This window comes from Pistacia vera, unplaced genomic scaffold, assembly GCF_008641045.1.
Source record: "Pistacia vera cultivar Batoury unplaced genomic scaffold, PisVer_v2 Contig154, whole genome shotgun sequence".
NCBI lineage: Eukaryota > Viridiplantae > Streptophyta > Magnoliopsida > Sapindales > Anacardiaceae > Pistacia > Pistacia vera.
This window is the reverse complement of record NW_022195619.1, coordinates 540,545-612,035: the sequence shown is the minus strand read 5'-3', so window position 1 is coordinate 612,035 and position 71,491 is coordinate 540,545. Positions and strand designations below refer to the sequence as shown.

General features: G+C 36.5%; 5 protein-coding genes and 3 pseudogenes across 5 annotated transcripts; 5 read left to right on the top strand and 3 right to left on the bottom strand.

The window, feature by feature from the left end:
- Positions 1–12,545: 12,545 nt before the first annotated feature.
- Positions 12,546–27,393, bottom strand: LOC116124630 (annotated as a pseudogene).
- Positions 27,394–29,211: 1,818 nt separating this feature from the next.
- Positions 29,212–31,462, bottom strand: LOC116124629 (probable polygalacturonase). The gene is made up of 6 exons (XM_031410352.1): positions 31,355–31,462; positions 30,611–30,937; positions 30,405–30,525; positions 30,154–30,328; positions 30,001–30,071; positions 29,212–29,906 (listed from the first exon to the last, which is right to left on the bottom strand). The coding sequence occupies exons 1-6, from the start codon at positions 31,460–31,462 to the stop codon at positions 29,212–29,214; spliced, it is 1,497 nt and encodes a 498-aa protein (XP_031266212.1).
- A 175-nt stretch (positions 31,463–31,637) lies between these two features.
- LOC116124628 (glutaminyl-peptide cyclotransferase-like) lies at positions 31,638–51,059 on the top strand. Its single transcript, XM_031410351.1, has 13 exons — positions 31,638–31,709; positions 31,808–31,893; positions 34,739–34,778; positions 35,267–35,300; positions 35,482–35,516; positions 35,806–35,867; positions 36,561–36,624; positions 37,434–37,548; positions 48,693–48,790; positions 49,368–49,438; positions 49,583–49,610; positions 49,855–49,909; positions 50,802–51,059. Exons 1-13 carry the CDS (start codon positions 31,638–31,640, stop codon positions 50,918–50,920), a joined length of 879 nt encoding a protein of 292 aa, XP_031266211.1. The 3' UTR covers positions 50,921–51,059.
- LOC116124607 (putative receptor-like protein kinase At2g30940) lies at positions 38,761–43,319 on the top strand. Its single transcript, XM_031410339.1, has 11 exons — positions 38,761–38,784; positions 38,926–38,946; positions 39,198–39,252; positions 40,039–40,061; positions 41,213–41,736; positions 41,864–41,962; positions 42,057–42,179; positions 42,288–42,458; positions 42,657–42,777; positions 42,881–43,090; positions 43,185–43,319. Exons 1-11 carry the CDS (start codon positions 38,761–38,763, stop codon positions 43,317–43,319), a joined length of 1,506 nt encoding a protein of 501 aa, XP_031266199.1.
- Positions 43,522–46,712, bottom strand: LOC116124645 (annotated as a pseudogene).
- A 333-nt stretch (positions 51,060–51,392) lies between the features above and the next one.
- On the top strand, positions 51,393–52,783 carry LOC116124627. The gene is made up of 5 exons (XM_031410350.1): positions 51,393–51,593; positions 52,056–52,121; positions 52,295–52,330; positions 52,609–52,674; positions 52,775–52,783. Exons 1-5 carry the CDS (start codon positions 51,393–51,395, stop codon positions 52,781–52,783), a joined length of 378 nt encoding a protein of 125 aa, XP_031266210.1.
- Positions 52,784–57,367: 4,584 nt separating this feature from the next.
- LOC116124626 (glutaminyl-peptide cyclotransferase-like) lies at positions 57,368–63,310 on the top strand. The gene is given in 13 exon segments (XM_031410348.1): positions 57,368–57,483; positions 57,521–57,730; positions 58,230–58,286; positions 58,450–58,485; positions 58,778–58,842; positions 59,544–59,607; positions 60,438–60,555; positions 61,083–61,180; positions 61,744–61,765; positions 61,768–61,806; positions 61,956–61,960; positions 62,219–62,273; positions 63,138–63,310. Coding segments are annotated over 12 exon segments (936 nt in total). The 5' UTR covers positions 57,368–57,483; positions 57,521–57,526.
- Positions 63,311–64,047: 737 nt separating this feature from the next.
- Positions 64,048–66,097, top strand: LOC116124625 (annotated as a pseudogene).
- Positions 66,098–71,491: the final 5,394 nt, after the last annotated feature.

The window sequence follows — 71,491 nt, the reverse complement described above, 5'->3', positions numbered from 1 at the left end:
CAGTTAATCGGATAACTGAACCGAATATTTGGTTCGGTTTGAATTCGGTTGATACCATAAACCGATCCAGTTTCGATTTAGCTTTTTGCCAAAACTAAATAACCGGTTCGATTTTTGGTTTACCTAATCCAGTTCGATTAATCATATTATCCCACCCCTACCTCAAACACCTGTGTAGGAATGGGCAAAGGTTGGAGAATACCTACTGGTTTAAGAGTAGAATGCTTGTTTAACTGACAAATGGAGCACTTCTGCACATAGTCTTGAACATCCCTCTTAATCCCTTCCCAAATTACTATATTACTCACCCTTAAATAAGTCTTGAAAAAGCCTGAATGCCCTCCCCCTAAACTGCTATGGAACTCTTCTAACAACTTAGAAATGAATTTAGAAGATTTTGGTAATAATAACCGATTTTTGTAGAGGAGGCAACCTAGGTGAAGACAATAGTAGGGTCGACTAGTTGGATCAAAAAGGAGGTCTTGGATGATGTTTTGAAGCTTGGGATCCTGTTGTGCTTCAAACGCCAGGTTATCAAAGTCTGAAAATTTCACCACAGAAATGGCAACCATCTCAGTCCTTTCTTCTCTTTTGGATAGGGTGTCAACAACCTGGTTAGAGCTGCCAGGTTGATAATGTATTTCAAATGAAAAACCCAAGAGCTTGGCAATCCACTTTTGTTGCTCTAGTGTCTTTACTCTTTGATCTATCAGAAACTGCAAACTTCGCATGTCTGTTTTAATAATGAATTTATGCCCGATAAGGAGTGGCTCCATTTATAGACGGCAAACACGATTGCCATGAGTTCTCTCGTATACACTGATTTTTGCCCTGATTGACAGGAGAAAGCTTTACTAACAAAAGCAATTGGGTGTAGATTCTTGACCAGGACAGCCACTATGCCTAGCCTCGATGCATTGATATGAACTTCAAAGGATAGGTTAAAATTTGGGATTGCTAGGGCAAGTACCGATGTCATTGCTATTTTAAGTGCCACAAAAGCTTGTTATGCTTGGTTATTAAATTCAAAAGAATCATTTCAAAGCAGTTGTGTCAAGGGTTGAGTTATTAACCCGTAATTCTTCACAAAATGCCTGTTAGCCCTAAAAATCCTCTTAACCCTTTTACGGTGCATGGAATTGGCTAGGATAACATAGAATCAATCTTCTAAGGATCAGCCTCTACCCCATTAGATGAAATTAAGTGGCCTAAGTACTCTAATTTTTGTCGGGCAAACAAACATTTCTTGTAATTATCTACCAACTTATTTTTGGTAAGGATTTGGAAGGCTTGTCGCATATGGTGAAGACGAGTATCTAAATTAGGGCTATAAATGAGGATATCTGGAAAAAAAAAAAAAAAAAAAAAAACTAGTATGAACTTCTTTAAAACTGGTTTAAATATGGTATTCATTAAAGCTTGGAAGGTGGAGGGGACATTGGTCAATCCAAACAGCATGACCAGGAATTCATGATGCCCCTTATGAGTCCTAAAGGTTATTTTGGGAACATCTTCCTCTCTCACTCTAATCTGGTGAGAATCGGATTTCAAATCTAGCTTAGTAAAGATTGCTACCCTAACTAGCTCATCTAGAAGTTCGTTTATTGAGGGAATAGGAAACTTGTTTGGGATGGTAAGGTTGTTGAGTGCCCGGTAATCGACACAAAAAGGCTAGTTGCCATCCTTCTTCTTGACCAGCAACACAAGACTGGCAAAAGGGCTAGTACTTGGTTGAATAATCTTGACCACCATCATCTCTCTAACCAATCTCTCGATTTCATTTTTTCAGAATAATGGTATTTGTAGGGGCATATGTTAGTGGGTTTGGCAGCATGATGTAACACTATGGCATGGTTAGTGGGTCTTTTAGGGGGTAGTTTGGTAAGGTGTTGGAACAAGTGGCTAAATTCATCTACTTCATTAGTAGCTCTTGGTTCAATGGGTTCCGCTATATCTTCTCCCTTACTCTCTATGGAACTCAACTCAACCACATACCTAGCATCCTCACTTTGCGATAACTTTAACATAGCTTTAAGGGATACTACTCTTTTGACTAGAGAGGGATCCCCTTGCAAAATTATCTTCTTCCCGTCACTGACAAAAGCCATTGTCAAATTTTTCCAGGTAGAGCACACATCCCCTAAGGTACTCAACCACGAAATACCTAACACCACATCTGCCCCTCCGAGATCAAAAGGAAAGAAATCATGTTTCAATTCGACCTCTTGGATCTTCAAACTCACTCCTTTGCAAATGCCCTCTCCTCTGACCATAACCTCATTACCGACCATAACCCCAAATGACCTCCCCTTCTCAACTTACAGTCCCAATTTTTGCACCAAATCATGTGAAATGAAGTTATAGGAAGCTCCACTATCCACGAGAACAATCACCTCCTCACTTCCAATCACACCACTGAGCTTTAGAATTTTGTCAATAGTTATGCCCACAATTGAATTCATTGATAAGGTAAGAGGATTATCTTCTTTGGGATGTTCAACGATGGGTTCAAGGCTATCTGTTTCTTTTTTCGGATCGTTGTTGTCGATCACCAACTAGAGCGACTTACCTTTGCATCTATGGTTGGGGCCAAATTTTTCATCGCACCTAAAACACAAATCTCTATCTCTCTTGAACTATAGCTTAGCACCAGTCATTCGTCGAAAATTCTCTCTGAGAAAACTAGGTGGAGTTGGCTCTATCGGTCGTTCTCGACAGTTGTGAAATCGATTGGGAAAGAAAATTTGACCCAACTTTGGATTTCGCAGAGAATTAACCCATGTATTTGGGCACACGTGTTTTGGGCTTGGTGTGACCCGAGTGTAATTATCCAACCTGTTGTTTTGGGCCTTGAAAAACCTAGGTTGATTCCTCTCTAAAACCCAATTCTTCTCTTCCACCTGATGGGCCTGATCCATTAGTGCAAATAGTGAAGTGGGTTGATTCAAATGCTTCTCAGCCCTTATTTCTTCTTTTAGCCCGTTCGTAAAGATCCCTATTAAGAGGTCTTCTCCTACCTCACGTAAGAGTGCTACATGAGCCTCAAAGTTTTCTCTGTATTTTGTAACTGTACCAGTTTGTCTTAGAGCCATTAGAGCTCATATGCTGACCCTTTGAAGGAAGGTTTGAATCTCTCAATCACAGTAACTTTTAAGGCTTCCAACGAACTGATCGGTGCTTTTGACTCCACCCACTGATACTAGTTCAAGGCGCNAAAAAAAAAAAAAAAAAAAAAACAAACTAGTATGAACTTCTTTAAGACTGGTTTAAATATGATATTCATTAAAGCTTGGAGTGGAGGGAACATTGGTCAATCCAAACAGCATGACCAAGAATTCATAATGCCCCTTATGAGTCCTAAAGATTATTTTGGGAACATCTTCCTCTCTCACTCTAATTTGGTGATAACCGGATTTCAAATCCAACTTAGTAAAGATTGCTGCCCTAACTAGCTCATCTAGAAGTTCGTCTATTGAGGGAATAGGAAACTTGTTTGGGATGGTGAGGTTGTTAAGTGCCCGATAATCGACACAAAAAGCCAGTTGCCATCCTTCTTCTTGACCAGCAACACAAGACTAGCAAAAAGGCTGGTACTTGGTTGAATAACCTCAATCACCATCATCTCTCTAACTAACCTCTTGATTTCATTTTTTGGGAATAGTGGTATTTGTAGGGGCGTATGTTAGGGGGTTTGGCAACATCATGTAACACTATGGCATGGTCAGTGGGTCTTTTAGGGGGTAGTTTGGTAAGGTGTTGGAACAAGTGGCTAAATTCATCTACTTCATTAGTAGCTCTTGGTTCAATGGGTTCCACTATATCTTCTCCCTTACTCTCTATGGAACTCAACTCAACCACATACCTAGCATCCTCACTTTGCAATAACTTTAGCATAGCTTTAAGGGATACTACTGTGTTGACTAGAAAAGGATCCCCTTGCAAAATTATCTTCTTCCCGTCACTGACAAAAGCCATTGTCAAATTTTTCTAGGTAGAGCACACATCCCCTAAGGTACTCAACCACGAAATACACTACATATGCACCTTCGAGATCAAAAGGAAAGCAATCCTGTTTCAATTCGACCTCTTGGATCTTCAAACTCACTCCCCTGCAAATGCCCTCTCCTCTGACCATTACCGACCATAACCCCAAATGACCTCCCCTTCTCAACTTCCAGTCCCAATTTTTGCACCAAATCATGTGAAATGAAGTTATGGGAAGCTCCACTATCCACAAGAACAATCACCTCCTCACTTCCAATCACACCACTGAGTTTTAGAGTTTTGTCAGTAGTTATGCCCACAATTGAATTCATTGATAAGGCGAGAGGATTACCTTATTTGGGATGTTCAACGATGGGTTCAAGGGTATCTGTTTCTTTTTCCGGATCGTCGTCGTCGGTCACCAACTAGAGCGACTTACCTTTGCATCTATGGTTGGGGCCAATTTTTTCATCGCACGTAAAACACAAATCTCTATCTCTCTTGAACTCACTACAACAAAAAGGGCTTTTAGCTACGAATTTTTTCGTTGCTAAAAACCTAGAAATTGTCACGGAATATGTTTAGCGACGGAAGAAAATCGTTGCCACGATCGTCGCGATAGGCATGTCGCGCTTGATTTAGGTGACGATTTGTTAAAATTTGTCGCTAAATCTGGCGACAAACCAAACAATTGTCGCCTATACCCTTTTCGTCGCTAAAACTATTTACCGGTGAAATATTAGTTGTTGTCGCCTAAAGTTAATAGCGATGTACTCTTTATTGTGTCGTTGACACTATACCATGACGAAATGTGTGTTTGTCGCCTAACGTATACTGCGATAAAATGTGAATTTTGCTCGCCTACGAAATACTGCGATGAAATGTGCATTTTTGTTGCATAAAATTAATAGTGACACCATAATTTTTTGCGTCGCGTAAAATATACAACGACGAAATGTGACGTTTTGTCCCCTAACATGTAGTGCAATAAAAATGAGTTGTTGTCGCCTAAAGTTAATAGCGACGTAATCTTTGTATGTGTCGTTTAAGGTATAGCATGATGGTACTTTATATTTCGTCACTTAAAACTATTAGCGATGAAACGTAAAAGTCATCAACAAAATTTTTCAACAATGAATGTATTTCATAGCTAAAAGTCTACAACGTCGAAATATAATTATCATTGCCTATTTTATAATATATGATTAAATAATATTTAATTTATCTTAAGACATTTTAAAATTAATTCTAAAACGTAAATATTAATTTGTAAATGTAATTAATTGAAATCACACAAATATATCAAACCAAATATATTATTCTATATATGTTTCTTTTCAAATAAAAAGTTAAAAATATATAAAGTTGACTAAATTGTTAATATTCAACAAAAAATGAATAAAAACTCAAATTGTTGCAGGTGGAGGAGGATCTGGTGGAAATTGCCCCAGAAATGTCTGTGAGCGAGTAGAACAAGAATCTTCTCCATCATTTGCCTATATTGGCGAAATTCTTCCCTAATGCCTCTTAGTTCTTGCACCTCCTCACGCAATGAGTTCCTCTAAAACTTATTGATTGGCTCGCCTTGAAGTCTTAGAAGTGCAATTGGTTTTGGACCATAACCCAATCCACGATAATAACCAGGTTTTGTTCCTTTACCTGTTGAGTGCAAAGTTTATCAAAGTGCATTTCCACAAGTGTCAATGTTATGGTATGGTAAGAGTTTCGTGTAATATAGCATACTCAAAATTACACAATTATTTAAAAATTATACATAAATCCTTCCCAATGTTATTGTTGAATTTGAAGTCACTCTTGCTTTTATACTAAAGATTCTTAGACATGCCTAAATCATAAATTTCTCAAAAATGTTTTGGCAAACCTAGAGAAATAAAAGATTGCACAACCATACCTTTTCTAGTGGATCATAGTATATACCATTGTATGGGATTTCACCTAGAGCTTGTACAGAGAACTTTATCTAAGCAGGTATGGAATCTTTAATGCCAGATGGTGTCTCCATTCGAATCTACAAATTAAAAGATGAGAAGTAAATTGTAAGAGCATAACCACCAGAGTCCTTGGTTCAGGATAATTGACACAATTAAAGGAGCTCGAAAGAATAAGAAAAGGTAAGAGAACATGCATCAAGCCATAGAACAAGACAATGAGTTAGTTATGTACTAAACCATACTGAGTACCCACCTAAAATGTACATGTAACAATTTGAAAGAAAAATTACATCAATAAGAAAGGGGAGTTTATTAAGGTAACTTTGAAGTGAAGGGGTTGAAGTATTAAATTATTCTAAGAAGAAGGATAAAGATTGTTCTGTAAATTGATTTGAACCATATGTTCCCTTCAGTAGAAATCCAGAAGGCTAAGAGAAAGCTTTTTGCAAAATGAGGGCACAAAAATATTCATCAACACTTTCCACCTTTCCAATTATTGTTTGCTGAAACTATATGGAATCTAAATACAAAATAATATATCATAAAATTATAGTGTCTTTTGTGTAAATATATTAGCAAAATCATCAAACCATTACTAGAGGAAAGCAAAATAAAGAACCACAAAGCTATTATTACAAATAATATGCATAAGAAATATATTTAACTAAGAAATCTAATTAAGCCACGAGTACTAACCTTCTTTAGCCCTGGATTGCTTTCGAGCACACTGTCACGACCAAGCTGCTTGCCGACTCAAGCATGCTGCACGTTCACGTTGCTTACTGATTAAGTATACTTCAGGGTGAAGTAGACTTAAGAGCTAAGTTAACTTAATAGCTAAGTTAACGACTTAGCAGCTAGGTTCGGCGACTAAGCACCTTCGTTTCCAAGGTTGCACCAATGCTCGCCACCCACGACCTTCGTTTCCAAGGCTGCACCAATGTTTGCCACCTAGGGTTTTCTTATGTAGCTTAGTCATATTAATTTGAGGAGCTTGAGCCTATAAATAGGCAACTCCACCATGTAAAGTTCATAAGTGGAATTCCATCAATACAGAGTTTATATTTTCTTTACACTTCTCTCTCATTTATATACATTTAGCCTGTGAGTTTGTGTGAGCTTTAGGCTGCTTAACTCATTTCCGAAGGGTTAAGGCCGCACGAACTTAGCAAAGAAGTTAAGTGCGTGACAAGTGGTATCAGAGCCTCGGTTAGCATAACCTCGGTTTTCATTCAATGGCAAAAGATACTGTCACTTCAAAGGGAACCAAGATGGCGGAGATGGAGACTTCCCAAGAACGTGGTCGTCTAGAGAAAGTCAACCCCAACCCCAACACCAACCCCAACCCCTCAAGGCAGAGAGGTAAGTCCAAAGATTTTCTTTCTAGTTTTGACTCACGCTTATCTCGTTTAGAAGAAAGGGTGAGCACGCAGTCGAAGGATCTAGATCATCGAGTGGATGATCTAGATCATCGAGTGAGTGGATGATCTAGAGTCGGAGGTTACCGAAACCCACACTGTCGTGAAAGCTATGTTGCTTCAAATGGAAGAGTCACTAAGGACTGAAATGGGGAGAATCCGTGAGGAGTTCGTAGGGGAGCTTGCCAAGACCCGTCATGTGTTGCAAACCGAAATCAACAGCACATTGGTTCGTTTAGACTAGGTGCAAGCTGATTTAGCATGATGCAAGCGCGCCATGGTTGCAAGGACCGGCAACAACGTCATTGAAAGCCAAAGGATTGATGTCCCAAGGCCTAGAAGTTTTGGTGGCTCACGCAAGGCACAAGAGGTTGACAACTTCCTATGGGGACTAGACAAGTACTTCGGGGTCGTAGGCGTCATGGAGGAAAGCTCGAGGATTGAAACTGCAGTCCTCTATCTCACAGACACCGCAAGGTTGTGGTGGAGGAGAAGAGAAGGAGACATCGAAAAAGGTATTTGCACTATCTCTACTTTTGATGATTTTAAGAGAGAACTTAAGCGGCAGTTTTACCCAGAGAATGCCGAGGATGAGGCAAGAGCTCGCTTGCGAAGGATCAAGCAAATAGGGACGATCTGTGATTATATCAAGGACTTCACCGACTTGATACTGGAGATCCCGGAGATGTCCGACAAGGACTCGCTCTTCAATTTCATGGATGGGTTGCAGTCATGGGTGAAAACAGAGCTAAGGCGTCGGGGAGTGCAAGATCTTGCCACGGCCATAGCAGTTGCTGAAAGTTTGATTGACTATTCCACCCAAAAAGAATACCCCGGCAAACCCAAAGATAAGAAGGGCAGCTTTGTTAAAAGTGCGGGAGACAGAGGGCAATCTAAGAAGAGCAACTGAGACACCCGCCAAGACTACTCCTCATCCATAGGTAAGGACAAGGGCAAACGTTGGGACAAGAGCTCCATCAAACCCCGCAACAATTGCTTCATTTGCAATGGGCGTCATTGGGTGAAAGACTGTCCGGAGAAGAAAGCTCTTACTTCCATCATAGCCAAGCATCAGGAGGGCAAGCAAGCCGAAAGCAGTAGTGATGGAACACATATGGGATCGATGCAACTGCTCAACGGGATTCAGTCCGCACCAAAAACCCAAGCCAAAGGGTTGCTTTATGTTGATATGGCCATCAATGGGAAGGCCACCAAAGCCATGGTAGATACGGGAGCTTCGCATAACTTTATCTCAGTAAGTGAAGCACGTCGGCTAGGCCTCAAGGCTTCAGGAGGTGGAGGCACCATCAAGGCAGTCAACTTAGTGGCACAACCGATACATGGAGTGGCTCGATAGGTCAAAACCACAATGGGAACTTGGTTCAGCTACTTGGATTTCTCAGTTGAACCGATGGATGACTACCAAGTTGTCCTTGGCTTAGAGTTCATGGAACAAGTCAAGGCATTTCCCTTGCCGTCAACCAACACCATGTGTATCATGGACGAGGAACAAGCTTGTGTGTTGCCCACTAGCCGCTCTACCAAGCCGGAGACAGCAACAGTCTCGGCTATGCAGTTCAAAAAAGGCATCAAAAAGAAAGAGGAAAGCTACTTGGCCATCCTTAAGCAATATGACGACGAGGAGCCAATCCCGTTAGAGGCAGTGCCCCAGGAGGCAGCACAAGTACTCGAGGAGTTTGTTGATGTCTCACCAAACGAGCTGCCAAAGGTTCTACCACCTAGAAGGGAGGTAGACCATCAGATTGAGCTGGAACCAGGCGCCAAGCCACCTGCCAAGGGTCCTTACCGTATGGCACCACCCGAGCTTGCGGAACTAAGGAGGCAGTTGCGGGAACTACTAGATACATGGTTCATCAAGTCCTCCAAAGCTCCCTATGGCGCACCTTTGTTTCAAAGGAAGAAGGATGGTTCCTTGCGCATGTGCATAGACTACCAAGCACTCAACAAGGTATCTGTTAAAAATAGCTATCCTATTCCTTTGATTGCCGATCTTTTCGATCAGCTGGGGCATGCCCGCTACTTCACCAAACTGGATCTGCGGTCAGGTTACTATCAAGTGCGCATAGCCGAAGGCGACGAGCCAAAGACCACCTGTGTTACAAGGTATGGGTCTTATGAATTTTTGGTTATGCCATTTGGTCTAACAAATGCACCAGCCACTTTTTACACTTTGATGAATAAGATATTCCATCCGTACCTCGATCGGTTCATGGTCGTCTATCTAGACGACATATTAGTGTATAGCAAAACCTGGGAGGAGCACATATGGCACCTCAGGGAAGTGTTCCAAGTCTTGCGGGACAACAAGCTGTATATCAAGAAAGAGAAATGCTCTTTTGCCAAGCCGGAGGTAATGTTCTTGGGTCACAAGATCAAGGATGGGCAACTTATGATGGAGGATGACAAAGTGCAGGCCATTCAAGAGTGGGAAACACCCACCAAAGTGCCGAAGTTACGATCCTTCCTTGGATTAGTAAACTACTGCCGCCGGTTTATCAAAGGCTACTCAGCAAAGGCAGCCCCGTTGACAGACTTACTCAAGAAGAGCAAGCCGTGGGACTGGTCTAATGAGTGTCAAGCCGCCTTTGAAGAGTTGAAAACTGTAATCAGCAAAGAACCTGTGCTTGCCTTGCCAGACCATACTCAGCCATATGAAGTGCACACCGACGCATCTGACTTTGCCATCGGGGGAGTACTCATGCAGAATGGGCATCCGATTGCTTACGAGAGTCGAAAGCTCAATGAAACCGAGCGGCGTTAAACAGTGCAAGAAAAAGAGATGACAGCCATCATCCATTGCCTTAGAGTATGGCGACACTACCTGCTTGGGTCTAAGTTTGTTACTTTGACAGACAACGTCGCAACGAGCTACTTTCAGACCCAAAAGAAGTTGAGTCCGAAGCAGGCACGATGGCAGGACTTTCTTGCCAAGTTTGATTATGTGTTGGAGTACAAGCCGGGCAAGACCAATGTGGTGGCAGATGCACTAAGCCGCAAGGCCGAGTTGGCGAGCATCAGTCAAGTCACAAGCGTATTGGTTGACCGAATCAAACAGGGACTCCAGCATGAGCCATTGGCTCGAAACATCATTGCCTTAGTAGAAGAAGGGAAAACCTGGAGGTTTTGGCTGACTGACGGATTACTTTACACCAAAGGCAACCGCCTCTACATCCCGAGATGGGACAATCTGAGGAAAAAATTGATCAAAGAGTGTCATGAATCCTTGTGGGCAGGCCATCCAGGTATGAGATGCACCCTTGCTCTCTTAAGATCTGCCTATTATTGGCCTGGGATGCAGGATAGCATTGAGGGGTATGTGCGTACGTGCCTTGTTTGCCAACAAGACAAGGTAGTGTAACAACAGTCGGTAGGCTTACTGCAACCATTACCTGTGCCCGAGAGACCATGGGAAAGTGTCTCAATGGACTTCATCACATGTTTGCCAAAGTCCGAAGGGTCTGGGAGCATCATAGTCATTGTGGACAAGTTTAGCAAGTATGCCACCTTCATCCCCGCATCCACTGATTGCACAATAGAAGAAACAACCAAGCTTTTCTTTCGCAACATCATCAAGTTATGGGGCATTCCAACAAGCATAGTCAGTGATCGAGATCCTCGGTTCACTGGGAGATTTTGAACAGAGTTATTCAAGATGCTAGGATCAAACCTAGACTTCTTAACCAGCTTTCATCCCCAAACTGATGGTCAAACCGAGTGTGTCAATGCATTGTTAGAGCTATATTTGTGGCACTATGTAAGCGCTAGCCAACGGGATTGGGCAAAGCTCCTTGACACAGCCCAATTCTCATTTAACTTGCAGTGGAGCGAGACAACCAACAAAAGTCCTTTTGAGATCATCATGGGACGACAACCGAACACACCTCTTTCCCTAGCCACACGCTATGATGGGAAGAGCCCTGCAGCCTTCAGGTTAGCTAAGTCATGGCACGAACAAACTGAACTTGCTCGTGCAGCCCTACATAAGGCAGCAAAGAGAATGAAAAAGTGGGCTGACAAGAAAAGAAGGCATGTTGAGTTCCAAGAAGGTGATCTTGTTCTCGTAAAGCTACTGCCCCAGCAGTTCAAGACATTAAGGAAGGTGCACAAAGGCCTCGTGCGCAAATATGAAGGGCCCTTTCAAGTGATACAACGCATCGGCAAAGTTTCGTATCAACTCCAACTTCCTCCGAAACTGAAGATACACCCGGTCTTCCATGTAAGCTTGTTAAAGCCATTCCATGAAGACCCGGAGGAGCCATCCCGAGGAGTCTCTAAACAAGCACCAACAGCTGTTGTAATATCCTTTGACAAGGAAGTTGAAGAAATACTTGCCGACAGAGTCATTCACCAACGAGGAGTGCCAAATTACCGGGAGTACTTCATCAAATGGAAGGGACTTCCTGATACTGAGGCCAGTTGGGAGACCAAAGACTCATTATGGCAATTCCAAGACTCAATCCTACGCTATAAGGATAGTGCGACGAGGGCGTCGCATCATTAGGTGTGGGAGAATGTCACGACCAAGCTGCTTGCCGACTCAAGCATGCTGCACGTTCACGTTGCTTACTGATTAAGTATACTTCAGGGTGAAGCAGACTTAAGAGCTAAGTTAACTTAATAGCTAAGTTAACGACTTAGCAGCTAGGTTCGGAGACTAAGCACCTTAGTTTCCAAGGTTGCACCAATGCTCGCCAACCAAGACATTCATTTCCAAGGCTGCACCAATGTTTGACACCTAGGGTTTTCTTATGTAGCTTAGTCATATTAATTTGAGGAGCTTGAGCCTATAAATAGGCAACTCCACCATGTAAAGTTCATAAGTGGAATTCCATCAATACAGAGTTTATATTTTCTCTACACTTCTCTCTCATTTATATACTTTTAGCCTGTGAGTTTGTGTGAGCATTAGGCTGCTTAACTCATTTCCGAAGGGTTAAGGCCGCACGAACTTAGCAAAGAAGTTAAGTTCATGACAACACGCTTCAAACCAATATCGGTTATTCTACAACAGTTCACAAGACTCAAGCATTGAAGAGTACCAACTGCCCTGCCAGTTAACTTCACAAGAGCATCATCACTGATCTTCGAACTCAAAGGTTGATCTATGTGAATGCTCCTCCATAACAAAGGATTAGTCCTAACTGCATCACGCAATGACCTACAAACTCTTTCAACCGAAAGAAGGTCTTTCACTCCCAGATAACCCAGAGCAAAAAAATAAGGTATCATGTGGAACACTTCCTCCAACATAGTCGAAACAAACTTCCTCAGCCTCATTATTACAAACAACCCCATCATTCACATTCACATTCACATTCACATTCACATTCCCACCACAACCAAAATTATCACCATAAGAAACCCCATTACCAATCCCAATTTGACTAAAACTACTAATTGGAATCGATATTTTATCAAATTGCAAGTTACCCTTCCCTTGTTGAAACCTCACCAAATTGAGACCAGAAAAGGATTTTTGATCTCCATTGTGTTTCTCACTCTCACACCCCCATAAACCTCCTATATCCGTCTCAAAATCTTGAATGATTGCCGTGAACGTAGGCATAGGCAACTCATCCACAGCGCCACCCAATTCTTGGTCAAAACTATCCTTCGATTCCTTATCTAAAAAGTCATTATTTAAACTGCTAAAACTCCATGAACCCTAGATGTCATCGCAACTCACACCAATACTCTTCTCTGATTCCTTGTCTAAACCGCTAAAACTCCATGAACCCCAAATATCATTACGAAAATTCAAACCCATTCCTATAAGATAGACTACTTACAAGAAAAACCCAAAATTCCAGGAAAGAAAACCCTCAATTCCAGAACAGTGCATCTGAAATTTCAAAAGGTTTATTGAAAAAACAAGAAAATTGACGAAGTGGGTCGGCGAAAGAAGAGAGAGTTATTTTGGGCGCCGGAATTTTGGGTAGAAGAAATGGGTTATTCTAATAGTTTATAACCCTAGCTTTGACTTAATGAAAAATGGGTTGGAGAATTTGCCTTGGTGAAAATTTTGAGGTGGGAAAAATTGTTATATTTCATTTATTTTAAAAACCGGGTTTGGGGTTTTGATTTTCTTTAATTTTAGATTTATAATCTTTTTAATTTTTTTTTAATTTTAACGAAAAATTGTTTACTTTTTAATTTTTTTTAATAAAACTGGAAATTCGGTTTTCTCTATTTCTATGGACCAAAACCGAACCTGTTTCCTGGATAACCGGAAAACCACTTCGGTTCTCGGTTCGGTTCGGTTTCTACATGTTTTTGAACACCCCTACATTTGGGTGTTGGGGATACGTCTTGACAAGAACTCACCGAAGTTAACAAACTCCGTCAGAATAGACACGAGGTAAGCGCCAAAGTCACTGAGTGAGTCGTCGTCTACTGAACAAGACAGGTAGAAACGAGAACTTGTTTTCCAGTGCTGGAAATAGGTTGACTATGAGGGTTTGCAAAAATGAGTGAAATAGAGGGTAATCATAAGTTTTAAGGAAAAAATTATGGGAATAGTGAATGAAAAATTGGTGGCAAAAAAAGGCAAATTTTGTTTTTTGTTTTTTGTTTTTTATATACTTAATCTTTGATAGTTAAAAACTGTTAAAGATTTAGACTACATTAGTCAAAAACAAGATTTACAAAATTTATTTTTAACCAATTCATTGACAGTTAATAACTGTCAAGAATCATCCAAAATGGTCAAGGATTATTTTAAATTCTTAACAGTTCATAAATGGTCAACAATCAATCAAGAATTACAATTCTTGACAGTTTTTTGAAAACAGTTAAGAAAATTTGTCAAGCTTTTCTACTCCTTCTCTGCAGATCAAGGAATGAGTTTTTTTCGTCGTAGGGTCCTGGTGTGGTTTACCCTGTATCAGTGCGTTTCCTTATGATGTTGAATTCCTAAATCCACAACTTAAGAACCGAATCGTACCAGCTGTCGGACCAAATCGGTACCTTTAACAGACCGGTTCTCTTTGAAACTAGATTACACATCATCTCGGTTTGGAAAGTTATACAAAGGTGCAACATAGGCATTTGTATGACATTCCCAATAAAATTGAGGAAGATCAATTGACAACTCATGATGCATATCAACCAATATTAGATGAATTTAGTTTTCATATTAATCAGAAGTAATGACAAGAAGAACTTCGTAGGGTGGATGGTGGAACCAGAAGTTGTTCAATTTATGGAGCCATAGTAGAGTTAGTGATGAGATATAAAGTGAAAATGACAAGTTGAAGATGACATTGAGAATTAATAATATTTATTATTGTTTCTTATGTAAATTGTGAGGTGATTTTCTTTATGCATTAATTTTGATTTGTTTGCTTTAATATATAAATATTATTTAATGTACTAAATTTGACATTTAAATATAAATATTAAATATATTATATTTTTATAATATAATTGTAAAATATAATAATGATCCCAAACAGCAACAAACAAGTACCAATATAAGCTACCAACAGTGAAAACCTGAAAAACTTTACCCCATGGTGCTTTCATATTTACAAATAATAATAAATAATAATAGAGCATTGTCATATCTTTTAATAAATATTATATATATTTTAGATCAAGGCTTAAATGAGTATTAATAATAACCAACCCATCTATTAAGTGAAACAATAAATTCTTACTAGCACATTCTTAAATTGACTTACATGCTTGAATGTCAAATTCAAGAGCCAACTCAGATATATTTTTTATATTGACAGTTGACACGTTTTTTAATTTTGATTTCTTTTATTACTGATGGGTTTACACTTTCAGTTATTGTCTAATATAAATTACATTAAAATTAAATTCTAACGTACTTGGCAACGATTTTAAGAAAATCACCACCAAAACGTTTTCAACATGAAACATAAATTGCGTCGCAATATGTTTTTGACCTTTTTTTTTTTTTTTTTATATTTGCATCGCCAAAAACGTTTCCGACGAACTATTTGTTGCGTAGCCAAATGGATTTTGCACGTTTTTTATATTTTGTCACCAAAAGCTATTATAACGGGCCTTTTGTTGCGTAGCTAAATGTCTTTGGCGCCACTTTCATATTTTCGTGTCAAAAAGCTATTACGACGGGCCTTTTGTTCCGTAGCTAAATGTCTTTGGCATTTTTTTTTATATTTGCGTCGCCAAAAACGTTTTCCGATGAACTTTTGTTGCGTAGCCAAATGGATTTTGCATTGTTTTTATATTCTGTCGCCAAAAGCTGTTCAAACGAGCCTTTTGTTGCGTAGCCAATGTCTTTGGCGTCTCTTTCTATATTCGTCGCCAAACAGCTGTTATGACGGGCCTTCTGTCCATAGCTAAATGTCTTTGGCATGCTTCTATATTTTCGTTGCCAAAAAGCTGTTACGATGGGCATTTTGTTGCATAGCTAAACGTCTTTGGCACGTTTCTATATTTTTGTCGCCAATCACATAATGGCACTGTGCATTTGCGTTGCTAAATACTTTTGGCTACATTTTGTACTATTTCGTCTCTAAAAGTATCCACTCGACATAGGGTTACGTGTGTAAAACAACTTGGGCGTCGCTTTTTGTATTTTCATCGTAAAAACATTTATGATGAATTATGTCGTCGCTAAGTCTGTCGCCAATTTGTTTCCCGCCATCCTCGTGTGAGGATTAGAAAGTCCGCAAAACTATTGGCGATGAATTTCATATTTGTCGCTACTAATTACCTTTGGCGATGATTTTAAATCGTCGTTAACAAAATTGTAGCTAAAAGTCCTTTTTGTTGTAGTGACTATAGCTTAGCACTAGTCATTCGTCGAAATTCTCTCAAGAAAACTAAGTGGAGTTTGGCTCTATCGTTTGTTCTCGACGTTTGTGAAATCGATTGGGAAAGAAATTTTGATCCAACTTTGGATTTCGCAAAGAATTAACCCGTGTATTTGGGCACACAGGTTTTGGGCTTGGTGTACCCAAGTGTAATTATCCAGCCTGTTGTTTGGGCCTTGAAAAACCGAGTTGATTCCTTTCTAAACCCATTCTTCTCTTCCACCTGATGGGCCTGATCCATTAGTGCAAATAGTGAAGTGGGCTAATTCAAACGCTTTTCAACCTTTTTTCTTCTTTTAGCCCATCGTGAAGATCCCTATTAAAAGGTCTTATTCTACCTCACTGAAGGTGCTGCATGACCTCAAAGTTTTCTTTGTATTTTGTAACGTGTACCAGTTTGTCTTAAGCCACCAGAGCTTCATATGCTGACCCTTTGAAGGAAGGCTTGAATCTCTCAATCAAGTAACTTTTAAGGCTTCCAACGAACTGATCGTGCTTTTGACTCCACCCACTGATACTAGTTCAAGGTGCGTCCCTCCATACAAGCGGCCGTGACTTCCACCTCTCTTCAGCCTCATACAGTTCACTGCAAAATATTGGTCAACCTTGAAGGTCCAGTCGTATAGATCTTCCCCGTTGAACACCGGTAACTCAGTTCTTAATCCTCTTCTCATCCTTTGAATTTTCGGTTCTTTTTGTTCAATCAATCACCCCACTATTGCCACTGTTTGGGTGTCAACGTTAGATGTTTTTCCCTTATCACGACTCACTCGCCTCCCTTTCCTCCTTCAACCATCATTTGCGAAGCTCAAGGAGGTATCCCTTGATGCTTCCCTGTTCTTCCTTCACATTCCCCTTTCTGTTTCCACTTTCTCCTTCTCCTTCTCCAATCCATCTACCCTCTATTCCATTTTCTTTTAGTCATACCCGACAAGGCTCTAATACAAATTTGATGGGAACCTTGTCAATTAAAACAAACCAATAACAAACAATCCGAATTTCACAAGAAAAACAAATCAAATTGAAAATCCAATATTGTATTGAATCAGATAATTGATAATGAGAAATGGTTTCAATCACCCAAATAACTAAGAACAGTAATTCCCGACAGTTCAAGGAGTTAGGGACCTCCCTAGTGGACCTTTGTAAAATTATATCTATCCTCCCCCTAAACGCACCTCCCTTTATATACTAATCCACTCAACTAAATATTCATTCTATTAACAACTTGATTCCCTAACACGTGAATGTACCCAACCAACTCCCACTAGCACCCATGCATCTTACACACCCATCACCATAGTGCCCTTGTTCCCTTTATACCTTTTATATGTATACTTTACTAATGGGAGGCCTATCAATTTGTGTCTCTTTACTAAGGTTTGTGTCCCTTGGTTTTCCTTGAGTAAGGTTAAATGCAATTATTTGCAAATGGTGGATGTTCAAGAGGGAGTGTTGTAAATCATGACCACACACAATTGAAAAATTCGAGGGCAACTTGACTGACAGTTGTCAGTTGTAGGGTGCAAGTGGGGGTGATGCGATAAATACCCTCCCCCCCTTCATTCTAAAGACACAAACAATTGCGAGATCCAAGATAAATATTGTGATGATGTGCTTCTTATTTGCCATGGTGGAAGTCAACTTTGGTGTTAGAAGTCAAACAGGTAGTGCGACGTCGTTTTGGATAAGCCCTAGGGATATTGTGTTTCGACTATCACACTTCTCATGCTCAGCTCCCCTTTTCCTCTCTCTTTACTCGACAGTTCATGACCCCAAAAGAATCTTCCAGATTGCTATTCATCTTACGGTTATGGAGAGATCGAAGACAAGTGGAGCGATCAAGGAAGGGTGCATGTGTATTAACATCAATTGATGTTGAAGAAAGAACAGATGTCATATTGGAAAAACCTAGGGTTTTGGATTGGGTTGTGTTCTTCCCTTTTGTAAAGTCTTTCTTCTTTGATTGTTCATCATCTTGTACACTTTGGTTATTAATGAGAATGCCCTATTGTGAGCCTTGGAAAGGATGTAGGCTACAAAGCCGAACCACTATATTGTTGTGTCTTGTGTTTCTTTGGCTAATTCTCTTATTTACTCATAGCTCTACTGATTTATTTGTTAATTGAGAGTTAGTAAGTAAACCCTAGAATTCTAACAAATATATTCAAAGATTCTCATTCCAATCCCCTTTAAATCTACTTTCATACTCTACAGTCTTTTCTTAGTTTATTTTATTGCACTTACACCACTTAAATCACACAAAATAACATAAACTGTTCTTGACAATCATCCAAATATGGGAGCAAGCGTTGAAACAAATAGACAAGGATTCGAAAATGTTAAATAAGCAAAAAAAAAAAAAAAAAAAAAAAAAAAATGTAGGCTGAGAGAGGAGAAAAAAAAATAATTTTGTAAGACGGTCCTGTCATTTTGACATAAAACCAAGTTGTAAGAATTTTTTTTAAAGATTATTTTCTAAATCAATAGTAATAAAATCATTTTTTTACCTTCAACTAACGTTCGATAAACAACGAATTCGTATTCTCATTTCAATTTTTTTCTATAACAATAGAAGATTATGATATAGTTTACCAAATCAAATTTTAATAATAATTGCATTATATAATTTATCAATAAAGTACACGCTCTCAACTACTTAGTCATGAAAAGTCTTCAACTCAACGTTTTCAATGGGTAACTTATTTTGGGAAAAGCAATCAGTATTACCTTTTTCTCAGGTAATAAATTGCAGGCCGAGGAGTCCCACGACTTGTAAATCCTTGAACATCAGTACAGTTCCACTGAATTTTTGTGGTTTTTCGTAATCAATCGTTACATGAAAGGCAAATTCCTAAAGGGGTCATTTTGAATTCCATCAAGTCTCGCTGAATATGTGACATTTTCAGCCACGATGTCTCTATAGTTTATTCCTGTAATTTCGGGAAGTGCTTTGGGTCAAAGCTCGGGTCTGGTGTGAACCATAAGAACCTGTCATCCAAAACATACTTCATAGTCTTCATGGTCATTCCCTAACATATATATCTTTCACATAACCTCCTCTTCCAGACAGTTTTAATCCGCACACCAGATTGAGTGTCAATGGCTGTGATATCTTCAGCTCGGACATCTTTAATTCCACCGACATCTCACTGCCAAGTGCTATGGTAGCACTATCCGGTGAAATGCAGGTTAGCCTTCTGATGATCAAGTGTTTCGTTGGCATTCCAATTTGGTTCCATATTGATCCATCCACTTTTAACTGCAATGCAGTCATCCCTGAGACTATGTACACTCTTCAATTATGGTGTTTGTACATGAATCTGAAAACACCAAAGATAGAATATATTCATGATGGTTGTTGAATAAGCTAATCACTTATAAAAGACGTGTTGTATGTATAATTAATAAAAACCTGGGTTTATCCCATCTGTATTAGGAGAATCATTGGCGCAGAATAGTGAGGCCTTGGACAAGCACTTGCTGCAATTTTAGTTTTGATTAAAATATAGAATTTCAAAAAACAAAGAATAAGATCATATGGATTAAATTTTTGGTCAAACCTGCATAGATATAGGATGAACGTTCCATGATGGAGAATTAATAAAGTTATATTGGATATCTGGACGTGATTGAGTACATAATTTCAATAAGATAGGGTCGAGTGATGTTTAATTGGTTGCTACGGTATTTGATCCCCAAGGTGCACCTTGACCTCTATCGTACCATGCCACCTATGCTGATAGTTAAATAACTTATAAATGTACCTTAATAGTAGTTTAAATTCTTATTAATTAGTTTTACCTGTGACAACAACGTCGTTAAATTTGTCCCAAAAATAGGCTGCAAATCTTCCACCAGGCCATCTCTTCCTCTTCCATAAGATGGCAACACCGCAATGAGGCCATTTCTGCTTCATCCTGTACATGTAATATATATGGTTTATAATCATAATACATATTTTTATTATATTTTCTCACATATGAAATAAAAAATACCTGAGATGCAAGAAGAACTGCATCCTTATGAATAATAAGTGAAATGACTAGTGAGATTAAAACTGCCAGTTAGCCATTTCCTGGAGGAACAATAAGTTGAGCTCCACCGTCTGATGCAAATTGGCTTAGATTGGCAATTGCTGAATTAAACGCCTTGGTATTTAGTTTTTCCATCACCAACACCTCCAAAATCAGTCACACTGCAGAGTGTTTGCGACAATTTATCGCAGGATATGAGATGGGGTACTCCACTTGGCTACTGCCTTCTACCCGTAAACTAGCAGTTCCAATATCAAAATGCTGAGACAATCGCAGTAATCTGAAAAAAAAAAAAAAAAAAAAAAATTTTAATAAGAAACAAGTAGCTAATGAGAAGTTTCCGTATTTGCGTACGAGAATGAGGCAAGAAGAAGAGGAGTAACTAGAAATTTAAACATTTAATTACCTGGTAAATTTTGGATCTTGGGCACAACTCCATCTTTTATTGAAAACAGAATTGTGTTGTGATCAGGCTTATAGAAGAGGAATATATATAGATATGAAAGGTAACTGATTGTTACTAGAGTTTGTTTTGAAGGTTATTTTCTTCTTAATTTGAACCAGCGATAATAACGGGCAGTTTTTAATTTTATCAACATGGAATGACAAAATTTCTAAAGTAAGAACGAGCCGTTTTATTTTAAGACTGATGCTTTGACTTCCTATGAAAGAGAAAAAAAATAATAGAATTACCTTAAATGGAGGATTTGACTATTCTTGTTGAAGCAATGTTTTAAAACCCGGCCCACCCCTTGACCTGGTCAGGGGCGGTTCCCGGTTTTTTCAATCTGACCAGTTGGACTGGTTGGTCAAACTGGTGACATTAGCATATCCGACAGGTTTGAAATCACAAACACTCTCTTACGTATGGGTAGGAACGTGAAGCACCAAATGGTGACGTCGACGATTAGCGGCCAATCAGAGTTTGATAGATAAGGGTTTTGATGTGGAGATAAAGTGATGTTGATGATGGTGTCGGCTGGGTGGTTGGCGCCGAAATCGTCGGAATTAGGAGGAATCTGCCTGTTTTCTCGAAGCAGGCATTGGCAACACGACGCGCACGATTAGTGACTAATGCGACTTTCGGATGATGTGGGTTTTGATGTGGAAGGAGGTGATCATGGTGGTGGTCAGTGGGGATGGTTGGCATCTGAAGTTGCTTTTAGAATCGCGGAGGAATCTACCAATCAAGGTTTTGGTGGCTTGGTTTAGCTACCAGGTTAGTTGGACCGTCTGTTCGCTACTAATTTGTCGGTCCAAATCTGGCCCAATCCAGCTAGTGGCTATTCCGGGTTTTTTTTGGGGGGGGGGGGGGGGGACCCGAACCGAAGTTAGTGTCGGTTCTAAGTCCCATCGGCTTGTCGATTCGGGTTTAAAACATTGGTTGTATGTTTGAGGAAAAAAGTTATAAAAATGATTTGTTCCTTGTTTACAATTAATAACCTTTATTATTATTTGGATGAAGTGTTAGACTCAGATTTTTAATTAGTATAAAAAAATTAGAATCAGGTTTTGAAACCTGATAAAGTGGCTGGGTCCTAGGTTGATCGGCAAGTCAAACCCGTGATGTCAACATGTAAAAAGTTTGAAATCTAGCAAAAGCACCCCTAATAGTTCACATAGTCCCACAGTTTGAAATCCTGCACAAACACCCCAATATCTAATAGGTGAAAGCATTTAGTTTAATAAACTAAAATGGCTTCTTTTCAATAGATTTTATAAGACACACATCTATAGTCTAATGCTGTATCGTTATGCTTGTGATGTGAAAATTCGTAGCTAATAGGAAGGAACTAGAGAAACATATAGTTTCACAATGTTTGCCTAAAAATAAGGGCTAACATGCGCTGATGTCATTAAGCACCAATCAAACCAGCAAACCAAACCATCCAAAACTCACATGTATCCAAAGGCAAAAGGAATAATATAGCTGTAAAAAACCCAAACGTCCTAAAATTTGTTGAGTGAATTTGGTTCCCACCTGCCCAAGCCCCATTTAATTTTAGGATATACTTGAGAGTTCTCAATGATGGGAATGTAAGAATGATCTTCACGATGGCATACCTACCACTTCGCAAATGTAATCATTACCTTGAGCAGGGTATAAATAGGTAGCTCTTCCTCACAAAGAGATGTGAGACATGAATTTTTACAAAGAAAAATTGTGAAAATTAGCAAAGACACACTACTAGAAAGAGACTAGCTTAACATTCTCTCAAAACACAAGACTTGTAACCACAAGTCGCACATCGTGACCTCTTGTAAGCTTGTGTCACGATCGAAAATGTTTATATATACATACAGTGGATGTAGAATTCGCTTTAAGCATCTGAACCATATAAAAACTCCTATTGACAATTTTCAACACCAATATGTAATAAATGTTCTTCTTCAAACTTGATTAAAAAGAATAGAATATAAATAAGCTTAATCTATAGATTCAATTTTTAACATATTATAAGTAGAAGCAGCATGGATCAACTATAAACCATTGTAAATATACGAGGTGGATAAATCTCCTCTCAAACTAAGTTGTAGAGCAACTTTGCAGCTTAACTTCGTCCATGGGTAGCTTATCCTCACGGGAAAAAAAAAATCATTATGTTACTTCTCTAGTGTTGTAACCAAACTATAATACCCATAGATCAAATATCACACAAGCCATAAAGAAAAGCAAGAACCAACACAACACACAGATTTGACCATGGTTCACTTATCCAAATTGAATAAGTTACATCCACGTTGAGCTTCGGAAATGGGATAGCTCGCTGCACTACTTATTAGAACAAGATTCAACCAAGAACAAGTAGAAGCCCAATCAAACTCTTAATGATTACAAGAAATCTTCACAGTAACTAATCCTAGAGATACTCACCTAGAATCCCCAAGAACAAGAGCAAAAAAGCCCTCCTGATTAACTAACAGATTACCCAATCACACAAGTTACAAAGATTTCAAAGATCAATCTAAGACCTTTAACAGATAGAAAAAGGTGAATGTAAAAGCTATTCAACTAGAGACAAAAAAGCAAACTTTATTTTACTGTACATTGCCCCTTTTTATAGTGTTGACTTAATGAAGTTTCTCAGCCATCAGATCAGATTTGGATCAACGATCAGGATTCATTATAGACAAATATCAAAGTGCAACGTTTCATTCGTGTTTCAAAATTGCATCGTTTTAGTCTTCACTTCAACATCTAATAACAAATTGCACGCTGGAGGAGTCAAAAGATTTGTAAATCTCTGAACCTCTGTACAATTCCATTGTTTTTTTGGTTTCGTTGTCAATCCATTAGTTACATTAGAATTATGAGCAATGCTAGTTTTATAAAGATACATACAAAGGGGGTATACAAAAACAATCCCCACCCTTGATTTTCATGATTTTTCTCTGTCCCTCTCCCTCTCTTTTTCTGTTTTTTCTTTGTTTTTTTCTTCTGGATAATGTCACTTTGTAGCCCTCTTTATATGGGTCTTTGCAAAGATAGCACTTTTCTAGAATTATACAAATGTTGGTAAAGGGATTTAATTTTACATAAATCTTAACCTTAGATCTTCATTACCTAATCCTAAATTTTCATAATCATTGAAATTNTTTAAAACATTGGTTGTATGTTTTGAGGAAAAAAAGTTATAAAAATGAATTTGTTCCTTGTTTACAATTAATAAAACTTTATTATTATTTGGATGAAGTGTTAGACTCAGATTTTTAATTAGTATAAAAGAAATTAGAATCAAGGTTTTGAAACCTGATAAAGTGGCTGGGTCCTAGGTTGATCGGCAAGTCAAACCCGTGATGTCAACATGTAAAAAGTTTGAAATCTAGCAAAAGCACCCCTAATAGTTACACATAAGTCCCTACAGGTTTGAAATCCTGCACAAACACCCCAAATATCTAATAGGTGGAAAGCAATTTTAGTTTAATAAACTAAAATGGCTTCTTTTCAATAGATTTTATAAGACACACATCTATAGTCTAATTGCTTGTATCGTTATGCTTGTGATGTGAAAATTCGTAGCCAATAGGAAGGAACTAGAGAAACATATAGTTTTCACAATGTTTTGCCTAAAAATAAGGGCTAACATGCGCTGATGTCATTAAGCACCAATCAAAATCCAGCAAACCAAACCATCCAAAACTCAACATGTATCCAAAGGCAAAAGGAATATATATAGCTGTAAAAAACCCAAACCGTCCTAAGAATTTGTGCCTGAGTGAATTTGGTTTGCACACCTGCCCAAGCCCCATTTAATTTTAAGGATATACTTGAGAGTTCTCAATGAATGGGAATGTAAGAATGATCTTCACGATGGCATACCATTACCACTTGCAAAATGTAATCATTACCTTGAGCAAAACGGGTATAAATAGGTAGCTCTTCCTCACAAAAGAGATGTGAGACATGAATTTTTACAAAGAAAAATTGTGAAAATTAGCAAAGACACACTACTAGAAAGAGACTAGCTTAACATTCTCTCAAAACACAAAGACTTGTAACCACAGATCGCAGCTCGTGACCTCTTGTAAGCTTGTGTCACGATCAGAAAAATGTTTATATATACAATTACAGTGGATGTAGAATTCGCTTTAAGCATCTGAACCATTATAAAACTCCTATTGACAATTTTCAACACCAATATGTAATAAATGTTCTTCTTCAAACTTGATTAAAAAGAATAAGATATAAAGTAAAGCTTAATCATTATAGATTCAATTTTCTNTGCATTAATTTTGATTTGTTTGCTTTAATATTAATAAATATTATTTAATGTACTAAATTTGACATTTAAATATAAATATTAAATAATATTATAAATTTATTATAATATATATTGTAAAAATAATAATAATGATCCCAAACAGCAACAAACAAGTACCAAATATAAGCTACCAACAGTGAAAACCTGAAAAACAATTTACCCCATGGTGCTTTTCATATTTACAAAATAAATAATAATAATAATAAGAGCATTGTCATTAGCTTTTAATAAATATTTATATATATTTATAGATCAAGGCTTTAAATGAGTATTAAATAATAACCAACCCAATCTATTAAGTGAAACAATAAATTCTTTACTAGCAACATTCTTAAATTGACTTACATGCTTGAATGTCAAATTCAAGAGCCAAACTTCTAAGATATTAGTTTTTATATTGACAGTTGACACTGTTTTTAATTTTGATTTCTTTTATTACTGATTGGTTTTACACTTTCAGTTATTGTCATATAAATATAAATTACATTAAAAATTAAATTCTAACGTACTAATGGCAACGATTTTAAGAAAATCAACACCAAAACGTTTTCACAATGAAACATAAATTGCGTCGCAATATGTTTTTGACCTTTTTTTTTTTTTTTTTATATTTGCATCGCCAAAAACGTTTTCCGACGAACTATTTGTTGCGTAGCCAAATGGATTTTGCATCGTTTTTTATATTTTTGTCACCAAAAAGCTATTATGACGGGCCTTTTGTTGCGTAGCTAAATGTCTTTTGCGCCACTTTCTATATTTTCGTCGTCAAAAAGCTATTACGACGGGCCTTTTGTTCCGTAGCTAAATGTCTTTGGCATTTTTTTTTATATTTGCGTCGCCAAAAACGTTTTCCGATGAACTATTTGTTGCGTAGCCAAATGGATTTTGCATTGTTTTTTATATTCTTGTCGCCAAAAAGCTGTTACAACGAGCCTTTTGTTGCGTAGCCAAATGTCTTTGGCGTCTCTTTCTATATTTTCGTCGCCAAACAGCTGTTATGACGGGCCTTCTGTCCAGTAGCTAAATGTCTTTGGCATTGCTTTCTATATTTTCGTTGCCAAAAAGCTGTTACGATGGGCATTTTGTTGCATAGCTAAACGTCTTTGGCATCGCTTTCTATATTTTTGTCGCCAATCACATTTTATGGCACTGTGCATTTGCGTTGCTAAATACTTTTGGCTACATTTTGTACTATTTTCGTCTCTAAAAAGTATCCACGTCGACATATGGTTACGTTGTGAAAACAACTTGGGCGTCGCTTTTTGTATTTTCATCGTAAAAAACATTATATGATGAATTATGTCGTCGCTAAGTCTGTCGCCAATTTGTTTCCCGCCATCTCGTGTGAGGATTAGAAAGTCCGCAAAACTATTGGCGATGAATTTCATATTTTGTCGCTACTAATTACCTTTGGCGATGAATTTTAAAATCGTCGTTAACAAAATTGTAGCTAAAAGTCCTTTTTGTTGTAGTGACTATAGCTTAGCACTAGTCATTCGTCGAAAATTCTCTCATAGAAAACTAAGTGGAGTTGGCTCTATCGGTTGTTCTCGACGGTTGTGAAATCGATTGGGAAAGAAATTTTGATCCAACTTTGGATTTCGCAAAGAATTAACCCGTGTATTTGGGCACACAGGTTTTGGGCTTGGTGTGACCCAAGTGTAATTATCCAGCCTGTTGTTTTGGGCCTTGAAAAACCTAGGTTGATTCCTTTCTAAAACCCAATTCTTCTCTTCCACCTGATGGGCCTGATCCATTAGTGCAAATAGTGAAGTGGGCTAATTCAAACGCTTTTCAACCCTTATTTCTTCTTTTAGCCCATTCGTGAAGATCCCTATTAAAAGGTCTTATTCTACCTCACGTAAGGGTGCTGCATGAGCCTCAAAGTTTTCTTTGTATTTTGTAACTGTACCAGTTTGTCTTAGAGCCACCAGAGCTTCATATGCTGACCCTTTGAAGGAAGGCTTGAATCTCTCAATCAAAGTAACTTTTAAGGCTTCCAACGAACTGATCGGTGCTTTTGACTCCACCCACTGATACTAGTTCAAGGTGCGTCCCTCCATACAAGCGGCCATGAATTCCACCTTCTCTTCAGCCTCATAACAATTCACCGCAAAATATCGGTCAACCTTGAAGGTCCAGTCGTATAGATCTTCCCCGTTGAACACCGGTAACTCTAGTTTCTTAATCCTCTTCTCATCCTTTGAATTTTCGGTTTCTTTTGTTCAATCAATCACCCCACTATTGCCACTGTTTGGGTGCTCAACGTTAGATGTTTTTCCCTTATCACGACTCGTACTCGCCTCCCTTTCCTCCTTCAACCTCATCCATTTGCGAAGCTCAAGGAGGTATCCCTTGATGCTTCCCTGTTCTTCCTTCACATTCCCCATTTCTGTTTCCACTTTCTCCATCTCCTTCTCCAATCCATCTACCCTCTATTCCATTTTCATTTTAGTCATTACCCAGACAAGGCTCTAATACAAATTTGATGGGAACCTTGTCAAATTAAAACAAAACCAATAACAAACAATCCAAGAATTACACAAGAAAAGACAAATCAAATCTGAAAATAACCAATATTGTATTGAATCAGATAATTGATAATGAGAAATGGTTTCAATCACCCAAAATAACTAAGAACAGATAATTCCCAGCAGTTCAAGGAGTTAGGGACCTCCCTAGTGACCTTTGTAAAATTATATCTATCCTCCCCCTAAACGCACCTCCCTTTATATACTAATCCACTCAACTAAATATTCATTCTATTAACAACTTGATTCCCTTAACACGTGAATGTTACCCAACCAACTCCCACTAGCACCCATGCATCTTACACACCCATCACCATAGTGCCCTTGTTCCCTTTATACCATTTATAATGATATACTTTACTAATGGGAGGCCTATCAATTTGTGTCTCTTTACTAAGGTTTGTGTCCCATTAGGTTTTCCTTGAGTAAGGTTAAATGCAATTATTTTGCAAATGGTGGATGTTCAAGAGGGAGTGTTGTAAATCATGAACCACACCAATTTGAAAAATTCGAGGGCAACTTGACAAGTTGTCAAGTTGTAGGGGTGCAAGTGGGGGGTGATAGCGATAAATACCCTCCCCCCTTTCATTCTAAAGACACAAACAATTGGCGAGATCCAAGATAAATATTGTGATGATGTGGCTTCTTATTTGCCACGGTGGAAGTCAGCTTTGGTGTTAGAAGTCAAATAAGTAGTGCGACGTTGTTTTGGATAAGCCCATATGAATATTGTGTTTCGGCTATTACACTTCTCATGCTCAGCTCCCTCTTTCCTCTCTCTTTACCGCGACAGTTTATGACCCCAAAAGAATCTTACAGATTGTTATTCATCTTACGGTTATGGAGAGATCGAAGACAGGTGGAGGCTGATCAAGGAAGGGTGCATGTGTATTTAACTTCAATTGATGCTGAAGAAAAGAACATATCTCATATTGGGAAAACCTAGGGCTTTTGGATTGGGCGTGTTCTTTCCCTTTTGTAAAGTCTTTCTTCTCTGATTTGTTCATCATCCTGTACACTTTGGTTATTAATGAGAATGCCCTATTGTGAGCCTTGGAAAGTGGATGTAGGCTGCAAAGCCAAACTACTATAATTGTTGTGTCTTGTGTTCTTTTGCTAATTCTCTTTATTTACTCATAGCTCTACTGATTTATTTGTTAATTGAGAGTTACTAAGTAAACCCTAGAATTCTAACAAATATATTCAAAGATCTTATTCCAATCCCCTTTAAATCTACTTTCATACTCTACAGTCTTTTCTTAGTTTATTTTATTGCACTTACACCACTTAAATCACAACATAAAGAACATAATACTTGCTCTTGACAAATCATCCAAATATGGGAGCAAGCATTGAAAAAAATTGAGACAGGGATTTGAAAATGTTGTAAAAAAAAAAAAAAAAAAAAATTGTAGGCTGAGAAAGAGGAGAAAAAAAATAATATTGTAAAACCGATCTCTGATCATTTTGACATAAAACCAAGTTGTATAAGGATTTTTTTTTAAAGACTATTTTCTACATCAATATGTAATAAAATCTATTTTTTTCTACCTTCAACAAAAACGTTCGATAAACAACGAATTCTTATTCTCATTTCAATTTTTTTCTATAACAATAGAAGATTATGATATAGTTTACAAATCAAATTTTAATAATAATTGCATTATATAATTTATCAATAAAGTACACGCTCTCAAACTACTTACTCATGAAACAAGTCTTCAACTCAACGTTTTCAATGGGTAACTTATCTTTTGGGAAAAAGCAATCAGTATTATCCTTTTTCTCAGGTAATAAATTGCAGGCCGGAGGAGTCACACGACTTGTAAATCCTTGAACATCAGTACAGTTCCACTGAAGTTTTTGTGGTTTTTCTGTTAATCCAATCGTTACATTAGAAATGCAAATTCCAGTAAAGGGGTCATTTTGAATTCCATCAAGTCTCGCTGAATATGTGACATTTTCAGCCACGATGTCTCTATAGTTTATTCCTGTAATTTCGGGAAGTGCTTTTGGGTCAAAGCTCGGGTCTGGGTGTGAACCATAAGAACCTGTCATCCAAAAGACATACTTCATAGTCTTCATGGTCATTCTCCTAACATATATATCTTTCACATAACCTCCTCTTCCAATAGCAGTTTTAATCCGCACACCAGATTGAGTGTCAATGGCTGTGATATCTTCAGCTCGGACATCTTTAATTCCACCAGACATCTCACTGCCAAGTGCTATGGTAGCACTATCCGGTGAAATGCAGGTTAGCCTTCTGATGATCAAGTGTTTCGTTGGCATTCCAAATTTGGTTCCATATTGATCCCATCCACTTTTAACTGCAATGCAGTCATCCCCTGAGACTATGTAACAATCTTCAATTATGGTGTTTGTACATGAATCTGAAAACACCAAAGATAGAATTATATTCATGATGGTTGTTGAATAAGCTAATCACTTATAAAAGAGACGTTGTATGTATAATTAAATAAAAACCTGGGTTTATCCCATCTGTATTAGGAGAATCAATTGGCGCAAGAATAGTGAGGCCTTGGACAAGCACATTGCTGCAATTTTAGTTTTGATTAAAATATAGAATTTCAAAAAACAAAAGAATAAGATCATATGGATTAAATTTTTTGGTCAAACCTGCAGTATATAGGATGAACGTTCCATGATGGAGAATTAATTAAAGTTATATTGGATATCTGGACGTGATTAGAGTACATGATTTCAATAAGATAGGGTCGAGTGATGTTTAATTGGTTGCTACGGTATTTGATCCACCAAGGTGCACCTTGACCATCTATCGTACCATTGCCACCTATGCATGATAGTTAAATAATACATTATTAAATGTACCTTAAATGTAGATTTAAATTCTTATTAATTAGTTTTACCTGTGACAACAACGTCAGTTAAATTTGTCCCAAAAATAAGGCTGCTAAATCTTCCACCAGGTCCATCTCTTCCTCTTCCATAAGATGGCAACACCGCAAGATGAGGCCATTCTGCTTCATCCTGTACATGTAATATATTATGGTTGATAAATCTAATAATACATATTTATTTAATTATATTTTCTCACATATGAAATAAAAAATACCTGAGATGCAAGAAGAACTGCATCCTTATGAATATATAAAGTGAAATGACTAGTGAGATTAAAACTGCCAGTTAGCCATTTTCCTGGAGGAACAATAAGTTGAGCTCCACCGTCTGATGCAAATTGGCTTAGATTGGCAATTGCTGAATTAAACGCCTTGGTATTTGAAGTTTTTCCATCACCAACACCTCCAAAATCAGTCAACACTGCAGAGTGTTTGCGACAATTTATCGCAGGATATGAGATGGGGTACTCCACTTGGCTACTGCCTTCTACCCGTAAACTTAGCAGTTCCAATATCAAAATGCTTGAGACAATCGCAGTAATCTGAAAAAAAAAAAAAAAAAAAAATTATTAATAAGAAACAAGTAGCTAATAGAGAAGTTTCCGTAATTTTGCGTACGAGAATGAGGCAAGAAGAAGAGGAGTAACTAGAAATTTAAACATTTAATTACCTGGTAAATTTTGGATTTTGGGCACAACTCCATTTTTTATTGAAAACAGAATTGTGTTGTGATCAGGCTTATAGAAGAGGGAATATATATAGATATGAAAGGTAACAGATTTGTTACTAGAGTTTGTTTTGAAGGTTATTTCTTCTTTGAACGAGCGATAATAACGGGCAGTTTTTAAGTTTTATCAACATGGAATGAAACAAAATTTCTAAAGTAAGAACTAGGCCGTTTTATTTTAAGACTGATGCTTTGACTTCCTATGAAAAGAGAAAAAAAATAATAGAATTACCTTAAATGGAGGATTTTGACTATTCTTAGTTGTAAGCAATGTTTTAAACCCGGCCCACCCCTTGACCTGGTCAAGGGGCCGGTTCCCGGTGTTTCTCAATCTGACCATTGACTGGTTGGTCTAACTGGTGACATTAGCATACCGACAGGTTTGAAAATCAAACACTCTCTTACGATATGGGTAGGAAATCGTGAAGCAGACAAATGGTGACGTCGACGATTAGCGGCCAATCAGAGTTTGAGATGATAAGGGTTTTGATGTGGAGATAAAAGTGATGTTGATGATGGTGTCGGCTGGTGGTTGGCGCCGAAATCTGTCGGAATTAGGGAGGAAGCTGCCTGTTTTCTCGAAGCAGGCAGGTGGCAACACGCGCGCGACGTTAGTGACTAATCGGACTTTCGGATGATGTGGGTTTTGATGTGGAATGAAGGTGATCATGGTGGTGGGTGTCAGGTGGGATGGTTGGCATCTGAATTGCTTTTAGAATCGCGGAGGAATCTACCAGAATCAAGGTTTTGGTGGCTTGGTTTAGCTACCAGGTTAGTTGGACCGTCGTTCGCTACTAATTTGTCGGTCCAAATCTGGCCCAATCCAGGCTAGTGGCTATTCCGGGTTTTTTTTGGGGGGGGGGGGGGGGCCCGAACCGAAGTTAGTGTCGGTTCTAAGTCCCATCGGCTTGTTCGATTCGAGGTTTAAACATTGTGTATGTTTTGAGGAAAAGTTTTAAAAATGAATTTGTTCCTTGTTTACAATTAATAAAACTTTATTATTATTTGGATGAAGTGTTAGACTCAGATTTTTAATTAGTATAAAAGAAATTAGAATCAAGGTTTTTGAAACCTGATAAATGGCTGTTCCTAGGTTGAGCGCAAGTCAACCCGTGATGTCAACATGTAAAAGTTTGAAATCTAGCAAAAGCACCCCTAATAGTTACACATAAGTCCCTACAGGTTTGAATCCTGCACAAACACCCCAAATATCTAATAGGTGGAAAGCAATTTTAGTTTAATAAACTAAAATGGCTTCTTTCAATAGTTTTATAAGACACACATCTATAGTCTAATTGCTTGTATCGTTATGTCTGGTGATGTGAAAATTCGTAGCTAATAGGAAGGACTAAGAAACAATAGTTTTCACAATTTTTTGCCTAAAAAATAGGGCTAACATGCGCTGATGTCATTAAGCACCAATCAAAATCCAGCAAACCAACCACCAAAACTCAACATGTATCCAAGGCAAAAGGAATATATATAGCTGTAAAAAACCCAAACCGTCCTAAGAATTTGTGCTCTAGTGATTTGGTTTGCACACCTGCCCAAGCCCCATTTAATTTTAAGATATACTTGAGAGTTCTCATGAATGGGAATGTAAGAATGATCTTCACGAGGCATACCATTACCACTTGCAAAATGTAATCATTACCTTGACAAAACGGTATAAATAGGTAGCTCTTCCTCACAAAAGAGATGTGAGACATGAATTTTTACAAAGAAAAATTGTGAAAATTAGCAAAGACACACTACTAGAAAGAGACTAGCTTAACATTCTCTCAAAACACAAAGACTTGTAACCACGATCGCAGCTCGTGACCTCTTGTAAGCTTGTGTCACGATCAGAAAAATGTTTTATATACAATTACAGTGGATGTAGAATTCGCTTTAGCATCTGAACCATTATAAAACTCCTATTGCACATTTTTCAACACCAATATGTAATAATGTTCTTCTTCAAACTTGATTAAAAAGAATAAGATATAAGAAAGCTTAATCATTATAGATTCAATTTTCTTACATATTATAAGTAGAAGCAGCATGGTATCAACTATAAACCATGTAAATAACGAGTGGATAAATCCTCCCTCAACTAAGTTGAGAGCAACTTTGCAGCTTAACTTCGTCCATGGTAGCTTATCCTCACGGAAAAAAAAAATCATTATGTTACTTCTCTAGTGTTGTAACCAACTATAATACCCATAGATCAAATATCACACAAGCCATAAGAAAAGCAAGAACCAACACAACACACAGATTTACCATGGTTCACTTATCCAAATTGATAAGTTACATCCACGTTGAGCTTCGGAAATGGGATAGCTCGCTGCACTACTTATTAGAAAAGATTCAACCAAAACAAGTAGAAGCCCAATCAAACTCTTAATGATTACAAGAAATCTTCACAGTAACTAATCCTAAGATACTCACCTAGAATCCCCAAGAACAAGAGCAAAAAAGCCCTCCTGATTAACTAACGATTACCCAATCACACAAGTTACAAAGATTTCAAAGATCAATCAAGACCTTTAACAGATAGAAAAGGTGAATGTAAAGCTATTCAACTAGAGACAAAAAGCAAACTTTATTTTACTGACATTCCCTTTTTAAGTGTTGACTTAATGAAGTTTCTCAGCCATCAGTCAGATTTGGACAACGATCAGGATTCATATAGACAATATCAAAGTGCAACGTTTCATTCGTGTTTCAAATTGCATCGTTTAGTCTTCACTTCAACACTAATAACAAATTGCACGCTGGAGGAGTCAAAAGATTTGTAAATCTCTGAACCTCTGTACAATTCCATTGTTTTTTGGTTCGTTGTCAATCCATTAGTTCATTAGAATATGAGCATGCTAGTTTTATAAGATACATACAAGGGGTATACAAAAACATTCCCCACCCTTGATTTTCATGATTTTTCTCTGTCCCTCTCCCCTCTTTTTCTGTTTTTTCTTTGTTTTTTTCTTCTGGATAATGTCACTTGTAGCCCTCTTTATAGGTCTTTGCAAGATGCACTTTTCTAGAATTATACAAATGTTGGTAAAGGGATTTAATTTTACATAAATCTTAACCTTAGATCTTCATTACCTAATCCTAAATTTTCATAATCATTGAATTTTTTTGTTATATTTTAAATATTTCTTGTTTAATGAATTAATACTAAAAGATGAAGACGGGGAGTTTGAAGGTTATTTTAAATAGAAGTAAAAGGTTTGAAGGGTAGTTGGGTATAGCACTCTTTATATTGTTTCGAAATTCAAAAATCACTATCATATTAATTTAAGGCTGAGAATTGGAGAACCGTGTGGGAAGTATTCGTGTTGTTCCTCAAGAAAAAAAAAATGCTGCTGTCTGCTGACATTTCTTAATCCTCTTTGATGGACTATTTAATAATGGCGAGCAGATCCTAAAAAAGAAATTCATAGTATCTAATAATGACTCTCATGCATGGATTCTTCTCATTTGGCTCGATTCAGTTGCAGAAGAACCCCTGCTGCTGTCTTAACCTTTCTAATCGTTTGTGGTATGGTTGCCTTAAGCATTTCGTCTGAGATGTGGAATAAGTTCGTCCGATATCTTGATTACTGGCCCAACATTTACTACATTCAAGTTGTCACGAGTTTCCCCATGATCCCAGATCCTATACTGAGGTAATTACTAATATTCGTGTTAACATTTAACTATTTCTAGAAGTTACTAGAATGGCCTGTTAATAATCGGAACTCAATTGAAAAGGTGATTGATGTTATTTGGAATTTGCAGCAATGGGAAACGCATAGAGAATTGGTACCGCGTGAATTGCTGTTTCTTTTGTTTCCATTCGATGCTACCTCGTGAATTTCTGTTTCTTTTGTTTCCATTTCAATGCTAATTTTTTTGGATCAAAAGGAATATATTGAGGAAACGAATTGATACGATGGCATGGAATTTGAACATAGAATTGGATTGGAACAATTTTTTAAACGAAATAGACATGGACTTCTACAGTTCCACTTATTCAAGTTGAAGCTCTAATTCCATGGTACAATACAAAATGTAAAAGTAACTTAAAATTATCATGCAGAGTGCATTATTCCTTTCTCTGTAAATTTCTTATATTTTTATGGAATCAGTCAACATTCTGCTTGTTTGCTTTCAGGGGCTTCTGTATGTTGACGATGATACATTATTTGGTCAGCTGGTCTTTATGGGATGGTAAGTTTGCTCTATTTGTTTATATACATATCTAGTAGTTTTTATGTTTTGAGCAAATTGATATCTTTGCGATCTCATCATATTTTGCATATTATGCTTTCTTCGTTGCCGAACTACTGTTTAATAACTCACTTGACCTTTTTACTCTTCTGGTTACAGTCACTGTTAGGAGAGTAGCTCTCAAGACTGGGAAGGTATAGATATCATATCTTCAAATTCTAATACTGACTTCTTTACACGACTCTTTCTTTTCGTCTACATCTTGCCTCCATCATGTTAAACGAATGATTAAAAAGTTTGGAGATGAGCTGTCTGTATTCTGTCTTATATAAACAGATTGCATAATATCTCTATACGAGTGATTGATGTAGTATCATTGTGCTAAATCCAATAGACTAATCACTTTTTTGGCTCAGACGTAATGTTGTGACAAGGTAGACTTTATAATTTTTAATGAGGCATCTATTGTTTTGCTATATGCAGTTGAGGCTTTGCAAAAGATGGATGTTCTATTTTGGGGAGGGCTTAACTCTTTTTGGGGAAAGTTTTGTGTAGACCAAACATGTTGACAGATTTATTCTGCTTTTTTCACACAATAATGCTTCATTCTAAATTATAAGCAGCTTTGTTCTGCTGTGAGCTAAGCTTTGTAGGTTCTATGACCACTTTCCGAAAATAACGTGGGATATATTTGACATTCAAAAAATTTAAAGCTTGAAAATAGCTTATTAGAATAGCCTGAAATTTCCATTTCTCTTAATGACCTAAAACAACTTATTTTATTACTAATAAGCTTTTCTTGGGTGGCACCCAAATAATACAACAAAAATTAAAAGATTTTATGACATTAAAAAGGTCTGTTTGACCAGTGGATGCTGAAATAAACCCGTACTAATTCAATCATGATAATGACAAAGAATATGATGATTTAGGATTGTTGTGTGGAATCTTTCTTTCATCTTTGCCATAATATGTTTTTGAATATTTTGTTTGTTTTCAATCTTCTTGAAAGCTCATGTAACTTTGACGAGATTGTTGTGGAATATTATCATTTAAGAAGTAGATTGCTACACATGTCTGTTTACTAATCTGAGTTATATGGTATCCTCTTGCACGAGCTTGCTTTTCTCATGATTGTTGTTCAATTTTGTCTTCATTCAGTTACATCATACTTGTAGCACCTGTAGCATTTAAACAGTAATAATGCTAATATAGTAATTTCTCATTTTCTTTTGTACGCTATTCCAAGTAACTTGGTCGAGGCAAAAAGGTTTCATATATGACCGATATAATTTAAGCAAAGTCTGTTCTTCATCCTTTTTCTGCTATAATTGGTTCTTCATGGTTGTTAGTAGTTATCCTCTTGATTAGTTAAATAGAAGTCAATGAATACAAGTGAGGTCCATGTTTCTAATAACTCAAACTTCCACACACTACAAATGAGTTCCCCTTCTGGGTTTGTATTTGAAAGTATATGCAACATATTGTTATGGAGATTCTGATTTGTTTTTATCTTTTCTTGAAATAATTTTACTTCTGAGATGGCTAATATCCTTAGCTCGACCTAAAATTCAACTCACAACTTTGGAGAGTCTCACATGAGTAATGTTAACTGTGAATATGGATTTTTTATTGTTTGTCACAGTAGGAATGGTTTCTGAAATTCTGTCAAATAACCAGCGTTTTTGTCAAGTGGAAATTGAGTGAACTAGATTTTTTTTTTTTTAAAAAAAATATTAATAATTGTACATCTTAGTAATAAAATAATGGGACCTTAACAATATGCTTTTTGAATTCCTAAACAAAGAAGATTTATGCTTTCCTCCTTCGATTGGAATCCAATGTTTGAACTAATTTTGTTCTTTTCTGCATGTTTCAATTGGGTGATTGTAGGAGTACCATCTTCAAAAACAGCATAACTTTTTTACTAGGTCTTCTTAGTCCTCAAGTCTTTTATTTTTGGTTGAACTGATGTTTTGTCTTTGCCACAATGTGCAAGCTAGATTTTGCTTCTCCTTTATATTTTGTTTTGAAATTGTGCATTTGTCTGGAGTGCTTATTTGGTTGCTAGTCTGATCTTTAATATTTTTCATATGTTGTACACATTGCAGTTTGAGGAATTTAATCACCAGATGAAAGATGGTTGGGGACTTGCTACTGATGGAAAAGTTCTGTTTGGAAGTGATGGTTCTTCAACATTGACCAAATTGACCCTCAAACTTAAAGGTTTCTCTATATTTCAGCAGTTGTGCCTACGGGTGTAAATGAGCCGAGCCGAGCCGAGCTTGGGTTAATCGAGCTCGAGCTTGGCGAGCTTGAAAAATTTGAGGCTCGAGCTCGCCGTTGAAAATTCGAGTTCAATTCAAGCTCGAGCCTATTGAGTCAGTAAAAAACTCTCTATTTCTCTACTTTTTCACTTTCCTAATCGAGCTTTTTAAGCCGAAATTGGCAAGCTCAAATTCGGCTCACTCGGCTGGCACCCCTAGTTGTGCCAATTCCATTTTTTTTTTTTTTTTTTTATAATTTTGAATATACATTTTGCCTCTTGACTGTTGTATTGGAGCAATAAACTGGTATATCCTAAGGAGTTACTTGACTTTGGTACTATCATACCTTCACTTTTTTCAACTGACCTTTTAGTTCCGTACTAGGCAAAGTTGTGATTTAATCTTTATTTTCTGACTGTATTTATGTTGATTCATTTGCTTTATTGTTGAATTTGGGTTGCTTTTGATGCAGTTATCAGAAAAAATGTTGTCAAATACAAAGGTAGAGAAATACGGTACCTCAATGAACTAGAGTCATAAATGGTGAGTTTGGGCAAATGTTATATGTGGTCCTTGCCTATGCATTCTTTATTTGCAAGCTGTTTAGTATCAGAATTTTCCATCACTTGGTGAGGCATTGGCATTAGTCCAAAATGAGAGAAGAAAGACCAGAGAGATGGAGGGCATAGTTATTAATTGCTTGTTGCATGCAGCCCAAAAGAAACCAAAGAAAAACTGGCCATTAATTTATGAAGCATAAATATCAAATGAGGAATATAAATATGGTGGAGTCTAGATATATAATGGGAGGTTCTTGTAATTACAATGGTGAGGATAGGCTTGAAATTGTAACCTACCATGTTTAAAACTTATATGATGAGCCCTTTCCAAGTTCTTTATCATCATATCTATATAACATAACTCAAGAAATGTTGAGTGTTCTTCAGAATCACAAATTTACTTTTGAAATCGAGTAATAGGAATTCTGGTTTGCCTTTATAAGGAAAACCATGATATGGTTGGATATTTTTATAGAGCATTACACTTTCTTCTCGTTTAGATATGAGCTATTTGTGGTGTAATTTAATGAAATTGTCTGATATTTTACTATTTCTTACATTGTAGACTGACGGCATTGCTAGAATCTCACTGAGGATGTTATGGTGCTTGGATGGATTCTGCTTCCCAGTTTAAGGTTTTGTTTTACATTTCCCTTCTCCTTATAATGGATTATATAATATCCCTTATGTAATCATCTGTAAATAAGCTTTTTTTTCTCAAATCATTTTGCTTCAGAGCTTTTAATTTTGCATTTTATTTCCATTTTGTCTTGCAGGGAAGGTTTGATAGCGGCCGGGTATACTGTAAGCATCAAACCAGATATAATATGTTCACTTTCTTTTCTTCTGAAAATATGGCTTGTGCTAGAATGTTGGCCATCTGGTTACTTGAAAGAGGAAGGGATTTCTTAAGAAAAAACTTCTTGAGCATTTTTAAGCACTACTATCATCCATTCTCTGTCTGATCCCACCTAAATATTTATGCAGAGAATCTCTATGTTCTTTCACTTTCATAATTAATTTGATTTGGAATTGCACTACCTTGTAGGGTATTGATGTTTTGAATGGCATAGCATGGGATCGCAACAAAAGCCGCATATTTGGTAATAGATTTTGTGTCCTTTCTCCAAATTACCATTATTATCATATATTTGATGCCTGATTTTTGGTGCATGTTGAACACTGTTGAGTGGAAAAAGGAACCTAATAAATCCTCATTTAGTTAGATATATTTATTACAGCATGCTGAAGTGCTGGAATCTATTTAATTTAATGAATATTTGTTCTAACTTTTGGATTTAGCAACACAAATATTGTTTTATTATCTGCTTAAGCATATGATTAATACTTCTATGTCTTTTGTAATCCATATTCTGGCATCAATTATCTCTCTATCCTAGCCAAAACACATTTTTAGTCTTACAGTCTTCTTTTACCACCGTAAACTGAACCCTCATTGATGCAGTTACCGATCTTATAGTTCTTGTGGCCAAATTGTTTGATTTGGTTTTTACCCAACTTGTAGTTGACTGGTGCTCCGGAATGCCCACCATTTCTTACCCGCCTTTCATGCATCCCATCATCTAATACAAGCTCCTTTCTTTTCCAACAGATGTATTTATCATAATTAAAATGATGATTGATATAATTGCCTCAAAATTTAATATATAATTTGATTGGTATGTCCCTTGGTACTCTGGAAGTGGTACTCTAAAAGTGGTCAATCGTCATACTCATATTACTCATAGTCTTACATATTGTTTCTTCTACGTATATGTTATCTCTTAATGTCTGTTTTAACAAATACATAGTATCTGCCTTTCCAAAATCTGTAGTTTTTATTTGCAATGGTAGCAAATGTGAATGGCTTTGGTTATTATAATTTATAGGCAAAAATGTTTCCTACATCAAAGTTTGTCTGATATATTGTTGTAGCTTGAAATATTGGTTTTGGATTGTCCATGTACACCTCCTAACTCTACACTATTGTAGTTACCGGTAAACTGTGGCCGAAGCTTTATGAGATCAAATTGTGTCCGATGAAGAAGCCACAGCAAGACGAGGGTGCTCGTATCGTTGAGCAGCTTTGCATGTTGGATGGGCGATTATAGAGATTGCACTGATAAATTCCCCCCTACCTGTATTTTCTGCTAATTGCACAGGACATGTAGTTGAGATGGAGAAATCTTCCCTGATGATTCGGATCATTTGTAGTTTTTTGTGTACTACTTCACTGCCTGTACTGTAGCTTCCGCAATATACAAACAATACAAATAAGAGAAAACACTAATTAGAAAAGTTAATTGAGCTTTAGGAAGTACTGTGAACCTTCAATTTGATATTTGATCTTTCAGTTTAATATGCAAGCTAATAGAACTCTCTCTCTCTCTCTCTCTCTCTCTAATTTCTTTGGACGCAATCTGTAACATAAATAAGATCCAAAATACACAGTATGATTTAGGCATATGGGTGGTATTTTTCTCTGTTTTCATCACATTATACGTAAAGATACCTTTAATTTGACAAATTCTAAGCAAGGCCTAGGATTTGTTTGGTCAGCAATCTTAATATAAGATTTTAGAAATTAGTATTCAAGTTGAACATATATAATGCATAATTTAGCATCGAATACTACAATTTAGTTGTCAAAATTAGTGAAAACATGTTTGGTAAATGTTAGAGAAATTTTCTAATATTTTAGAAACTAAAAAAATCATGAAGGAATCAAACACCAGATTGACCAAGTGACAGAACAAAAAATGGTGTTTTGATCAAGCAGTGATCCTCCGTTGGTTTTATTAGCATATTTTTCATGACTCATCTCTCCAGTCTCAACCAAATCCACATCCAGATTTCCCGCTACTCCAAACAGTTAGTTTCTTCATCATATCTGAATTAGTTTCTTCATCATATCTGAATTCTGAACCATTCCAAGGAGAGTTATAGCTAACCTCAAACTCTTAAAAACCAAATTGAACTTCCACTTTTATTTCCATGAATAAATCTCACAACCCCTTAACTTAATTCACCTTATTAATGGCATTTAATGCACCATCCCCCGAGAAGAAGCTGTCTAAGCATACTCCATTTTTTGGGATTCAAGTATGGATCTTGATAATCACTCTGATTGCATTATTCTTGCTGATCATTCTCACCATTCTTTACCTTTGCATCATCTTTCATCGTCGCAAAAAATCCTACAAACCTCGTTTTTTCCTTCCAAGAAATCCCATTTCTGCCAAGACTTATCAAAACCACCATTTCAGCACTTCATCCCTGGATAGTAGGCTTTTATCCGCGTCTAACAACATTTCAGAGATTGAGATGAATCTTTCAAAGCCTGAGTTTCAAATGATGTTATCTGATCCTTGCTCTATCAAGTCTAGTCTCGTCACTGACCTCGAATCAACTGCCGGCCTCTCGGAGAGACAGTACGGTAACAGGTGTTCTCTGAAGGAGATTGCATTGGTAACTAATGATTTTTCAGGGGAGAACATGATTGCAAGCGGCGACAATGGGATGGTTTATCGTGCTGTTTTGTTGGATAATAAGCGAGTAGCAGTGAAGAGGCTAATAATGAGTAACAGGTAGCTTGGCCTAAATTTATTCTGTTCATTTTGTTGTTTCCCTGTTAACATAGAGTTTGAGATTTTCAAATTTAACAAAAATGTAGATCATAAACAAAACTAACAGTTCCTTATTGATCAGTATAAGCCAAACAGAGAACTTCATCAAAGAAGTAGAGGCAATTGGGCTGGTAAGACACAAGAATCTGGTGAAGCTGCTTGGTTACTGTGTTGAAGGATATAACAGGTATTGATATTTGGTGAATTTTGAAAAATTTTCGGTCTATATTTTTACAAAATTGATGTCTTCAAACCTTTAACTTGAATTCACTTTTGATTAGGATACTTGTGTATGAATACATAGATAATGGCAATCTGTATCAGTGGCTTCATGGAAGTCTAGGACAACTGAGGCCTCTAACGTGGGGAATGCGGATGAATATTATTCAAGGAGTTGCAAAAGCGTGAGCCATATAATAATCTTTAACACTAGATTCAGTTTGTTCTGTTTTCTCTTATGATAATTATGTGCTCAATTACACAAAATAAATATATATGTTTTTTGCTCTCAGGTTGGCCTACCTTCATGAAGACATTGAACCAAAGATAATTCATCAAAATCTAAAGTCTAGTAACATACTGATTGATCACCAATGGAATCCTAAGATCTCTGATGTTGGAATTGCTAATCTTCATGGTCCTGAGTGGAGTTCTTTAACAAATTGTGCAATGGGAAAGTCAGTGTCAGTTATTTTTGCTTGAATTAATCTTTAATGTAGTTTTGTTATATGTATGGTCATGGAAATTATTGGATATACGAAAATTCTCTAGTGTAGACATTGACATACATCAATCAATAAAGACTTCATTTAACGAGGTCCCCATTTTTTTATTTAAAATACATACGATTAACTTATGTTTAAAGTTCCATGGTTTTATAGTTATGTATGTCGAGAATCTACCGGCAGTATTTTGGATGAGAAGAATGATGTTTATAGCTTTGGAATACTTATCATGGAGATTGTATCCGGAAGAGTATCGGTAGATCACACTCAACCCGAGGTACAGATTCCTAATTTTAGAACATTTCTTTGCATGATTTTAAGCCTTCTTGCATAGCTGGATTCTTGCTAATCAATCTACTTGAATTGAACTGTAATTGCAGGGTCATTTGGTTGACTGGTTAAAGTCAATGGTTGCAAAGCAGAAAATTTCATTTGTTGTGGATCCTAAATTGCCAGAAATGCCTTCTACAAAAGAACTAAAACGGGTTATTTTAATTGCCCTGCGATGCGTTGATCCTGAAGTAAAACATAGGCCGAAGATGGGAGATGTAGTTCACATGCTTGAGCCACGCGACTTGCTCCTTAATGTTGTAAGAACAATGTTTTTTTTTTTTTCCCCGGAGAGCTGTCGCATACTTACGAGCAAATTCTAACTATTCAAACTCTGTTGTTTCAACGTTGCAGGGGCCACAGATTAAGAAAGCGGCTTCTTATCATAAGTACCCACAAGAGAGACAGCCTGTTATCAAGTTGGGCAATGAAAATTCTAACACACATGAAAGTGAAAGCAGCAGTAATCGCTATCAAATGAAAATTTGAGCTCATGATATTTAATCATAAAATTCTTGTAAGTCGGAAGCTTAATTTATGGACTACTTTCAACACCAAATGTAATAAATACTACTTATTCCGAAAACAAGCATTAATATAAGAACAGCAAAGTTGCAAATCCTTATTGTTTTTTCAAGTCTGTATCATCTAGGAAGCATGGTCGATACGAGGAGTTGAAGAAATTAGAGTCTCAAACTAAAGTCTTCAAATGAACATTAGCGATGGGCAGTTTATTATCAGGGAAAAAGCAATCGGTATGTTCTTTTTTCTCAGGCAATAGATCGCATGCCGATGGAGTCACACTGCTCCTCACTCCTTGAACATTAGTGCAACTCCATTGTAATTCCTTTGGTTTATTTGTCAATCCAATACTTACATTTCATTATGAATCCCCTCAAGCCTCGTTGAGTAGGTGAAGTTATCAGCCACCATGTCTCTATAATTTATTCCTGAAATTTTTGCAAGTGCTTTTGGATCAAAACAAAGGGTCAGGGTGTGACCCATAAGAACCTGTCATCCAGAAAACATACTTCATAATTTTCAGTCATTCTTCTTATGTATATATATTTTACGTAACCTCTACTAACCGCAGTTTTAATCCTTACACCAGATTGAGTGTCAATGGCTATAATGTCTTCAGTTTTTACGTCTTTAATTCCACCCGACATCTCACTACCAAGAGCAATGGTGGCGCCGTCCGGTGAAATGCAAGTTAGCCTTCTTGTGATGAGGTGTTGCGTTGACATTCCTAACTTTAATTCCATATTGATTCCAACCACTTTTAGCTGCAATGCATTACGGAAAAGAAAAGGTTATATAATTAAAAGAAACAAACGTGGGTTTATTCCATCTGTGTTAGGAGAATCTACTGGTGTGAGAATTGTAAGACCTTGAACCAATACATTACGGAAAAGAAAAGGTTAGGATCATGTAGTTAACCCAATGTATTGATAGTAAGTTGAGATCATATGCTTATAATAAAATACTAATTGTAAAAATTTGTAAATATGGATCAATTTGTTGGATTAGACCTTCAATATATAGGGTGGACATTTCATAATGGAGAATTGATTAAGGTTATGTTGGATATTTGCTGTGATTTTCAAAATTTATGATTTTGTGTTTGATAAAATAGATTTTGAAAATCTATGATTGTGTGTTTGGTAAATTACATTTTGGCAAATTAGTTTTGCGTTAAGGTTTACTTTTAGGACTGGTTATGCCACCGTCGATCCCACAAGAGCCAACACATACCAATCTATTGGAATTCGGTTAAATCATCAGATTCCGACCTATATATTGGCTACAGAAGGTGAAGAAAGATTTGGCCACCTTCTAATTTGTCATTTTATAAAATAAAATCAGCTTTAAAAATAATTTAATTTTTAAAAGCTACTCCTACTAGCTTTTAGAATCCTTCTACAAATCTAATTATTTTACAACTAGCTTCAAACTTAATCAGTTTTAAAAGCTGTTTACCAAACACTTTTATTGTTATAGATTAAAACTTAATTGATTATTTCTTAAGTTACAACAATCACAAACACACATATTTATATCTTTTTAAATAAGATTCAAAAGCTAACAGTTTTAATACAAAATAGTATAAGTATAGAAAAGGTATATAAGATAATAATTGGTCTTGAAAAATCATCCAAATATGGGAGCAAGCCTTGAAAAAAACCATTACTTATAAGAGTTTTTGGGTTGTGGTGGGAGAATTCAAAATTTGGGGGTGTGAGTTTAGAAAAAATATATTATGACATTTTTATGAACATAAAACAATATATGGAAGCCATTTCCAGGCCTGGATGCTTTATTGACCTCACTGTTATGTTATAATTGCAAATAAGCTAGATCGTTGGTATAAACATGTATTTAATGTGGTAGAACCTAAATTGCTTGAGAAATGCCTTCTACGAAGTATTTCTAACAATTTGTTTCAATAGGATTTTTATCATAACTGTTCAAGAGAGAGTTAGATATGGTAAAACCGATCGCAGATCATTTTGTATCATTTTGTCATAAAACCAAGTTGTGTAAGAATTTTTTTTAGAGACTATTTTGTACATCAATATATAATAAATTCTATTTTTTTTTCTATATTAAACAAACATGCAATAATTAAACAGCAAACTCGTATTCTTATTTCAATTTTTTTCTATAACAATATAAGATTATGATATAGTTTACAAATCAATAATAATTGTGTTGATGCGTGATTTTTATACCAACGAAACGCATGTGTGAAATGTTGAGCAGGCTCAAAGGACACACGTGAATGTAAAGGAAAAAAGATAGTAAATGCAATGGGGACAGTTTTTAAAGTGGTTCGGATGCTAAGGTAGCAAATCCCACGTCCACTGATGCTTATATTGATGATAAGGGTCAGGTCGCTTTTAGCTGACTGACTTTACAATAATATTACAAGGTATCAAATGCTAATAATTCTAGGGAGAGAGGGAATAGTTAATCAAGTGTAAAAATGTGCGAATCCCCCTTTAATGAGAGAGGAGCTCCCAATTTATAGTGGGATGCATTGAGGCAATGATCACTAAATCTGTAAGTTGGTGGGATTATCCGTGCAAATCCTTCTTTATGTCATCTTTCAGTTTAATATGCAAGCTAAGAATTCTCTCTCTCGCTCAATTTCTTGGACGCAATCTGACATAAATAAGATCCAAAATACACAGTATGATTTAGGCATATGGGTGTATTTTTCTCTGTTTTCATCACATTATACGTAAAGATACCTTTATTTTGACAAATTCTAAGCAGGCCTAGGATTTGTTTGGTCTGCAATCTTATATAAATTTTAGAAATTAGTATTCAAGTAGAACGTATATAATGCATAATTTAGCTCGAATACTACAATTTATTTGTCAAAATTAGTGAAAACATGTTTGGTAAATGTTAGAGAAATTTTCTAATATTTGAAACTAATAAAATCATGAAAGGATCAAACACCAGATTGACCAAGTAACTGAACCAAATCCACATCCAGATTTCCCGCTACCATACAGTTAGTTTCTTCATCATATCTGAATTCTGAACCATTTCCAAGGAGAGTTATAGCTAACCTCAAACTCTTAAAAACCAAATTGAACTTCCACTTTTATTTCCATGAATAAATCCACAACCCCTTAACTTAATCACTTTAATGGCATTTAATGCACCATCCCCCGAGAAGAAGCTGTCCAAGCATCTCCATTTTTGGGATTCAAGTATGGATCTTGATAATCACTCTGATTGCATTATTCTTGCTGATCATTCTCACCATTCTTTACCTTTGCATCATCTTTCATCGTCGCAAAAAATCCTACAAACCTCGTTTTTTTCCTTCCAAGAAATCCCATTTCTGCCAGACTTATCAAACCCCATTTCAGCACTTCATCCCTGGATAGTAGGCTTTTATCCCGCGTCTAACAACATTTCAGAGATTGGATGAATCTTTCAAAGCCTGAGTTTCAAATGATGGTATCTGATCCTTGCTCTATCAAGTCTGTCTCGTCACTGACCTCGAATCAACTGCCGGCCTCTCGGAGAGACAGTACGGTAACAGGTGTTCTCTAAGGATATTGCATTGGTAACTAATGATTTTCTGGGGAGAACATGTTGCAAGCGGGCGACAATGGGATGGTTTATCGTGCGTGTTTTGTTGGATAATAACGGAGTAGCAGTGAAGAGGCTAATAGAGTACCAGCGTACTTGGCCTAATTTATTCTTTCATTTTGTTGTTTCCCTGTTAACATAGAGTTTTAGATTTTCAAATTTAACAAAAATGTAGATCATAAACAAAACTAACAGTTCCTTATTGATCAGTATAAGCCAAACAGAGAACTTCATCAAAGAAGTAGAGGCTTTGGGCTGTAAGACACAAGAATCTGGTGAAGCTGCTTGGTTACTGTGTTAAAGGATATACAGGTATTGATATTTGTTGAATTTTGAAAATTTTCGGTCTATATTTTTACAAAATTGATGTCTTCAAACTTTAACTTGAATTCACTTTTGATTAGGATACTTGTGTATGAGTACATGATAATGGCAATCTGTATCAGTGGCTTCATGGAAGTCGGACAACTGAGGCCTCTAACGGGGAATGCGGATAATATTATTCAAGGAGTTTGCAAAAGCGTGAGCCTATAATAACTTTAACACTAGATTATTTGTTCTGTTTTCTCTTATAATAATTATGTCTCAGTTACTTAAATAATATATATTTTTTGCTCTCAGGTTGGCCTACCTTCATGAAGACATTGAACCAAAGATAATTCATCAAAATCTAAAGTCTAGTACATACTGATTGATCACCATGGAATCCTAAGATCTCTGATGTTGGAATTGCTAATCTTCATGGTCCTGAGTGGAGTTCTTTAACAAATTGTGCAATGGGAAAGTCGGGGTCAGTTATTTTTGCTTGAATTAATCTTTAATGTATGTTTGTTATATGTATTTTCATGGAAATTATTGGATATACGAAATTCTCTAGTGTAACATTTGACATACATCAATCAATAAAGACTTCATTTAACGAGGTCCCCATTTTTTTAATAATCCATCGATAACTTATGTTTAAAGTTCCATGGTTTTTAAGTTATGAATCTCGAGAATCTACCGGCAGTATTTTGGATGAAAGAAGATGTTTATTGCTTTGGAATACTTATCATGGAGATTGTATCCGAGAGTATCGGTAGATCAACTCAACCCGAGTTACAGATTCCTAATTTTAAGAACATTTCTTTGCATGATTTAAGCCTTCTTGCATAGCTGATTCTTGCTAATCACTCTACTGTGAATTGAGCTGTAATTGCAGGGTCATTTGGTTGACTGGTTAAAGTCCATGGTTGCAAAGCAAAAATTTCATTTGTTGTGGATCCTAAATTGCCAGAAATGCCTTCTACAAAGAACTAAAACGGGTTATTTTAATTGCCCTGCGATGCGTTGATCCTGAAGTAAAACATAGGCCGAAGATGGGAGATGTATTCACATGCTTGAGCCCACGCGACTTGCTCCTTAATGTTGTAAGAACAATGTTTTTTTTTTTTCCCGAGAGCTGCCGCATACTTAAAGCAAAATTCTAACTATTCAAACTCTGTTGTTTCAACATTGCAGGGGCCACAGATTAAGAAAGCGGCTTCTTATCATAAGTACCCACAGAAGTCAGCCTGTTATCAAGTTGGGTCATGAAGATTCTAACACACATGAAATTGAAGCAGCAGAATCGTATCAAATGAAAATTTGAGCTCATGAGGAAAAAGCTTAATTTATGGACTACTTTTCACCACCAATGTAATAAATACTACTTATTCCGAAAACAACATTAATATAAGAATTGTTGAATTTGGGTTGCTTTTGATGCAGTTATCAGAAAAAATGTTGTCAAATACAAAGGTAGAGAAATACGGTACCTCAATGAACTAGAGTTCATAAATGGTGAAGTTTGGGCAAATGTTTATATGGTATGTCCTTGCCTATGCATTCTTTATTTGCAAGCTCTTTATGATCAGAATTTTCCATCCATTTGGTGAAGGCATTGGCATTAGTCCAAAATGAGAGAAGGAAAGGACCAGAGAGATGGAGGGCATAGATTATTAATTGCTTGTTGGCATGCAGCCCAAAAGAAACCAAAGAAAAACTGGCCATTAATTTATGAAGCATAAATATCAAATGAGGAATATAAATATGGTGGAGTCTAGATATATAATGGGAGGTTCTTGAATAAGTACAATGGTGAGGATAGGCTTGAAATTGTAACCTACCATGTTTACAAAACTTATATGATGAGCCCTTTCCAAGTTCTTTATCATCATATTCTATTAAACATAGACTCAAGAAATGTTGAGTGTTCTTCAGGAAATCACAAAATTTACTTTTGAAATCGAGTAATAGGAATTCTGGTTTGCCTTTAGTAAGGAAAACCATGATATGGTTGGATATTTTTATAGAGCATTACACTTTCTTCTCGTTTAGATATGAGCTATTTGTGGTGTAATTTTAATGAAATTGTCTGATATTTTACTATTTCTTACATTGTAGACTGACTGCATTGCTAGAATCTCACATGAGGATGGTATGGTGCTTGGATGGATTCTGCTTCCCAGTTTAAGGTTTTGTTTTACATTTCCCTTCTCCTTATAATGGATTATCTGATAATATCCTTAATGTAATCATCTGTAAATAAGCTTTTTTTTCTCAAATCATTTTGCTTCAGAGCTTTTAATTTTGCATTTTATTTCTATTTTGTCTTGCAGGGAAGGTTTGATAGCGGCCGGGTATACTGTAAGCATCAAACCAGATATAATATGTTCACTTTCTTTTCTTCTGAAAATATGGCTTGTGCTAGAATGTTGGCCATCTGGTTACTTGAAAGAGGAAGGGATTTCTTAAGAAAAAACTTCTTGAGCATTTTTAAGCACTACTATCATCCATTCTCTGTCTGATCCCACCTAAATATTTATGCAGAGAATCTCTATGTTCTTTCACTTTCATAATTAATTTGATTTGGAATTGCACTACCTTGTAGGGTATTGATGTTTTGAATGGCATAGCATGGGATCGCAACAAAAGCCGCATATTTGGTAATAGATTTTGTGTCCTTTCTCCAAATTACCATTATTATCATATATTTGATGCCTGATTTTTGGTGCATGTTGAACACTGTTGAGTGGAAAAAGGAACCTAATAAATCCTCATTTAGTTAGATATATTTATTACAGCATGCTGAAGTGCTGGAATCTATTTAATTTAATGAATATTTGTTCTAACTTTTGGATTTAGCAACACAAATATTGTTTTATTATCCTGCTTAAGCATATGATTATTACTTCTATGTCTTTTGTAATCCATATTCTGGCATCAATTATCTCTCTATCCTAGCCAAAACACATTTTTAGTCTTACAGTCTTCTTTTACCACCGTAAACTGAACCCTCATTGATGCAGTTACCGATCTTATAGTTCTTGTGGCCAAATTGTTTGATTTGGTTTTTACCCAACTTGTAGTTGACTGGTGCTCTGGAATGCCCACCATTTCTTGCCCGCCTTTCATGCATCCTATCATGTAATACAAGATCTCCTTTCTTTTCCAACAGATGTAATCATCATAATTAAAATGATTATTGATATAGTTGCCTCAAAATTTAATATATAATTTGATTGGTATGTCCCTTGGTACTCCAGAAGTGGTACTCTAAAAGTGGTCAATCGTCATACTCATATTACTCATAGTCTTGCATATTGTTTCTTCTACGTATATGTCATCTCTTAATGTCTGTTTTAACAAATACATAGTATCTGCCTTTCCAAAATCTGTAGTTTTTATTTGCAATGGTAGGAAATGTGAACGGCTTTGGTTATTATAATTTATAGGCAAAAATGTTTCCTACATCAAAGTTTGTCTGATATATTGTTGTAGCTTGAAATATTGGTTTTGGATTGTCCATGTACACCTCCTAACTCTACACTTTTGTAGTTACCGGTAAACTGTGGCCGAAGCTTTATGAGATCAAATTGTGTCCGATGAAGAAGCCACAGCAAGACGAGGGTGCTCGTATCGTTGAGCAGCTTTGCATGTTGGATGGGCGATTATAGAGATTGCACTGATAAATTCCCCCCTACCTGTATTTTCTGCTAATTGCACAGGACATGTAGTTGAGATGGAGAAATCTTCCCTGATGATTCGGATCATTTGTAGTTTTTTGTGTACTACTTCACTGCCTGTACTGTAGCTTCCGCAATATACAAACAATACAAATAAGAGAAAACACTAATTAGAAAAGTTAATTGAGCTTTAGGAAGTACTGTGAACCTTCAATTTGATATTTGATCTTTCAGTTTAATATGCAAGCTAATAGAACTCTCTCTCTCTCTCTCTCTCTCTCTAATTTCTTTGGACGCAATCTGTAACATAAATAAGATCCAAAATACACAGTATGATTTAGGCATATGGGTGGTATTTTTCTCTGTTTTCATCACATTATACGTAAAGATACCTTTAATTTGACCTAGTTGACTAATAATAAACTCCAAGCCGAATCCCTCTCTGTCTTCTTCTTTATTCCGCATGGATTCTTCTCATTTGGCTCGATTCAGTTGCAGAAGAAAACCTGCTGCTGTCTTAATCTTTCTAATCGTTTGTGGTATGGTTGCCTTAAGCATTTCGTCTGAGATGTGGAATAAGTTCGTCCGATATCTTGATTACTGGCCCACATTTACTCCATTCAAGTTGTCAACGAGTTTCCTCATGATCAGAGCCTATACTGAGGTAATTACTAATATTCTTGTTAACATTTAACTATTTTGTGAAGTTCTAGAAAGACCTGTTAATAATCAGGAACTCATATTGAAAGGTGATTGATGTTAAGTTTGGGATTTGCAGCAATGGGAAAAGCATAGAGAATTGGTACCGCGTGAATTGCTGTTCTTTTGTCCATTTCGATGCTACCTCGTGAATTTCGTTTCTTTTGTTTCCATTATCAATGCTAATTTTTTGGATCCAAAGGAATATATTGAGGAAACGAATTGAGTACGATGGCATGGAATTGAACATAGAATTGGAATTGGAACAATTTTTTTAACGAAAAATAGACATGGACTTCTACAGTTCCACTTATTCAGGGTGAAGCTATATTCCATGGTACATACAAAATGTAAAAGTAACTTAAAATTATCATGCAGAGTGCATTATTCCTTTCTCTGTAAATTTCTTATATTTTTATGGAATCAGTCAACATTCTGCTTGTTGCTTTCAGGGGCTTTGTATGTTGACGATGATACATATTTGAGTCAGCTGGTCTTTATGGGATGGTAAGTTGCTCTATTGTTATATACATATTACTGTAGTTTTTATGTTTTGAGCAAATTGATATCTTTGCGATCTCATCATATTTTGCATATTACGCTTTCTTCGTTGCCAAACTACTGTTTAATAACTCACCTTTGACCTTTTTACTCTTCTGGTTACAGTCATCTGTTAGGAGAGTAGCTCTCAAGACTGGGAAGGTATAGATATCAATCCTCAAATTTAATACTGACTTTAAACGGACTCTTCTTCTCATCTACATCTTGCCTCCATTGTTAAACGAATGATGTAAAAAGTTTGAGATGAGCTGTTCTGTATTCTGTCTATATAAACAGATTGCATAATATCTCTATACGAGTGATTGATGTAGTATCATTGTGTAAATCATAGACTAATCGCTTTTGTGCTCAGACGTAATGTTGTGACAAGGTAGACTTTATAATTTTTAATGAAGCATCTATGTGTTTGCTGTATGCAGGTTGAGGCTTTGCAAAAGATGGATGATTCATATTTTGGGGAGGGCTGTAAACTTTTTGGGGAAAGGGTGTGTGTAGAACCAAACATGTTGACAGATTATTTGCTTTTTCACACAATAATGCTTCATTAAATTATAAGTTTGTTCTGCTGTGAGCTAAGCTTTGTAGGTTCTATGACCACTTTCGAAAATAACTGGGATATATTTGACATTCAAAAATTTAAAGCTTGAAAAAGCTTATTAGAATGCCTGAAATTCCATTTCTCTTAGTAGACCTAAAACAACTATTTTATTGCTAATAAGCTTTTCTTGGGTGGCAACCAAATAATACACAAAAAATAAAAGAGTTTATGACATTAAAAAGGTCTGTTTGACCAGTGGATAAGCTGAAATAAACACCTACTAAATTGCAATCATGATAATGACAAAGAATGATGAATTTAGGATTGTTGTGTGGAATCTTTCTTTCATCTTTGCCATTATGTGTTTTTGAATTGTTGATTTGTTTTCAATCTTCTTGAAAGCTCATGTAACTTTGACGAGATTGTTGTGGATATATCATTAAGAAGTAGATTGCTGCACCTGTCGTGTTACTAATCTGAGTTATATGGTATTCCTCTTGCACGAGCTTGCTTTTCTCATGATTGTGTGTTCAATTTGTCTTCATTCGGTTACATCTACTTGTAGCACTGTAGCATTTAAACAGTATATGCTAATATAGTAATTTCTCATTTTCTTTGTAGGCTATTCCAAGTAACTTGGTCGAGGCAAAAAAGTTCATGTATGACCGATATAATTTAAGCAAAGTCTGTCTTCATCCTTTTTCTGCTATAATTGGTTTTTGTCATGATTATTAAGTAGTTATCCTCTTGATTTAGTTAAATTGAAGTCAATGAATACAAGTGAGGTCCATGTTTCTATAAACTTAACTCCACACACTACAAATGAGTTCCCTTCTGGGTTTGTATTTGAAAAGTATATGCATACATATTGTTATGGAGATTCTGATTTGTTTTATCTTTTCTTGAAATAATTTTACTTCGAGATGGCTAATATCCTTAGCTCGGACTAAATTCAACTCACAACTTTGAGGAGCTGACAATGAGTAATGTTAACTGTGAATATGGATTTGTTATTTGTTGTCACAGTAGGAATGGTTTCTGAAATTATGTCAAAATAACCAGCGTTTTTGTCAAGTGGAAATATGAATGAACATAGATATTTTTTTTTTTTTTAATAATAAAGTCGTACATTTAGGTAATAAAATGAATGGGACCTTAAAATATGCTATTTTGAATTCCTAAACAAAGAAGCTTTTATGCTTTCCTCCTTCGATTGGAATCCAATGTTTGAACTAATTTTGTTCTTTTCTGCATGTTTCAATTGGGTGATTGTAGAGAGTACCATCTTCAAAAACAGCATAACTTTTTAGCTAGGTTTCTTATGTCATCCAAGTCTTATTTTTGTTGAACTGATGTTTTGTCTTTGCCACAAGTGCAAACTAGATTTTGCTTCTCCTTTAATATTTGTTTTGAAATTAGGTGCATTTGTCTCGGAGTGTTATTTGGTTGCTAGTTGATCTGTAATATTTTTTATATGTTGTACATTGCAGTTTGAGGAATTAATCATCAGATGAAAGATGGTTGGGGACTTGACTGATGGAAAAGTTCTGTTTGGAAGTGATGGTTCTTCAACATTGTACCAAATTGACCCTCAAACATTTAAAGGTTTCTCTTATATTCAGCAGTTTGCCTAGGGGTGTAAATGAGCCGACCGAGCCGAGCGAGCTTTGGGTTAATCGAGCTCGAGCTTGGCGAGCTTGAAAAATTTGAGGCTTGGGCTCGACGTTGAAAATTCGAGTTCGAGTTCGAGCCGAGCCTAATTGAGCTCAGTAAAAACTTTCCAGTTCTCACTTTTTCACTTCCTAATCGAGCTTTTTAAGTCGAAATTTGGCAAGCTCAAATTCGGCTCGGCTTGGCTGGCACCCCTAGTTGTGCCAATTCCATTTTTTTTTTTTATAATTTTGAATTACATTTTGCCTTTGACTGTTGTATTGGAGCAAATAAACTGGTATGTAATCCTAAGGAGTTACTTAGACTTTGGTACTATCATAGCCTTCACTTTTTTCAACTGACCTTTTAGTGCCGTACTAGGCGATAGTTTGTGATTTGATCTTTATTTTCTGATTGTAATTTGTTGATTCATTTGCTTTATTGTTGAATTTGGGTTGCTTTGATGCAGTTATCAGAAAAAAATGTTGTCAAATACAAAGGTAGAGAAATACGGTACCTCAATGAACTAGAGTTTATAAATGGTGAAGTTGGGCAAATGTTTATATGGTATGTCCTTGCCTATGCATTCTTATTTGCAAGCTCTTTAGATAAAAAGGAATATATATAGCTGTATAAAACCCAAACCGCCCTAAGAATTTGTGTCTGAGTGAATTTGGTTTGCACACCTGCCCAAGCCCCAGCCCCATTTAATTTAAGGATATACTTGGGAGTTCTCAATGAATGGGAATGTAGGAAGGATCTTCACGATGTCATACCACTTGCAAAATGTAATCATTACCTTGAGCAAAACCGGTATAAATAAGTAGCTCTTCCTCACAAAAGAGATGTTAGACACAAATTTTTACAAAGAAAAATTGTGAAAATTAGCAAAGACACCCTACTAGAAAGAGACTAGCTGAACATTCTCTCAAAACACAAACACTTGTAACCACGGATCGCAGCTCGTGACCTCTTGTAAGTTTGTGTCACGATCAGAAAAACGTTTATATATACAATCATAGTGGATGTAGAATTCACTTTAAGCATCTGAACCATTATAAAATTTCTCTTGTGACATTTATTTTACATATTTGCATGCTATTGTTTTCACAGCACCTTACCCACTCACTATAATCTGTTCACGTGTGACTTCTTAGCACTTTACACATACGAAGTCGTTGATGTCAAAATCAAGCATCAACACACAACGACAATAACAACTAGATGATCGTTTGATTTCGGCTCAAATGTGTCAGTTGTTTCATAGATTTATCCCTATATTTTATTAGTTCAAGCTCAAGGCAAGCTCCTGTTGAATGTTGACTTGATAAGCTTAAGGAAGGTCATGCATGAAAAGAACATTATTAATTGATTTGTAGTTGCTCAATCAGCCATTCTTCCGCCAGATGATATTTGCCAATCAATAATAAATTTCGTTTGATCAACAGTAGCCGTAGGAGTATTTGATGGATTGTTTAAAATTCTACGTCTGCAGAGTAAAAGATCGCTTGTAGGGGAACATAAATTACCCATATAATGTCTTCTACAAAGAAACCATCCGTAAAAGAGTTGGACCCGAGTTGGACCCAAGTTGGGCCAAGACAGTTTCAATATAGATGATTGGGAACACAACAGAGTAACTGCTATCAAAATGAAAATTTGATCTCATGAAACCAAGTTGTATACGAAGTTAATTTTAGAGACAATTTTCAACACCAATATGTAATAAATGTTCTTCAAACTTGATTAAAAAGAATAAGATATAAAGTAAAGCTTAATCATTATAGATTCAATTTTCTTACATATTATAAGTAGAAGCAGCATGGTATCAACTATAAACCATTGTAAATATAACGAGGTGGATAAATCATCCGGACTAAGTTGTAGAACAACTTTGCAGCTTAACTTCGTCCATGGGTAGCTTATCCTCACGGGAAAAAAAAAATCATTATGTTACTTCTCTAGTGTTGTAACCAAACTACAATACCCACATATCAAATATCACACAAGCCACAAAGAAAAGCAAGAACCAACACAAGACACAGATTTTACCGTGGTTCACTTATCTAAATTGGATAAGTTACGTCCACGTTGAGCTTTGGAAATGGGAGAGCTCACTGCACTACTTATTAGAACAAGATTCAACCAAGAACAAGTAGAAGCCCAATCAAACTCTCAATGATTAAAAGAAATCCTTACAGTAGCTAATCCTAGAGATACTCACATGGAATCCCCAAGAACAAGAGCAAATAAACCCTACTGATTAACTAACAGATTACCCAATCATACAAATTATAAAGATTTCAAAGATCAATTTAAGACCTTTAACAGAGAGAAAAACGTGAATGTAAAAGCTCTTCAACCAGAGACAAAAAAGCAACCTTTATTTTACTATGCATTACCCCTTTTTATAGTGTTGACTTAATGAAGCTTCTCAGCCATCGGATCAGGTTTGGATCAACGATTAGGATTCATCGTAGACAAATATCAAAGTGCAACGTTTCATTTGGATTTCAAAACTGCATCATTTTAGTATTCACTTCAACATTTAGTAACAAATTGCACGCTGGAGGAGTCAAAAGATTTGTAAATCTCTGAACCTCTGTACAATTCCATTGTTCTTTCGGTTTCGTTGTCAATCCAATAGTTACATTAGAATTATACAAATGTTGGTAAAGGGATTTAATTTTACATAAATCTTAACCTTAGATCTTCATTACCTAATCCTAAATTTTCATAATCATTGAAATTTTTTGTTATATTTTAAGTAGTTTTTTGTTTAATGAAAATATAATACTAAAAGATGAAGACGGAGAGAATTTGAGATTTGATGGATATTTTAAATAGAAGTAAAAGGTTTAAAGGGTAGTTGGGCAATAGCACTTTTATATTGTTTCGAAATTCAAAAATCACTATCATATTAATTTAAGGCTGAGAATTGGAAGAACCATATTGGGAAGCATTCGTGTTGTTTACTCAAAAAAAAAAAAAAAAAAAAAAAATGCTGCTGTCTGCTGACATTTCTTAATCCTCTTTGATGGAACTATTTAATAATGGCGAGCAGATCACTAAAAAAGAAATTGAATAAGTGATCTAATAATAACTCCAAGCCGAATCCCTCTCTGTCTTCTTCTTCTTTATCTTCATGCATGGATTCTTCTCATTTGGCTCGATTCAGTTGCAGAAGAACCCCTGCTGCTGTCTTAATCTTTCTAATCGTTTGTGGTATGGTTGCCTTAAGCATTTCGTCTGAGATGTGGAATAAGTTCGTCCGATATCTTGATTACTGGCCCAACATTTACTCCATTCAAGTTGTCAACGAGTTTCCTCATGATCCCAGATCCTATACTGAGGTAATTACTAATATTCTTGTTAACATTTAACTATTTCTGTGAAGTTACTAGAATGACCTGTTAATAATCAGGAACTCATATTGAAAAGGTGATTGATGTTAAGTTTGGAATTTGCAGCAATGGGAAACGCATAGAGAATTGGTACCGCGTGAATTGCTGTTTCTTTTGTTTCCATTTCGATGCTACCTCGTGAATTTCTGTTTCTTTTGTTTCCATTATCAATGCTAATTTTTTTGGATCCAAAGGAATATATTGAGGAAACGAATTGAGTACGATGGCATGGAATTTGAACATAGAATTGGAATTGGAACAATTTTTTAAACGAAAAATAGACATGGACTTCTACAGTTCCACTTATTCAAGTTGAAGCTCTAATTCCATGGTACAATACAAAATGTAAAAGTAACTTAAAATTATCATGCAGAGTGCATTATTCCTTTCTCTGTAAATTTCTTATATTTTTATGGAATCAGTCAACATTCTGCTTGTTTGCTTTCAGGGGCTTCTGTATGTTGACGATGATACATTATTTGAGTCAGCTGGTCTTTATGGGATGGTAAGTTTGCTCTATTTGTTTATATACATATTACTAGTAGTTTTTATGTTTTGAGCAAATTGATATCTTTGCGATCTCATCATATTTTGCATATTACGCTTTCTTCGTTGCCAAACTACTGTTTAATAACTCACCTTTGACCTTTTTACTCTTCTGGTTACAGTCATCTGTTAGGAGAGTAGCTCTCAAGACTGGGAAGGTATAGATATCATATCTTCAAATTCTAATACTGACTTCTTTAAACGGACTCTTTCTTCTCATCTACATCTTGCCTCCATCATGTTAAACGAATGATGTAAAAAGTTTGAGATGAGCTGTTCTGTATTCTGTCTTATATAAACAGATTGCATAATATCTCTATACGAGTGATTGATGTAGTATCATTGTGCTAAATCCAATAGACTAATCGCTTTTTGTGCTCAGACGTAATGTTGTGACAAGGTAGACTTTATAATTTTTAATGAAGCATCTATTGTGTTTGCTGTATGCAGGTTGAGGCTTTGCAAAAGATGGATGATTCGTATTTTGGGGAGGGCTTAACTCTTTTTGGGGAAAGGTTTGTGTAGAACCAAACATGTTGACAGATTTATTCTGCTTTTTTCACACAATAATGCTTCATTCTAAATTATAAGCAGCTTTGTTCTGCTGTGAGCTAAGCTTTGTAGGTTCTATGACCACTTTCCGAAAATAACGTGGGATATATTTGACATTCAAAAAATTTAAAAGCTTGAAAATAGCTTATTAGAATAGCCTGAAATTTCCATTTCTCTTAATAGACCTAAAACAACTTATTTTATTACTAATAAGCTTTTCTTGGGTGGCAACCAAATAATACAACAAAAATTAAAAGAGTTTATGACATTAAAAAGGTCTGTTTGACCAGTGGATAAGCTGAAATAAACACCTACTAAATTGCAATCATGATAATGACAAAGAATGATGAATTTAGGATTGTTGTGTGGAATCTTTCTTTCATCTTTGCCATAATATGTTTTTGAATATGTTGATTTGTTTTCAATCTTCTTGAAAGCTCATGTAACTTTGACGAGATTGTTGTGGAATATTATCATTTAAGAAGTAGATTGCTACACATGTCTGTTTACTAATCTGAGTTATATGGTATTCCTCTTGCACGAGCTTGCTTTTCTCATGATTGTTGTTCAATTTTGTCTTCATTCAGTTACATCATACTTGTAGCACCTGTAGCATTTAAACAGTAATAATGCTAATATAGTAATTTCTCATTTTCTTTTGTAGGCTATTCCAAGTAACTTGGTCGAGGCAAAAAGGTTTCATGTATGACCGATATAATTTAAGCAAAGTCTGTTCTTCATCCTTTTTCTGCTATAATTGGTTCTTTGTCATGATTATTAAGTAGTTATCCTCTTGATTTAGTTAAAATAGAAGTCAATGAATACAAGTGAGGTCCATGTTTCTATAAACTCATAACTTCCACACACTACAAATGAGTTCCCCTTCTGGGTTTGTATTTGAAAGTATATGCATACATATTGTTATGGAGATTCTGATTTGTTTTTATCTTTTCTTGAAATAATTTTACTTCTGAGATGGCTAATATCCTTAGCTCGGACCTAAAATTCAACTCACAACTTTGAGGAGTCTGACATGAGTAATGTTAACTGTGAATATGGATTTGTTATTTGTTGTCACAGTAGGAATGGTTTCTGAAATTATGTCAAAATAACCAGCGTTTTTGTCAAGTGGAAATATGAGTGAACTAGATTTTTTTTTTTTAAAAAAAATATTAATAAGTTGTACATCTTAGGTAATAAAATAAATGGGACCTTACAAATATGCTATTTTGAATTCCTAAACAAAGAAGCTTTTATGCTTTCCTCCTTCGATTGGAATCCAATGTTTGAACTAATTTTGTTCTTTTCTGCATGTTTCAATTGGGTGATTGTAGAGAGTACCATCTTCAAAAACAGCATAACTTTTTAGCTAGGTCTTCTTATGTCATCCAAGTCTTATTTTTTGGTTGAACTGATGTTTTGTCTTTGCCACAATGTGCAAACTAGATTTTGCTTCTCCTTTAATATTTTGTTTTGAAATTAGGTGCATTTGTCTCGGAGTGCTTATTTGGTTGCTAGTCTGATCTGTAATATTTTTCATATGTTGTACACATTGCAGTTTGAGGAATTTAATCATCAGATGAAAGATGGTTGGGGACTTGCTACTGATGGAAAAGTTCTGTTTGGAAGTGATGGTTCTTCAACATTGTACCAAATTGACCCTCAAACATTTAAAGGTTTCTCTTATATTCAGCAGTTTTGCCTAGGGGTGTAAATGAGCCGAGCCGAGCCGAGCCGAGCTTTGGGTTAATCGAGCTCGAGCTTGGCGAGCTTGAAAAATTTGAGGCTTGGGCTCGACGTTGAAAATTCGAGTTCGAGTTCGAGCTCGAGCCTAATTGAGCTCAGTAAAAAACTTTCCAGTTCTCTACTTTTTCACTTTCCTAATCGAGCTTTTTAAGTCGAAATTTGGCAAGCTCAAATTCGGCTCGGCTTGGCTGGCACCCCTAGTTGTGCCAATTCCATTTTTTTTTTTTTTATAATTTTGAATATACATTTTGCCTTTTGACTGTTGTATTGGAGCAAATAAACTGGTATGTAATCCTAAGGAGTTACTTAGACTTTGGTACTATCATAGCCTTCACTTTTTTCAACTGACCTTTTAGTGCCGTACTAGGCGATAGTTTGTGATTTGATCTTTATTTTCTGATTGTATTTATGTTGATTCATTTGCTTTATTGTTGAATTTGGGTTGCTTTTGATGCAGTTATCAGAAAAAATGTTGTCAAATACAAAGGTAGAGAAATACGGTACCTCAATGAACTAGAGTTCATAAATGGTGAAGTTTGGGCAAATGTTTATATGGTATGTCCTTGCCTATGCATTCTTTATTTGCAAGCTCTTTATGATCAGAATTTTCCATCCATTTGGTGAAGGCATTGGCATTAGTCCAAATGAGAGAAGGAAAGGACCAGAGAGTGGAGGGCTTAGATTTTAATTGCTTGTTGGCATGCAGCCCAAAAGAAACCAAAGAAAAACTGGCCATAATTTATGAAGCATAATATCAAATGAGGAATATAATATGGTGGAGTTCTAGATATATAATGGGAGGTTCTTGAATAGTACAATGGTGGGGATAGGCTTGAAATTGTAACCTACCATGTTTAAAACTTATATGATGAGCCCTTTCCAAGTTCTTTATCATCTATTCTATTAAACATAGACTCAAGAAATGTTGAGTATCTTCAGAAATTACAAAATTTACTTTTGAATCGATATATAGGAATTCTGGTTTGCCTTTAGTAAGGAAAACCATGATATGGTTGGATATTTTTATAGAGCATTACACTTTCTTCTCGTTTAGATATGCTATTTGTGGTGTAATTTTAATGAAATTGTCTGATATTTTACTATTTCTTACATTGTAGACTGACTGCATTGCTAGAATCTCACAGAGGATGGTATGGTGCTTGGATGGATTCTGCTTCCCAGTTTAAGGTTTTGTTTTACATTTCCCTTCTCCTTATAATGGATTATCTGTAATATCCTTAATGTAATCATCTGTAAATAAGCTTTTTTTTCTCAAATCATTTTGCTTCAGAGCTTTTAATTTTGCATTTTATTTCATTTTGTCTTGCAGGGAAGGTTTGATAGCGCCGGGTATACTGTAGCATCAAACCAGATAAATATGTTCACTTTTCTTCTTCTGAAAATATGGCTTGTGCTAGAATGTTGGCCATCTGGTTACTTGAAAGAGGAAGGGATTTCTTAAAAAAACTTCTTGAGCATTTTTAAGCTACATCATCCATTCTCTGTCTGATCCCACCTAAATATTTATGCAGAGAATCTCTATGTTCTTTCACTTTCATAATTAATTTGATTTGGAATTGCACTACCTTGTAGGGTATTGATGTTTTGAATGGCATAGCATGGGATCGCAACAAAAGCCGCATATTTGGTAATAGATTTTGTGTCCTTTCTCCAAATTACCATATTATCATATATTTGATGCCTGATTTTTGGTGCATGTTGAACACTGTTGAGTGGAAAAGGAACCTAATAATCCTCATTTAGTTAGATATTTTATTACAGGCATGCTGAAGTGCTGGAATCTATTTAATTTAATGAATATTTGTTCTAACTTTTGGATTTAGCAACACATATTGTTTTATTATCCTGCTTAAGCATATGATTATTACTTCTATGTCTTTTGTAATCCATATTCTGGCATCGATTATTCTCTATCCTAGCCAAAACACATTTTTAGTCTTACAGCTTCTTTTACCACCGTAACTGAACCCTCATTGATGCAGTACCGATCTTATAGTCTTTTGGCCAAATTGTTTGATTTGGTTTTTACCCAACTTGTAGTTGACTGGTGCTCCGGAATGCCCACCATTTTCTACCCCCTTCATGCATCCCATCATCTAATACAAGCTCCTTTCTTTCCACAGATGTATTTATCATAATTAAAATATGATTGATATAATTGCCTCAAAATTTAATTATATTTTGATTGGTATGTCCCTTGGTACTCGGGTGGTACTCAAAAGTGGTCAATCGTCATACTCATATTACTCATAGTCTTACATATTGTTTTTCTACGTATATGTTATCCTTAATGTCTGTTTTAACAAAACATAGTATCTGCCTTTCCAAAATCTGTAGTTTTTATTTGCAATGGTAGCAATGGAGACGGCTTTGGTTATTATAATTTATAGGCAAAAATGTTTCCTACATCAAAGTTTGTCTGATATATTTTTGTAGCTTGAAATATTGGTTTTGGATTGTCCTGTACACCTCCTAACTCTACACTTTGTAGTTACCGGTAAACTGTGGCCGAAGCTTTATGAGATCAAATTGTGTCCGATGAAGAAGCCCAGCAAGACGAGGGTGCCGTATCGTTGCAGCTTTGATGTTGGATGGGCGATTATAGAGATTGCACTGATAAATTCCCCCTACCTGTATTTTCTGCTAATTGCACAGGACATGTAGTTGAGTGGAGAATCTTCCCTATGATTGGACATTTGTAGTTTTTTGTGTACTACTACTTCACTGCCTGTACTGTGCTCCGCAATATACAAACAATACAAATAAGAAAACACAATTAGAAAGTTAATTGAGCTTTAGGAAGTACTGTGAACCTTCAATTTGATATTTGATCTTTCAGTTTAATAGCAACGAATAGAATTCTCTCTCTCTCTCTAATTTCTTTGACGCAATCTGTAACATAAATAAGATCCAAAATACACAGTATGATTTAGGCATATGGGTGGTATTTTTCTCTGTTTTCATCACATTTACTGATACTTTAATTTGACAAATTCTAAGCAAGGCCTAGGATTTGTTTGGTCTGCAATCTATATAAGATTTTAGAAATTAGTATTCAAGTTGAACGTATATAATGCATAATTTAGCATCGAATACTACAATTTATTTGTCAAAATTAGTGAAAACATGTTTGGTAAATGTTAGAGAAATTTTCTAATTTAGAAACTAATAAAATCATGAAGGAATCAAACACCAATTGACCCAAGTAACTGAAAACCAATCCACATCCAGATTTCCCGCTACTCCATACAGTTAGTTTCTTCATCATATCTGAATTCTGAACCATTCCAAGGAGAGTTATAGCTAACCTCAAACTCTTAAAAACCAAATTGAACTCCACTTTTATTCCATGAATAAATCTCACAACCCCTTAACTTAATTCACCTTATTAATGGCATTTAATGCACCATCCCCCGAGAAGAAGCTGCCAAGCATACTCCTTTTTTGGGATTCAAGTATGGATCTTGATAATCACTCTGATTGCATTATTCTTGCTGATCATTCTCACCATTCTTTACCTTTGCATCATCTTTCATCGTCGCAAAAATCCTACAAACCTCGTTTTTTCCTTCCAAGAAATCCCTTTCTGCCAAGACTTATCAAAACCACCATTTCAGCACTTCATCCCTGGATAGTAGCTTTTATCCGCGTCTAACAACATTTCAGAGATTGAGATGAATCTTTCAAAGCCTGAGTTTCAAATGTTTATCTGATCCTTGCTCTATCAAGTCTAGTCTCGTCACTGACCTCGAATCAACTGCCGGCCTCTCGAGAGACAGTACGGTAAGGTGTTCTCTGAAGGAGATTGCATGGTAACATGATTTTTCTGGGAGAACATGATGCAAGCGCGACAATGGGATGGTTTATCGTGCTGTTTTGTTGGATAATAAGCGAGTACAGTGAAGAGGCTATAATGAGTAACAGGTACTGGCCTAAATTTATTCTGTTCATTTTGTTGTTTCCCTGTTAACATAGAGTTTAGATTTTCAAATTTAACAAAATGTATCATAAACACTAACAGTTCCTTATTGATCAGTAATAGCCAACGAGAACTTCATCAAAGAAGTAGAGGCAATTGGCTGTAAACACAAGAATCTGGTGAAGCTGCTTGGTTACTGTGTTGAAGGATATAACGGTATGATATTGTTGAATTTTGAAAATTTTTCGGTCTATATTTTACAAAATTGATGTCTTCAAACCTTTAACTTGAATTCACTTTTGATTGATACTTGTGTATGAGTACATAGATAATGGCAATCTGTATCAGTGGTTCATGGAAGTCTAGGACAACTGAGGCCTCTAACGTGGGGAATGCGGATGAATATTATTCAAGGAGTTGCAAAAGCGTGAGCCATATAATAATCTTTAACACTGATCAGTTTGTTCTGTTCTCTTATATAATTATGTGCTCAGTTACTTAAAATAATATATATGTTTTTTGCTCTCGGTTGGCCTACCTTCATGAAGACATTGAACCAAAGATAATTCATCAAAATCTAAAGTCTAGTAACAACTGATTGATCACCAATGGAATCCTAAGATCTCTGATGTTGGAATTGCTAATCTTCATGGTCCTGAGTGGAGTTCTTTACATTGTGCAATGGGAAAGTCGGGGTCAGTTATTTTTGCTTGAATTAATCTTTAATGTAGTTTTGTTATATGTATTTTCATGGAAATTATTGGATATACGAAAATTCTCTAGTGTAGACATTGACACTCATCAATCATAAGACTTCATTTAACGAGGTCCCCATTTTTTATTTAAAATACATACGATTAACTTATGTTTAAAGTTCCATGGTTTTATAGTTATGAATCTCGAGATCTACCGGCAGTATTTGGATGAGAAGAATGATGTTTATTGCTTTGGAATACTTATCATGGAGATTGTATCCGAGATATCGGTAGATCACACTCAACCCGAGGTACAGATTCCTAATTTTAGAACATTTCTTGCATGATTTTAAGCCTTCTTGCATAGCTGGTTCTTGCTAATCAATCTACTTGAATTGAGCTGTAATTGCAGGGTCATTTGGTTGACTGGTTAAGTCCATGGTTGCAAAGCAGAAAATTTCATTTGTTGTGGATCCTAAATTGCCAGAAATGCCTTCTACAAAGAAACTAAAACGGGTTATTTTAATTGCCCTGCGAGGCGTTGATCCTGAAGTAAAACATAGCCGAAGATGGGAGATGTAGTTCACATGCTTGAGCCACGCGACTTGCTCCTTAATGTTGTAGAAAACAATTTTTTTTTTTTTTTCCCGAGAGCTGCCGCATACTTACAGCAAATTCTAACTATTCAAACTCTTGTTGTTTCACATTGCGGGGCCACAGATTAAGAAAGCGGCTTCTTATCATAAGTACCCACAAGAGAGTCAGCCTGTTATCAAGTTGGTCATGAAGATTCTAACACCACATGAAAGTGAAAGCACAGTAATCGGTATCAAATGAAAATTTGAGCTCATGAGGAAAACACTTAATTTATGGACTACTTTCAACACCAATGTATAAATACTACTTATTCCGAAAACAAGCATTAAAAGAACAGCAAAGTTGCAAATCCTTATTGTTTTTTCAAGTCTGTATCATCTAGGAAGCATGGTCGATACGAAGTTGAAAAAATTAGTCTCAAACTAAAGTTCAAATGAACATTAGCGATGGGCAGTTTTCATCAGGGAAAAAGCAATTGGTATGTTCTTTTTTCTCAGGCAATAGATCGCTATGCCGATGGGTCACACTGCTCCTCACCCTTCAACATTAGTCAACTATTTGTAATTCCTTTGGTTTATTTGTCAATCCAATACTTACATTTCATTGGAATCCCCTCAAGCCTCGTTGAGTAGGTGAAGTTATCACCACCATGTCTCTATAATTTATTCCTGAAATTCTGTGCAAGTGCTTTTGGATCAAAACAAGGGTCAGGTGTGACCCATAAGAACCTGTCATCCAGAAAACAAACTTCTAATTTTCATAGTCATTCTTCTTATGTAATATATTTTACGTAACCTCTACTAATTACCGCGTTTTAATCCTTACACCAGATGAGTGTCAATGGCTATATGTCTTCATTTTTTACGTCTTTAACTCCACCCACATCTCACTACCAAGAGCAATGGTGGCGCCGTCCGGTGAAATGCAAGTTAGCCTTCTTGTGATGAGGTGTTGCGTTGACATTCCTAACTTTAATTCATATTGATTCCCACCACTTTAGCTGCAATGCATTACGGAAAAGAAAAGGTTATATATTAAAAGAAACAAACGTGGGTTTATTCCATCTGTGTTAGGAGAATCTACTGGTGTGAGAATTGTAGACCTTGAACCAACATTACGGAAAAGAAAGGTTAGATCATGTAGTTAACCCAATGTATTGATAGTAATTGAGATCATATGCTTATAATAAAATACTAATTGTAAAAATTTGTAAATATGGATCAATTTGTTGGATTAGACCTTCAATATATAGGGTGGACATTTCATAATGGAGAATTGATTAAGGTTATGTTGGATATTTGCTGTGATTTTCAAAATTTATGATTTTGTGTTTGATAAAATAGATTTTGAAAATCTATGATTGTGTGTTTGGTAAATTACATTTTGGCAAATTAGTTTTGCGTTAAGGTTTACTTTTAGGACTGGTTATGCCACCGTCGATCCCACAAGAGCCAACACATACCAATCTATTGGAATTCGGTTAAATCATCGGATTCCGACCTATATATTGGCTACAAAAGGCGAAGAAAGATTTGGTTGCCTTCTAATTTGTCATTTTATAAAATAAAATCAGCTTTAAAAATAATTTAATTTTTAAAAGCTACTCCTACTAGCTTTTAGAATCCTTCTACAAATCTAATTATTTTACAACTAGCTTCAAACTTAATCAGTTTTAAAAGCTGTTTACCAAACACTTTTATTGTTATAGATTAAAACTTAATTGATTATTTCTTAAGTTACAACAATCACAAACACACATATTTATATCTTTTTAAATAAGATTCAAAAGCTAACAGTTTTAATACAAAATAGTATAAGTATAGAAAAGGTATATAAGATAATAATTGGTCTTGAAAAATCATCCAAATATGGGAGCTAGCGTTGAAAAAAACCATTACTTATAAGAGTTTTTGGGTTGTGGTGGGAGAATTCAAAATTTGGGGGTGTGAGTTTAGAAAAAATATATTATGACATTTTTATGAACATAAAACAATATATGGAAGCCATTTCCAGGCATGGATGCTTTATTGACCTCACTGTTATGTTAAAATTGCAAATAAGCTAGATCGTTGGTATAAACATGTATTTAATGTGGTGGAACCTAAATTGCTTGAGAAATGCCTTCTACGAAGTATTTCTAACAATTTGTTTCAATAGGATTTTTATCATAACTGTTCAAGAGAGAGTTAGATATAGTAAAACCGATCGCAGATCATTTTGTCATATAACCAAGTTGTATAAGAATTTTTTTTAGAGACTATTTTCTACATCAATATATATATAATAAATTCTATTTTTTTTTCTATATTAAACAAACATGCAATAATTAAACAGCAAACTCGTATTCTTATTTCAATTTTTTTCTATAACAATATAAGATTATGATATAGTTTACAAATCAATAATAATTGTGTTGATGCGTGATTTTTATACCAACGAAACGCATGTGTGAAATGTTGAGCAGGCTCAAAGGACACACGTGAATGTAAAGGAAAAAAGATAGTAAATGCAATGGGGACAGTTTTTAAAGTGGTTCGGATGCTAAGGTAGCAAATCCCACGTCCACTGATGCTTATATTGATGATAAGGGTCAGGTCGCTTTTAGCTGACTGACTTTACAATAATATTACAAGGTATCAAATGCTAATAATTCTAGGGAGAGAGGGAATAGTTAATCAAGTGTAAAAATGTGCGAATCCCCCTTTAATGAGAGAGGAGCTCCCAATTTATAGTGGGATGCATTGAGGCAATGATCACTAAATCTGTAAGTTGGTGGGATTATCCGTGCAAATCCTTCTTTATGTCACATTGCCCACCTTCTAGAGTGATTTGCGCGATTTAGAGCAGGGATTGAACACGTGGGATCACCACAGCTTCTGGCTGGCCTGACGCGCACCCACTATTCTAACGAAAGCAGACTGTGGTTATACCCATGATCTGACTCTTGTAGGCTGACTGGACCTAACGTCAGCCCTTATATTTTTTAGGCATAACAGAAGTCTCCTAGTTTTTAAGGTTCGAGGATCGAACCTTGGAAACTACAAGTCATGCCGCAGCGAGATGATTTTTGGAAATTCTGGCCTGTTTGAAAGTAGGTCGGGATGGCACTTTTATGAACACGACCTCGCATGTTCATTGTTTGCAGAGGACGAGCGACCTGATTTCGTCAGACATCACCTGTTATTCTTTTGATATGGATGCATTTAATGAAGCAATCTTTGTGCTGACAGGTGTGCCCTGTGCGTGATAAGTGCTAGCCAATCGCATTAAATGTGTTGTATGCTGACACAGTGCGCTTTATCAGAACATTAAATGCGTTATACGTTGGAACGATGCCTTTCATCAGAGCATTAAATGTGGATTTGAGACGCAATTAATGCCCTGAGAGAGATATGGCCATCGTTTGAGCTTTTCAATGGGAAAGATGAAAGTTTGACTTTATCCAATCGTTTCGCTCACTCTTCCCCGTTGATGAGCGACACGTGGCCTGTGATCAATGGTAAGAAATCTTTGTCGCCCAAACGTCGTTTCGATTCTGGGAAATCTAAACGCCGATTCACACGCTATAAAAACCTCAAATCATTCTCAGGCAATGTCACCAGAGCCTTTTTCACAGAGAGCAAAAGATTTTCGCAAACCTGGAACCTTTATCTTCCAAACCTGTATTTTTCTGGCATTTGAAGCAGAAGCTGTTTTCATACTCCGAGAGGTAAGAATTTCTCTGTCTTTGTTTCATTATTTTCATGGTTAAATGGCGTCAGTTTCCCGGTAACCATCAGAGACGAGACGCTTACGTCGGGTTCGAGCCATGAATGGTGGCTCGAATCGTGTTGTTAGGGTTTTCTTTGGGATTTAGGGAGTTTATTTCCTCCCACGTCATTGTACGAAATAGCGTATGGCGGCTAAGTGACCCTTCTACTTGTCGCTCTTGTAGACTGGCAAAATGGACCCCTCAACAACCAGATCCGAGCAGGGAACCGTCTCGTCCCTGCAAGGTGCTCCGAGTATCCCTCTCGAGGTCTTCTCGGTACTTACCGGGGACGAGCTTGAGAGGGTAATAAAACAATACGGTATCGAGGTGGACGCTTTCCTCGACGTGGCACACGCATCGCGATACCCGTCAAGTGGCCTGGTCGCAATCTCCGAGGAGATCATCAAGGGTGGGGGACTGATCCCCTTCCACCCTTTTATCAGGTCGTTTTTGGACCCCTTTGGGGTCGCGTCGATGCAGCTGACTCCGAAAGCGTACGTCATTACTGTCGTAATGTACATCGCGTGCCAGGAGAATGGGCTGGGCGAGTTGACCGCGATGGAGCTCAGCTGCTTGTATTTTTTGAAAAAAAGCAAGGACAAGGATTCTTATTACTTTTCCAGGCGACCTACTATCATCGACGAGATACATAGTTATCCTAGCAATGCAGGGGCCTAGGAAACAAAGTTTTTCTTCTTTCGCTATGATGGCCATTGCCACTTCTAGGAACCGAGTAGGCCTCGTTCTCCTTGTTGTTTTTTTTTTTTTTTTTGCGAACTCATTACATTCGAAGTGTGCTCTGTCTAACAACCTGATTCTTTTATGACAGTTAACAAGACGACCGACTTAAGGCTGCTGTTTGATAGAAGTAGGATCGTGCACTTCGGCTCCCTACCCGAGGACAAGCGCGACGCGAAGAAACTCATGACGACCGCGAATTTACAGAAATACGGTTTCTTCAATACAAACGCGTCGTTAGAGCCTCCACCGAGTAAGTCCTGCTAACTGATTCTTTTCTGGTCGTGAAGTAGAATACCTTTGCTAACGATGCTTTGCATGCAGCAACCATAACTCCGAAAGAGTCAGAGCAGTCGCGATGAAGGCCGCTCAATTTTCCTCGATCGAAAAAAGCCAAGGCGACCGATGCTACTCCGACCATCCCCTCGGCTGAAAGTGCAACATCAGGCCAACCGACGCGACCTTCCAGAACTTCTCAGCCACAGCCGTCAGAGGACAAGCCAATGAGAACCATAAAGGTCTCCCAGCCGTCGCCTGCTCGCACGAGGATGAAGACAATGGCTCAGTGAAAGAAGAGGAGGCAGATTCAGGTCGAAGAGTCAGAGACCAAATATGAGGGCGAGCAGCTTAAGAGGTCGTAAAAGGACGTCGGAAGAAGGTCGGGTAAGGAACCAATAGACAACACGACCATTGTTGAAGGCGCGAAGAAGGATACTCCAGTGTTGGACTCGCTGGAGAACCTGCCAGAGTACCTGTAGCCGGTGGTCTACACTTTATTGGAATGCGGGCTCTCGGAATCATTTGAGCAGTTCACAAATTCCAGCAATGTGGACCTAATGTCCACATCGGTCCAACACTTAAGCAAGGTAAACAAACTGTCCTCGGCGAGGATTGTCCTTAACTCCTTTTGATTGGATAACTCTATCTTTCTTTGTTCGCAAGCCCTTCTTTCCATGAGAATGTCCTTGGAGAAGGTTTAACTGGGAGCCGCAAAGGGGGAGGTTGCTCTGAAGGAAGAAAACGCAATGCTCAAGCGAAGCCTGGAAGCCATAGAAACAGAGAGAAACCTATCTTTTGAATCGACGAACCGGTACCTGAATGAAAGAGACGCGACTCTTCGTACGGTGGACTTCTAGAAAGTGCAG

What these genes read in the sequence shown, in the direction of transcription:
- LOC116124628 (XM_031410351.1), top strand. Translation starts at nt 31,638, where the DNA reads ATGGTGTCGGCTGGTGGTTGGCGCCGAAATCTGTCGGAATTAGGGAGG. An exon ending in TGGCTTGGTTTAGCTACCAG is followed by an intron (nt 31,894 to 34,738) that starts GTTAGTTGGACC and finishes ACTACATTCAAG; the next exon opens with TTGTCACGAGTTTCCCCATG. An exon ending in TGACGATGATACATTATTTG is followed by an intron (nt 35,301 to 35,481) that starts GTCAGCTGGTCT and finishes TTCTGGTTACAG; the next exon opens with TCACTGTTAGGAGAGTAGCT.
- LOC116124627 (XM_031410350.1), top strand. Translation starts at nt 51,393, where the DNA reads ATGGATTCTTCTCATTTGGCTCGATTCAGTTGCAGAAGAAAACCTGCT. An exon ending in TGATCAGAGCCTATACTGAG is followed by an intron (nt 51,594 to 52,055) that starts GTAATTACTAAT and finishes TTATGGAATCAG; the next exon opens with TCAACATTCTGCTTGTTGCT. An exon ending in TAGCTCTCAAGACTGGGAAG is followed by an intron (nt 52,331 to 52,608) that starts GTATAGATATCA and finishes TGCTGTATGCAG; the next exon opens with GTTGAGGCTTTGCAAAAGAT.
- LOC116124629 (XM_031410352.1), bottom strand. Translation starts at nt 31,462, where the DNA reads ATGGTCAGATTGAGAAACACCGGGAACCGGCCCCTTGACCAGGTCAAG. An exon ending in CAGTTCTTCTTGCATCTCAG is followed by an intron (nt 30,526 to 30,610) that starts GTATTTTTTATT and finishes TTACATGTACAG; the next exon opens with GATGAAGCAGAATGGCCTCA. An exon ending in GTTCATCCTATATACTGCAG is followed by an intron (nt 30,072 to 30,153) that starts GTTTGACCAAAA and finishes CTAAAATTGCAG; the next exon opens with CAATGTGCTTGTCCAAGGCC.
- LOC116124607 (XM_031410339.1), top strand. Translation starts at nt 38,761, where the DNA reads ATGGATTCTGCTTCCCAGTTTAAG. An exon ending in AGGCTAATAATGAGTAACAG is followed by an intron (nt 41,737 to 41,863) that starts GTAGCTTGGCCT and finishes GATCAGTATAAG; the next exon opens with CCAAACAGAGAACTTCATCA. An exon ending in TAGATCACACTCAACCCGAG is followed by an intron (nt 42,778 to 42,880) that starts GTACAGATTCCT and finishes CTGTAATTGCAG; the next exon opens with GGTCATTTGGTTGACTGGTT.